This window comes from Arachis hypogaea, chromosome 12 (genome assembly GCF_003086295.3).
Source record: "Arachis hypogaea cultivar Tifrunner chromosome 12, arahy.Tifrunner.gnm2.J5K5, whole genome shotgun sequence".
Taxonomy (NCBI): Eukaryota; Viridiplantae; Streptophyta; class Magnoliopsida; order Fabales; family Fabaceae; genus Arachis; species Arachis hypogaea.
Window position 1 is genome coordinate 110,036,669 of NC_092047.1, and position 72,089 is coordinate 110,108,757.

The 72,089-nt window shown below is 32.8% G+C and overlaps 2 protein-coding genes and 3 long non-coding RNA genes across 5 annotated transcripts; all 5 read right to left on the minus strand.

Annotated features, from left to right (window-relative positions):
- Positions 1 to 3,105: 3,105 nt before the first annotated feature.
- LOC140177368 (uncharacterized) lies at positions 3,106 to 5,020 on the minus strand. The gene is made up of 2 exons (XR_011869214.1): positions 4,904 to 5,020; positions 3,106 to 3,394 (listed from the first exon to the last, which is right to left on the minus strand). It is a non-coding gene; the product is annotated as an uncharacterized lncRNA (long non-coding RNA).
- A 7,447-nt stretch (positions 5,021 to 12,467) lies between these two features.
- LOC140177369 (uncharacterized) lies at positions 12,468 to 12,950 on the minus strand. Its single transcript, XR_011869215.1, has 3 exons — positions 12,825 to 12,950; positions 12,684 to 12,733; positions 12,468 to 12,590 (listed from the first exon to the last, which is right to left on the minus strand). It is a non-coding gene; the product is annotated as an uncharacterized lncRNA (long non-coding RNA).
- Positions 12,951 to 18,194: 5,244 nt separating this feature from the next.
- LOC140177370 (uncharacterized) lies at positions 18,195 to 20,523 on the minus strand. Its single transcript, XR_011869216.1, has 4 exons — positions 20,371 to 20,523; positions 20,230 to 20,279; positions 20,008 to 20,136; positions 18,195 to 18,498 (listed from the first exon to the last, which is right to left on the minus strand). It is a non-coding gene; the product is annotated as an uncharacterized lncRNA (long non-coding RNA).
- Positions 20,524 to 29,634: 9,111 nt separating this feature from the next.
- On the minus strand, positions 29,635 to 30,018 carry LOC140176861 (pentatricopeptide repeat-containing protein At3g56030, mitochondrial-like). Its single transcript, XM_072208417.1, has one exon. It carries the CDS (start codon positions 30,016 to 30,018, stop codon positions 29,635 to 29,637), a length of 384 nt encoding a protein of 127 aa, XP_072064518.1.
- Positions 30,019 to 37,247: 7,229 nt separating this feature from the next.
- Positions 37,248 to 39,453, minus strand: LOC112729411 (cytochrome P450 83B1-like). The gene is made up of 2 exons (XM_025779625.2): positions 38,492 to 39,453; positions 37,248 to 38,047 (listed from the first exon to the last, which is right to left on the minus strand). Exons 1-2 carry the CDS (start codon positions 39,395 to 39,397, stop codon positions 37,439 to 37,441), a joined length of 1,515 nt encoding a protein of 504 aa, XP_025635410.1. The 5' UTR covers positions 39,398 to 39,453; the 3' UTR covers positions 37,248 to 37,438.
- Between the last annotated feature and the right edge of the window lie 32,636 nt (positions 39,454 to 72,089).

Genomic DNA, 72,089 nt, shown 5'->3' on the forward strand with positions numbered 1-72,089 from the left:
GGTTTTGAGTTGTTGGTAATTTCTTGATTTTTGAATTGTTGTTTGCTATTGATGGAAGAAGTTTGTTAATTTATCTCTGTTTATTGTTTGCTGTGGTGGTGGGGGTGGAGGGGAAGGGAAGAGCGGGGAGGGGGGGTGATGTGGGGTGGGGTGGGGGTGCTGGGAAGGGAAGACAGGGAGGGGGGGTGACGCGGGGTGGGAGTGGAGGTGCTGGGAAGGGAAGATAGGGAGGGGGGTGACGCGGGGTGGGAGTGGAGGTGCTGGGAAGGGAAGATAGGGAGGGGGGTGACGCGGGGTGGGAGTGGGGGAAGGGAAGAAGGGGAGGGGGAGGGGGAGGGGAGGCGGGGAGGGGGTGGGGTGGAGGTGGGGGGAAGGGGAGGACGACACGGTGTGGTGGTGGTGGTGGGGGGAAAGGGGACGCGGGGTGGTGGTGGGGGGTAGGGACGTAGGGGTGCTGGGAAGGGAAGACGGGGAAGGGCATTTTTGTCCAAAAAAAATAAAAAGGACGATTTTAATACGAAAAAAAACATTAAGGACGACTTTAATGGCAAAATAACAAGAGGGACGAATTCGATTCTGGCACTAAACTTAAGAGACCAAAATCGTACTTACCCCTATATATAATAAGCAGTAAATTTCCTTTCATGTTTATTATTTAAAAAATTTATAATTTTCACATAGTCTTTATTCTATTTTTTTCCATACCTAATGACTATTGACTACGATTCTATTAATAGTATCACCTATAGTTGATTATACGAAGAGAAAGTATGAAAAATAAAGACAAGAATTATAAGGCTATAAAAAGTTCCATTCAAGTTTGAGAAGAGCAAGACGGTTTACATAGAAATAGTTTTAATAGATGATAAGATTAATTGATTCATTTACTAAATTTTTTCAAGTAATGCTAAGTTCAATTTATAAATAGAGTTTAATTTTGATGCACTGACAGTGTAAAGCGTTTTACATAGTCGTGCAATCACATCCATTCTTTTGGATGACCATTCACGTGGTCAATGTGAAATGTATTTATTTTTATTGATGTGTCATTACGTAATTGGATACACGTGTAAAACTACTTTACAAGCATCAAAATTAAATTCTTATAAATATTTGTAGTTCATATTTTAAGTTAATTTTATAAGTACACCATTTCACAAGTCAAAGACAATTCTTTTTAATAGCTTTGTAAATGCTAATAGCTTTTATATTTAATTTATTTTGCAATACGATAAAATTTATTGTTCAATCAAGAATTATTTGACAAAAATATTTGAGAATGAATTGGTAGAAAGGAAAGTCTATGTCTTCTCAAATTTTGAGATTGAGAAATCAAGTGGAATATATCTTTTGATTGTACACACGTGCAAAATATCTTTTAAGATGGAGTCAGGTATAGTATATTTGGTTGATGATAGTAAAATTCTGGATAATTATTTTAATTTGCTTGCTCATGTTGATATATTGAAACAAACAAATGAACGATTCCACTTATTTGTTGGTACGTAGTTAATTTATATTAACCCACACAAAATTATTTTTCTTTTGATTTTAAGTTTTGCCAAAAAATTATATAATAGCATCATTTTATCGGTAACAAAAATTTTAACAGTTTATTTATGAAAATATTTGAAATTGTATTGTGACTTTTTTAAAGGTATATCCTTTTATTAATATACTATTGTTAGTTTTATCGTTTAATATAAAATAAATCAGTAAATTCTTTTTATTTTATGCACGTTTGAAGTTATAATTTCTTATATTATTCACTCATTTGTCCTTAATTTGCTACTTTTAATTCAACTTTTTTGTTCAATTAGATGTTATTAGATTCTTGACTAAAAAAGAAAAACTCATATCATGGTCAAAAATAGAGAGAAGTGACTAGTACATTGTGATTGATCTTCATGATTTGCAGTATGTAAAATTTTAATATGAATATTTCTTTAGGTTATAATTATATGTTGTGCAATTTTTTTCTTTATATATTACTACTTACTCTCTTAATTCTCGCTTTCATTCAAAAATGAGAAAAAAAATTATATGTACACTATAAGATCAATTTACAATCTAATTACTTGATCATCTATGTGATCACCAAGCAACCGAATATATAATTTATTCTCTAATTTATAAAATTTAACAAAGACATTGGTAAACATATTGGTTTCGCATTTATTTATATATTTTATTTATTTATGTTATATTTGTAATTATATTATATCTATTTTCATCAATATATATTTTTTAAAAATATCGTTAGTGTTAGCACATTGTGTATTAAATAAATTAAATAATAGAAACACGTAACTATTTTCTTTTTCAGTCAAGATTAAGTAAAATACTGTAATTTAGACTTGCAATATCAACATATTAATAGTAAAATGAATGAAAAAATGTAATATTATATCAAAAAAAATTTTAAATCATAATTATAATTTATGATTAAAATCATAATTTAAATATTTTAAACGGAATAATTTCATTTAGAAAATTCATAATTCAAACATAATTTTTATACACTTAATAGCTATATTCGAGTTAATACATTTAATACTATATTTAAAAAAATACGAAAAATACACATCATATTATTTATTTATTAATTAAATTATTACAATTAAAATTAATTTTAATAGAATAATTTAAAATTATAATTTCAGTTTTATCACGTGCATGGCACGAGTTATTACACTTGTTATTGATCAATAACTAAACTATTAGCACATAAATTAGACAATTTATTTTGTATTAAAATAAATTTGTTAACTGTGTTATAAATTTAGATAACGTTTAGATTAATATTATTTTACTGTGTTATAATAGAATTAATTAATTTATTAATTTTAAGATATATTATATTATTTATTGTAACACCCTATCACACAAAGCTTTACGTTTAAGTCGTAAAATAGAGGTGATGTGGTATTACGACCTCTAAAATAAAATGAGTACATATAATAGCAGAAGAGTTATAATATGCTAAGAGCCTTGAAGAATAGGGGAAATAAAAATCGCGAGATAAAAGCGCAACGCTCAAGGAACGAGTTAACTTGCATGCTAAGAAAACCGTAACTGTCAAACATAAAATAATAGAAGTAGGAATAGAGTGCCAAAGATACAAAATAACAAGCTCCTAACTCAGCCTGCGAAGTCAAAACTGGCCGGAGAATATTTACACATATATACATACATATCCAAAACTCAAAAGTACATACACACAATCCTGCCTCTCCATAAACCTCTAAGAGGATCAAAAAGGACAAGTTATGCAGAGAGAAAGCTAAGTACATATATATACATCATTGTACAACAAAACTATACAACAACACTATCCAGTAACCCCTCCGCTTTAAGAGTCTAGACGCCTAACGAGATGGCTCCCAACCTGCATCTGAAAAATAACAACATAGTATGGAATGAGAACCGGAGGTTCTCAGTATGGTAAAGGTACCACACACATAATATATAAGGTCCTGGGAATGCCAGAGGCAATCCTAGAACGCCGACACTCAGATTATAGAGTTTAAAGTATTAAACAGAAGCCATAAAAGGTGGTTTCCTAAAAATATTTAATCCTAACTTAGCTTAACTTTAAATCTAAGTCCTATACTGCCATTCCTCCATACCTCCAACTCCATCATGCATTTTCACGGACAAATAGACAGATAAAGGCAAACACAAGAAGGTTACAACTACTGCAGGTAACAAATACACATTTAGCATGGCAAATACAGATAGGCACACCCAATTAGAGCACAAGCAAGTAATTCAAGTAATATGCATATGATGCATGCCTGTCCTATGGCTGATGAGGCTGATCTGTCGGTTATTCAGCCAACCCGACAAGTCTGAATTGTCCTTAGACTGTCCCCCGATGTGCATCCCCAAGAGTCTATGCATAGATTTTTCTCAAATAATCAATATTGCTCAATGGGGGTAACATTCCCGAGAATTTATATAGTGCCCGGTCATACTTACGTCATAGGGTCAACAAAGTATCGAGTTTTCAACCTGGTACACGTGGTGGCAAGCCACGGCACTTAATCCAGGGAATCTCGTATCTCAGATTATTCAAATTCATAAGCCATATAAATAATTCAATTATAATTCATCAACATCCACATCATTCTCAATTGCATCTCATTCATCATCATACATTAAACATATTCAATCCTTATCCTTCATTATCACACCTCTCATTCCGTCCATCAATAGTTCCAATTCAAAACATAATTCATTCTTTTCTACGAATCAAACTTCAAACTTAAAACATACTCATTTTCTTAATAACTCAAAATCAAACCATATAACCTTTAAATCTAAATCTCTTTTAAATAATCATCTAAATAAAATCTCTAATTTTTATAAAATTTCGGCAGCATCTCCTCTAAAACTCGGACTTTGCCACCCTTTTCGGGTCCAAACCTGCATTCTTTTCAATTCAACATACCCTTCCTCATCATCATAACAATCACCACAATAAATCTACCTCAAATCAACAATTAAACTCATGCAATATTCAAGTCCAACAACCAAAATCCAACTAGGAATCATAGTTCACAAATCCTAGGCTTTTAACACAAAATACCTCATTATCACAACAACCTCCACAATAATTAAACCTCAAATCAATAATTCACCAAATCATTAGTTAATCAACAAGCACCAAACTAACCATGTTCATCAACAATAACATTCAACCATAATTCTCTCCAAATTAATATAACAACATTCACCATCCAAAATTAAAAACTAATTATCCAATAAACTTCAACCAAATATATTCATCAACAAATTACTAAACATTAAATATACACCTGCATTCCAACTTATCCAATGGTCATCTAGCCTAAGTTTTCACAGAACATTATATATTAAATGCAAGAAACCTAAACCATACCTTGGCCGATTTCCACGTAACGACCAAAGCTATTTATTCAAAACCAAGGCAGCCCCTCAAAACTTAACTAATCCGCTTCCTCCAAGTTCTAGTATTCACAATTCCAAGCTCCAATTATTTATTCACAACCTAATACACATTCATAACACATATATATCCAATTTAATACTCAAAGCTCAAATTCAATAAAAATAAAATAGAATTATCGTATCCTCACCTTACCCAAGCTTCACATAAGCAAGAGTGAATGTTTCTCTCAAGCTAATTGGATCCTAAAACATCAGAAATCAAAGAAATTTAACATTCCCAATTAAAATTTGAAAATTGGGGGAAAAGAGGGCTGAGAGTGATTAAACAAGTTACCAGTGAAATTGTTCTGGTAGAAATGTAGAGCTCGACGCGATGGACGCGTGGCTACAAACGGTACGACGATTGGAGCTCGGACGGAGAAGTTACGGGGATCGGAAATTTACCGTAAAGTTACGGAAGCTTTCTCCCCTCCCTGGAAGTGTTTCACGCTGCTGCATCCAAATGAGGGAGAGAAAGGGGTTCAGCTTCATTTTAATGAGTTGGTCCGGTTGGACCGATGGCCCGGTTTGGGTCCGGTTCAACTGGTTCGGCCCGTTCGGTCCAATTTTGGACCGTTTTCTTCGAAATTGGTGTCAAAATTCTCGTTTCGATGAGCTCTATCCTAATTTGATATAATATTCACATTTTTAATCCTCCTTATTAAAAACTAATTTATTGACTAATTATTTACTAATTTAATCGGGGTTTATATTCTACCCACCTAACAAAGAATTTTGCCCTCAAAATTCAAATCTAGTTACCTGAAAAGAGATATGGATAGTCCTTCTGCATATCTGATTCGAGCTCCCAGGTATGTTCTTCGATACCAGCTCGACTCCAAGCTACTTTTACCAATGATACTTCCTTTCCGCGTAATCGTTTAATATTAGTATCATCAATTCTCACTGGAATTATTGGAAGTGTTAGATCTTCTCTTACTTGGATTGGTTCTGGTTCCAGGACATGACTTGCGTCAGGAGTATACTTCCGAAACTGTGACACATGGAACACATCGTGCAAATTCGAAAGATACGGTGGTAAGACAATTCTATAAGCCACTGGCCCAATTCTCTTCAGGATCTCAAACGGTCCAATATAACGGGGATTCAGTTTCTTAGTCTTAATAGCTCTTCCCACTCCAGTGGTTGGTGTAACTTTCAAAAAGACATGTTCTTCTTCTTCGAACTCCAAAGGCTTTCGCCTCTGGTCAGCATAGCTCTTTTGGCGGCTTTGGGCTATAAGCATTCGACTACGAATCTTCTTTATCTGCTCAGTCGTTTCGGCTATCATCTCAGGCCCTAATAAACTCCTTTTTCCAGTTTCATACCAACACAACGGAGATTGACATTTCCTGCCATACAGAGCCTCATATGGAGCCATTCCGATGCTCGCATGATAGCTATTATTATAAGCAAACTCTACTAATGGCATATACCGGTCCCAGCTCGCCGGTTGGTCCAAAACACAAGCTCTTAGCATATCTTCCAAGGTCTGAATAGTTCTTTCTGACTGACCATCTGTCTGAGGGTGATACGCAGTACTCAAGCTTAACTGAGTTCCAAATACACGCTGAAAAGCTCCCCAGAATCTTGATGTGAAACGAAGATCTCTGTCAGATATGATAGTAGAAGGCACACCATGCAACCTGACAATCTCTTTGATATACATTCGAGCCAATTCCCCCATTGTGCAGCTTATTTGGATAGGAAGAAAGTGAGCTGATTTTGTCATTCGATCCACAACCACCCAAATAGCGTCACAACCAGATCGGGTTCTAGGCAAACCTATCACAAAATCCATTGCGATACTCTCCCATTTCCATTGTGGAATCTCCAAAGGCTGAAGGGTTCCTGATGGTCTCTGATGCTCAATCTTAACCTTCTGACACGTTAAACATTTAGATACATGTAATGCCACATCATTCTTCATCCCTGACCACCAGAACATCACTTTCAGATCTTGATACATTTTGGTACTCCCCGGATGAATTGAGAACCCACTCTTATGAGCTTCCTTCAAAATACTTTGTCGCAGGTCTCCAACATTAGGCACAATAATCCGGTTCTTAAACCTCCATAAACCATCCTGACCTTCTGACACTCTCCACTGTTTTCCCTGTTCAACTGTTGGTAATACCTTATATAACGCTTCACTATCTCGATGAGCCTTCAGAAGTTCTAATTTAAAATCACTTGAAATCTGCAACTGACTCAAACACAGGATTCCAGATTCTTCTCTAACTCCCAAATTCAAACCTTGAAATGCCTTCAGTAACTCTTCCTCCCGTAGCATCATCCGAGCTGCATATAAAGACTTTCGACTCAAAGCATTCGCCACAACGTTCGCTTTTCCTGGATGATAATTCAATTGAAAATCATAGTCTTTTAGGAGCTCCATCCACCTCCTCTGACGCATATTCAACTCTTTCTGCTCAAAAAGATACTTCAAACTCTTATGGTCTGAGAAAACATGGAACCTAACGCCGTAGAGGTAGTGCCTCCAAATCTTTAAAGCAAACACAACAGCAGCAAGTTCTAAATCATGTGTCGGGTAGTTCATCTCATGCGGCCTTAACTGCCGTGAGGCGTATGCTACAACATTCTGGTGCTGCATCAGAACACACCCCAACCCTTTTAGAGATGCATCACAATACACTTCAAACGGTTCACTTGGTTCAGGTAATACCAATACAGGTGCAGTAGTCAACCTGTGCTTTAATGCTTGGAAACTCTCTTCACATTCTGGAGTCCAGATAAAAGGCGTGTCCTTCCTAGTCAACTTAGTTAAAGGTAAGGCGAGTTGTGAAAATCCTTTAATGAATCTGCGATAATACCCCGCCAAACCTAGGAAACTCCTGATTTCTGTCACTAAAGTTGGTCGCTCCCAATTCATCACTGCTTCCACCTTAGCAGGATCCACAGCTATCCCCTGTTTACTCACCACGTGGCCAAAAAACTTCACTTCACTCTTCCAGAACTCACATTTAGATAACTTAGAATATAACTTCCTGTCTCTCAGAATTTGTAGCACAGTTCGCAAGTGATCAGCATGTTCCTCTTCAGACTTAGAATAAACAAGAATATCATCAATGAAGACAATAACAAACTTGTCCAGATACGGTCGGAAAATCCTGTTCATATAATCCATAAATACTGTCGGGGCATTAGTTAACCCAAAATACATCACTGTATACTCATAATGACCATAACGCGTCCTGAAAGCAGTTTTCGGAATATCCTCGTCTCTAACCCTTATCTGGTGATAACCAGATCGCACATCAATCTTAGAAAACACGCCGGCACCTTGTAACTGATCCATTAGATCATCGATTCTAGGCAACGGATATTTATTCTTCACAGTAATCTTATTCAATTGCCGGTAATCGACACACAACCGCATACTCCCATCCTTCTTCTTTACCAGTAACACTGGCGCTCCCCACGGAGAAACACTTGGTCGGATAAAATGCTTACCCAACAGATCTTCCAACTGAGCTTTCAGTTCAGCCATTTCTAAAGGTGACATCCTATAAGGAGTAATTGAAATCGGACCGGCTCCAGGCACTAACTCAATTGCGAATTCAACTTCCCGGTTAGGTGGAAATTCATTAATATCACCCGAAAACACATCTGGAAATTCACGTACAACGAGAATCTGCTCTAAACTCTTATCATCACCTGATACTCCCGCAGTTAATAACATAATACCCTGACATTCAGTTCCATAACAGTTTACTATCATAGAGTTCAAATAGTAACTATTCACTACAACCGGTGCTTCTGACCCTTCCGGCATAAACTGTACTGACTTCTCAGAACAATCAAGTAAAACATGATTCTTGGATAACCAATCCAATCCCAAAATGAGATCAAGACCAGTCATAGGCAAACAAATCAAATCATGCACAAATTCACGCTGTTGTACTCGAAAGGGAACTTGTGGACATCCTATCCTAGTCACCATAGCTTCATGAGTAGCATTATATACTTTCAAATCATAACCTAAGACCACCATTCTCAATCCTAATTCATGGGCCTTTTCAAATGCAATAAATGAATGACTTGCTCCTGAATCAAATAAAGCATTTAAGATTTTACCAGCCATTTCACAATTACCTCTAATCAGTGTCTCAGATCCCTCAGCACCTATGGTAGAAGTGGTGTATACTCTCCCCGGCTGCTGCACCCTACCAGTCTCATACTTCTTCTCCAGGCAATTACTGGCTATATGTTCGGGTTGTCCACAGGAATAGCACACTCCAAGTCCTAATCTGCACGGAACTCCAGGATGATATTTTCCACACTTCTGACAATTCAGATCCTGCTGTGACTGCTTCCCAAACCTTTTTCCTTGATTAACAGTAATATTCGGCCTTCTGTAATTACCTTGACCCTGAGTCTGCTGCGGAACAAAACCTCCACGCTTGAAATTCCTACCTCTCGGAGCAAAGTTCCTCCCTGAAAGCCTCTGAAAAGGCACCCTCAAACTTCCTTTTTCTGCTGCTGCCTTCCTCACACAATCCTCAGCCACCCTACTCTTATTCACCAATGCAGAAAACACCCTGATCTCCATTGGGGCAACGAAGCTCAGAATATCACTCCGAAGACCTCTCTCATATTTAATACACTTCCATTCGGCAAAATCTTCTGGTGCCCCTTGACAGATACGAGAAAAGCGACACAACTCCTCAAACTTACTAGTATACTCAGCAACAGTCATCTGTCCCTATTTTAACTGCATTAATTCAAGTTCCTTGGCATTTCTGGCTGAATTAGGAAAGTACTTCTTATAGAACTCTGTCCGAAAAACCTCCCAAGGAATCGCAGCACCATCAGGCTGCAGGATACGTCGTGTTCCCTGCCACCAATACTGAGCTTCACCTTGCAACTGATAAGTTCCAAATTCAACCCATTGCTCTTCAGGAACCTGTTGTGCCTGTAACGCCCTTTCCATAGCCTGAATCCAATTATCTGCATCAGTGGGATTTGAGGTTCCCCTAAAAGTCGGAGGGCGAACTTTCAGAAATGTAGCAAGTGTCATAGGACCGTCTCCATCATTATTATTCCCATGATTACCTTGATTTATCTGGTTACCCAGTGCCTCGGCTGTCGCCTGCATAGCTGCAGCCATATTTCCCAGGGCAGCCATAAAGTCTACTGGATCAGTCCCTATGGGGGCAGGAGTAACGGTGCCTGTCCTACCTCTACCTCGCCCGCGACCGCGTCCGCGAGTCGACATCTGGTCCCTATACACACCAAACAAGTGATATTAAGTTGATCAGTCTCAATATCGCAGGTCTAATGCTTTAAGTTCCAAATGCATGCTCACAAACGTTTATGCCATATATATCAGTCAGATATCCTAATAGCACATACACACATATACAGAGAATGCACAAAAGTACAATCAGTCCGTCTTTCAGGCTCTATAGGAACGAACTGCTTTGATACCATAATGTAACACCCTACCACACAAAGCTTTACGCTTAAGTCGTAAAACAGAGGTGATGTGGTATTACGACCTCTAAAATAAAATGAGTACATATAATAGCAGAAGAGTTATAATATGCTAGAAGCCTTGAAGAATAGGGGAAATAAAAATCGCGAGATAAAAGCGCAACGCTCAAGGAACGAGTTAACTTGCATGCTAAGAAAACCGTAACTGTCAAACATAAAATAACAGAAGTAGGAATAGAGTGCCAAAGATACAAAATAACAAGCTCCTAACTCAGCCTGCGAAGTCAAGACTGGCCGGAGAATATTTACACATATATACATACATATCCAAAACCCAAAAGTACATACACACAATCCTGCCTCTCCATAAACCTCTAAGAGGATCAAAAAGGACAAGTTATGCAGAGAGAAAGCTAAGTACATATATATACATCACTGTACAACAAAACTATACAACAACACTATCCAGTAACCCCTCCGCTTTAAGAGTCTAGACGCCTAACGAGATGGCTCCCAACCTGCATCTGAAAAATAACAACATAGTATGGAATGAGAACCGGAGGTTCTCAGTATGGTAAAGGTGCCACACACATAATATATAAGATCCTGGGAATGCCAGAGGCAATCCTAGAACGCCGACACTCAGATTATAGAGCTTAAAGTATTAAACAGAAGCCATAAAAGGTGGTTTCCTAAAAATATTTAATCCTAACTTAACTTAACCTTAAATCTAAGTCCTATACTGTCATTCCTCCATACCTCCAACTCCATCTTGCATTTTCACGGACAAATAGACAGATAAAGGCAAACACAAGAAGGTTACAACTACTACAGGTAACAGATGCACATTTAGCATAGCAAATACAGATAGGCACACCCAATTAGAGCACAAGCAAGTAATTCAAGTAATATGCATATGATGCATGCCTGTCCTATGGCTGATGAGGCTCATCTGTCGGTTATCTAGCCAACCCGACAAGTCTGAATTGTCCTTAGACTGTCCCTCGACATGCATCCCCAAGAGTCTATGCATAGATTTTTCTCAAATAATCAATATTGCTCAATGGGGGTAACATTCCCGGGAATTTATATAGTGCCCGGTCATACTTACGTCGTAGGGTCAACAGAGTATCGAGTTTTCAACCTGGTACACGTGGTGGCAAGCCACGACACTTAATCCAGGGAATCTCGTATCTCAGATTATTCAAATTCATAAGCCATATAAATAATTCAATTATAATTCATCAACATCCACATCATTCTCAATTGCATCTCATTCATTATCATACATTAAAATATTCAATCCTTATCCTTCATTATCACACCTCTCATTCCGTCCATCAATAGTTCCAATTCAAAACATAATTCATTCTTTTCTACGAATCAAACTTCAAACTTAAAACATACTCATTTTCTTAATGACTCAAAATCAAACCATATAACCTTTAAATCTAAATCTCTTTTAAATAATCATCTAAATAAAATCTCTAATTTTTTATAAAATTTCGGCAGCATCTCCTCTAAAACTTGGACTTTGCCACCCTTTTCGGGTCCAAACCTGCATTCTTTTCAATTCAACATACCCTTCCTCATCATCATAACAATCACCACAATAAATCTACCTCAGATCAACAATTAAACTCATGCAATATTCAAGTCCAACAACCAAAATCCAACTAAGAATCATAGTTCACAAATCCTAGGCTTTTAACACAAAATACCTCATTATCACAACAACCTCCACAATAATTAAACCTCAAATCAATAATTCACCAAATCATTAGTTAATCAACAAGCACCAAACTAACCATGTTCATCAACAATAACATTCAACCATAATTCTCTCCAAATTAACATAACAACATTCACCATACAAAATTAAAAACTAATTATCCAATAAACTTCAACCAAATATATTCATCAACAAATTACTAAACATTAAATATACACCTGCGTTCCAATTTATCCAATGGTCATCTAGCCTAAGTTTTCACAGAACATTATATATTAAATGCAAGAAACCTAAACCATACCTTGGCCGATTTTCACGTAACGACTAAAGCTATTTATTCAAAACCAAGGCAGCCTCTCAAAACTCAACTAATCCACTTCCTCCAAGTTCCAGTATTCACAATTCCAAGCTCCAATTATTTATTCACAACCTAATACACATTCATAACACATATATATCCAATTTAATACTCAAAGCTCAAATTCAATAAAAATAAAATAGAATTATCGTATCCTCACCTTACCCAAGCTTCACATAAGCAAGAGTGAACGTTTCTCTCAAGCTAATTGGATCCTAAAACATCAGAAATCAAAGAAATTCAACATTCCCACTTAAAATTCAAAAATTGGGGGAAAAGAGGGCTGAGAGTGATTAAACAAGTTACCAGTGAAATTGTTCCGGTAGAAATGTAGAGCTCGACGCGGTGGACGCGTGGCCGCAAATGGTGCGGCGATTGGAGCTCTGACGGAGAAGTTACGGGGATCGGAAATTTACCGTAAAGTTACGGAAGCTTTCTCCCCTCCCTGGAAGTGTTTCACGCTGCTGCATCCAAATGAGGGAGAGAAAGGGGTTCAGCTTCATTTTAATGAGTTGGTCTGATTGGACCGATGGCCCGGTTTGGGTCCGGTTCAACTGGTTTGGTCCGTTCGGTCTAATTTTGGACCGTTTTCTTCGAAATTAGTGTCAAAATTCTTGTTTCGATGAGCTCTATCCTAAGTTGATATAATATTCACATTTCTAATCCTCCTTATTAAAAACTAATTTATTGACTAATTATTTACTAATTTAATCGGGGTTTATATTCTACCCACCTAACAAAGAATTTTGCCCTCAAAATTCAAATCTAGTTACCTGAAAAGAGATGTGGATAGTCCTTCTGCATATCTGATTCGAGCTCCCAGGTATGTTCTTCGATACCAGCTCGATTCCAAGCTACTTTTACCAATGATACTTCCTTTCCGCGTAATCGTTTAATATTAGTATCATCAATTCTCACCGAAATTATTGGAAGTGTTAGATCTTCTCTTACTTGGATTGGTTCTGGTTCCAGGACATGACTTGCGTCAGGAGTATACTTCCGAAACTGTGACATATGGAACACATCGTGCAAATTCGAAAGATACGGCGGTAAGACAATTCTATAAGCCACTGGCCCAATTCTCTTCAGGATCTCAAACGGTCCAATATAACGGGGATTCCGTTTCTTAATCTTAATAGCTCTTCCCACTCCAGTGGTTGGTGTAACTTTCAAAAATACATGTTCTCCTTCTTCGAACTCCAAAGGCTTTCACCTCTGGTCAGCATAGCTCTTTTGGCAGCTTTGGGCTATAAGCATTCGACTACGAATCTTCTTTATCTGCTCAGTCGTTTCGGCTATCATCTCAGGCCCTAATAAACTCCTTTTTCCAGTTTCATACCAACACAACGGAGATTGACATTTCCTGCCATACAGAGCCTCATATGGAGCCATTCCGATGCTCGCATGATAGCTATTATTATAAGCAAACTCTACTAATGGCATATACCGGTCCCAGCTCGCCGGTTGGTCCAAAACACAAGCTCTTAGCATATCTTCCAAGGTCTGAATAGTTCTTTCTGACTGACCATCTGTCTGAGGGTGATACGCAGTACTCAAGCTTAACTGAGTTCCAAATGCACGCTGAAAAGCTCCCCAGAACCTTGATGTGAAATGAAGATCTCTGTCAGATATGATAGTAGAAGGCACACCATGCAACCTGACAATCTCTTTGATATACATTCGAGCCAATTCCCCCATTGTGGAGCTTATTTGGATAGGAAGAAAGTGAGCTGATTTTGTCAGTCGATCCACAACCACCCAAATAGCGTCACAACCAGATCGGGTTCTAGGCAAACCTATCACAAAATCCATTGCGATACTCTCCCATTTCCATTGTGGAATCTCCAAAGGCTGAAGGGTTCCTGATGGTCTCTGATGCTCAATCTTAATCTTCTGACACGTTAAACATTTAGATACATGTAATGCCACATCATTCTTCATCCCTGGCCACCAGAACATCGCTTTCAGATCTTGATACATTTTGGTACTCCCCGGATGAATTGAGAACCCACTCTTATGAGCTTCCTTCAAAATACTTTGTCGCAGGTCTCCAACATTAGGCACAATAATCCGGTTCTTAAACCTCCATAAACCATCCTGACCTTCTGACACTCTCCACTATTTTCCCTGTTCAACTGTTGGTAATACCTTATATAACGCTTCACTATCTCGATGAGCCTTCAGAAGTTCTAATTTAAAATCACTTGAAATCTACAACTGACTCAAACACAGGATTCCAGATTCTTCTCTAACTCCCAAATTCAAACCTTGAAATGCCTTCAGTAACTCTTCCTCCCGTAGCATCATCCGAGCTGCATATAAAGACTTTCGACTCAAAGCGTCCGCCACGACGTTCGCTTTTCCTGGATGATAATTCAATTCAAAATCATAGTCTTTCAGGAGCTCCATCCACCTCCTCTGACGCATATTCAACTCTTTCTGCTCAAAAAGATACTTCAAACTCTTATGGTCTGAGAAAACATGAAACCTAACGCCGTAGAGGTAGTGCCTCCAAATCTTTAAAGCAAACACAACAGCAGCAAGTTCTAAATCATGTGTCGGGTAGTTCATCTCATGCGGCCTTAACTGCCGTGAGGCGTATGCTACAACATTCTGGTGCTGCATCAGAACACACCCCAACCCTTTCAGAGATGCATCACAATACACTTCAAACGGTTCACTTGGTTCAGGTAATACCAATACAGGTGCAGTAGTCAACCTGTGCTTCAATGCTTGGAAACTCTCTTCACATTCCGGAGTCCAGATAAAAGGCGTGTCCTTCCTAGTCAACTTAGTTAAAGGTAAGGCGAGTTGTAAAAATCCTTTAATGAATCTGCGATAATACCCCGCCAAACCTAGGAAACTCCTGATTTCTGTCACTGAAGTTAGTCGCTCCCAATTCATCACTGCTTCCACCTTAGCAGGATCCACAGCTATCCCCTGTTTACTCACCACGTGGCCGAGAAACTTCACTTCACTCTTCCAGAACTCACATTTACTTAACTTAGCATATAACTTCCTGTCTCTCAGAATTTGTAGCACAGTTCGCAAGTGATCAGCATGTTCCTCTTCAGACTTAGAATAAACAAGAATATCATCAATGAAGACAATAATAAACTTGTCCAGATACGGTCGGAAAATCCTGTTCATATAAACCATAAATACTGTCGGGGCATTAGTTAACCCAAAAGACATCACTGTATACTCATAATGACCATAACGCGTCCTGAAAGCAGTTTTCGGAATATCCTCGTCTCTAACCCTTATCTGGTGATAACCAGATCGCAGATCAATCTTAGAAAACACACCGGCACCTTGTAACTGATCCATCAGATCATCGATTCTAGGCAACGGATATTTATTCTTCACAGTGATCTTATTCAATTGCCGGTAATCGACACACAACCGCATACTCCCATCCTTCTTCTTTACCAGTAACACTGGCGCTCCCCACGGAGAAACACTTGGTCGGATAAAATGCTTACCCAACAGATCTTCCAACTGAGCTTTCAGTTCAGCCATTTCTAAAGGTGACATCCTATAAGGAGTAATTGAAATCGGACCGGCTCCAGACACTAACTCAATTGCGAATTCAACTTCCCGGTTAGGTGGAAATTCATTAATATCACCCGAAAACACATCTGGAAATTCACGTACAACGAGAATCTGCTCTAAACTCTTATCATCACCTGATACTCCCGCAGTTAATAACATAATACCCTGACATTCAGTTCCAGAACAGTTTACTATCATAGAGTTCAAATAGTAACTATTCACTACAACCGGTGCTTCTGACCCTTCCGGCATAAACTGTACTGACTTCTCAGAACAATCAAGTAAAACATGATTCTTGGATAACCAATCCAATCCCAAAATGAGATCAAGACCAGTCATAGGCAAACAAATCAAAACATGCACAAATTCACGCTGTTGTACTCAAAAGGGAACTTGTGGACATCCTATCCTAGTCACCATAGCTTCATGAGTAGCATTATATACTTTCAAATCATAACCTAAGACTACCATTCTCAATCCTAATTCATGGGCCTTTTCAAATGCAATAAATGAATGACTTGCTCCTGAATCAAATAAAGCATTTAAGATTTTACCAGCCATTTCACAATTACCTCTAATTAGTGTCTCAGATCCCTCAGCACCTATGGTAGAAGTGGTGTATACTCTCCCCGGCTGCTGCACTCTACCAGTCTCATACTTCTTCTCCGGGCAATTACTGGCTATATGTCCGGGCTGTCCACAGGAATAGCACACTCCAAGTCCTAATCTGCACGGAACTCCAGGATGATATTTTCCACACTTCTGACAATTCAGATCCTGCTGTGACTGCATCCCAAACCTTTTTCCTTGATTAGCAGTAATATTCGGCCTTCTGTAATTACCTTGACCCTGAGTCTGCTGCGGAACAAAACCTCCACGCTTGAAATTCCTACCTCTCGGTGCAAAGTTCCTCCCTGAAGGCCTCTGAAAAGGCACCCTCAAACTTTCTTTCTCTGCTGCCGCCTTCCTCACACAATCCTCAGCCACCCTACTCTTATTCACCAATTCAGAAAATACCCTGATCTCCATTGGGGCAACGAAGCTCAGAATATCGCTCTGAAGACCTCCCTCATATTTAATACACTTCCATTCGGCAAAATCTTCTGGTGCCCCTTGACAGATACGAGAAAAGCGACACAACTCCTCAAACTTACTAATATACTCAGCAACAGTCATCTATCCCTATTTTAACTGCATTAATTCAAGTTCCTTGGCATTTCTGGCTGAATTAGGAAAGTACTTCTTATAGAACTCTGTCCGAAAAACCTCCCAAGGAATCGCAGCACCATCAGGCTGCAGGATACGTCGTGTTCCCTGCCACCAATACTGAGCTTCACCTTGCAACTGATAAGTTCCAAATTCAACCCATTGCTCTTCAGGAACCTATTGTGCCTGTAACGCCCTTTCCATAGCCTGAATCCAATTATCTGCATCAGTGGGATTTGAGGTTCCCCTAAAAGTCGGAGGGCGAACTTTCAGAAATGTAGCAAGTGTCATAGGACCGTCTCCGTCATTATTATTCCCATGATTACCCTAATTTATCTGGTTACCCAGTGCCTCGGCTGTCGCCTACATAGCTGCAGCCATATTTCCCAGGGCAGCCATAAAGTCTACTGGATCAGTCCCTATGGGGGCAGGAGTAACGGTGCCTGTCCTACCTCTACCTCGCCCGCGAGTCGACATCTGGTCCCTATACACACCAAACAAGTGATATTAAGTTGATCAGTCTCAATATCGCAGGTCTAATGCTTTAAGTTCCAAATGCATGCTCACAAATGTTTATGCCATATCTATCAGTCAGATATCCTAATAGCACATACACACATATACAGAGAATGCACAAAAGTACAATCAGTCCGTCTTTCAGGCTCTATAGGAACGAACTGCTCTGATACCATAATGTAACACCCTACCACACAAAGCTTTACGCTTAAGTCGTAAAACAGAGGTGATGTGGTATTACGACCTCTAAAATAAAATGAGTATATATAATAGCAGAAGAGTTATAATATGCTAGGAGCCTTGAAGAATAGGGGAAATAAAAATCGCGAGATAAAAGCGCAACGCTCAAGGAACGAGTTAACTTGCATGCTAAGAAAACGGTAACTGTCAAACATAAAATAACAGAAGTAGGAATAGAGTGCCAAAGATACAAAATAACAAGCTCCTAACTCAGCCTGCGAAGTCAAGACTGGCCGGAGAATATTTACACATATATACATACATATCCAAAACCCAAAAGTACATACACACAATCCTGCCTCTCCATAAACCTCTAAGAGGATAAAAAAGGACAAGATATGCGGAGAGAAAGCTAAGTACATATATATACATCACTGTACAACAAAACTATACAACAACAATATCCAGTAACCCCTCCGCTTTAAGAGTCTAGACGCCTAACGAGATGGCTCCCAACCTGCATCTGAAAAACAACAACATAGTATGGAATGAGAACCGGAGGTTCTCAGTATGGTAAAGGTGCCACACACATAATATATAAGGTCCTGGGAATGCCAGAGGCAATCCTAGAACGCCGACACTCAGATTATAGAGCTTAAAGTATTAAACAGAAGCCATAAAAGGTGGTTTCCTAAAAATATTTAATCCTAACTTAACTTAACCTTAAATCTAAGTCCTATACTTCCATTCCTCCATACCTCCAACTCCATCATGCATTTTTACGGACAAATAGACAGATAAAGGCAAACACAAGAAGGTTACAACTACTGCAGGTAACAAATACACATTTAGCATGGCAAATACAGATAGGCACACCCAATTTGAGCACAAGCAAGTAATTCAAGTAATATGCATATAATGCATGCCTGTCCTATGGCTGATGAGGCTCATCTGTCGGTTATCCAGCCAACCCGACAAGTCTGAATTGTCCTTAGACTGTCCCCCGACGTGCATCCCCAAGAGCCTATGCATAGATTTTTCTCAAATAATCAATATTGCTCAATGGGGCTAACATTCCCGGGAATTTATATAGTGTCCGGTCATACTTACGTCGTAGGGTCAACAGAGTATCGAGTTTTCAACCTGGTACACGTGGTGGCAAGCCACGGCACTTAATCCAGGGAATCTCGTATCTCAGATTATTCAAATTCATAAGCCATATAAATAATTCAATTATAATTCATCAACATCCACATCATTCTCAATTGCATCTCATTCATCATCATACATTAAAATATTCAATCCTTATCCTTCATTATCACACCTCTCATTCCGTCCATCAATAGTTCCAATTCAAAACATAATTCATTCTTTTCTACGAATCAAACTTCAAACTTAAAACATACTCATTTTCTTAATGACTCAAAATCAAACCATATAACCTTTAAATCTAAATCTCTTTTAAATAATCATCTAAATAAAATCTCTAATTTTTTATAAAATTTCGGCAGCATCTCCTCTAAAACTTGGACTTTGCCACCCTTTTCGGGTCCAAACCTGCATTCTTTTCAATTCAACATACCCTTCCTCATCATCATAACAATCACCACAATAAATCTACCTCAGATCAACAATTAAACTCATGCAATATTCAAGTCCAACAACCAAAATCCAACTAAGAATCATAGTTCACAAATCCTAGACTTTTAACACAAAATACCTCATTATCACAACAACCTCCACAATAATTAAACCTCAAATCAATAATTCACCAAATCATTAGTTAATCAACAAGCACCAAACTAACCATGTTCATCAACAATAACATTCAACCATAATTCTCTCCAAATTAACATAACAACATTCACCATCCAAAATTAAAAACTAATTATCCAATAAACTTCAACCAAATATATTCATCAACAAATTACTAAACATTAAATATACACCTGCATTCCAACTTATCCAATGGTCATCTAGCTTAAGTTTTCATAGAACATTATATATTAAATGCAAAAAACCTAAACCATACCTTGGCCGATTTCCACGTAACGACCAAAGCTATTTATTCAAAACCAAGGCAGCCCCTCAAAACTCAACTAATCCGCTTCCTCCAAGTTCCAGTATTCACAATTCCAAGCTCCAATTATTTATTCACAACCTAATACACATTCATAACACATATATATCCAATTTAATACTCAAAGCTTAAATTCAATAAAAATAAAATAGAATTATCGTATCCTCACCTTACCCAAGCTTCACATAAGCAAGAGTGAACGTTTCTCTCAAGCTAATTGGATCCTAAAACATCAGAAATCAAAGAAATTCAACATTCCCATTTAAAATTCGAAAACTGGGAGAAAAGAGGACTGAGAGTGATTAAACAAGTTACCAGTGAAATTGTTCCGGTAGAAATGTAGAGCTCGACGCGGTGGACGCGTGGCCGCAAATGGTGCAGCGATTGGAGCTCGGACGGAGAAGTTACGAGGATCGAAAATTTACCGTAAAGTTTCGGAAGCTTTCTCCCCTCCCTGGAAGTGTTTCACGCTGCTGCATCCAAATGAGGGAGAGAAAGGGGTTCAGCTTCATTTTAATGAGTTGGTCCGGTTGGACCGATGGCCCAGTTTGGGTCCGCTTCAACTGGTTCGGTCCGTTCGGTCTAATTTTGGACCGTTTTCTTCGAAATTGGTGTCAAAATTCTCGTTTCGATGAGCTCTATCCTAATTTGATATAATATTCACATTTCTAATCCTCCTTATTAAAAACTAATTTATTGACTAATTATTTACTAATTTAATTGGGGTTTACATTTATCACTTATAAATATCAAGTATGTATTTTATAAATAAATTTAGAATTAATATACTAGTACCCAACTTTTTAAACATATACTCAATTATTTATATATTAAATATTTAGAGTTTGAATTATTTGAATATGTACTCAATTATCTATATAAATTTGAGATAGTAAAATCCAAATAAATCTTTAACCTTTAATCTCATATTTACGTAGAAGTAAACATGACCATCCAGCAGTTTATATAGTATTTAATAATAATAATAATAATAATAATAATAATAATAATAATAATAATAATAATAATAATAATAATAATTCTATCGGATAAATATAAAATTTTTTATGAGATTTTTAAGTATTTTTTTAACTGGTTGTACTTTTTATTATTGGTTTTTGCCTTTTTGAATATTAATTTTAATTTTATATTTAAATATTCATTTTTGTCTATAGTATAATAATGATAATTTAAGTAGAATAAAATTATTAAATTATAAAATTTAATATTCAAATAATTAAAATAAAATCATAATAATACAATATTCAATATTATTTTACTATGATGTATTTAATTTTTTTTTAAAAAAAATATTATAAAAAATAATTTTTGCATGTTTTAGTTTATCTAAGTAATTTGTCCTTAAAGCATTGAAGTTATAAGAGTTTAGTAATAATAAAATCGTCCTTAACAGTAACAATTATTCTCTTTAATTACTTTTTTAATTTATTTATTTTTATTCACTAATTTAGGAGTATAATTAGGAAAACAAAATTAACGTTACATTAATCTACTTAATATACTAAAATTGGGGTTTTTCCCAACTAATGAAGGTGAGATGTCGATCTCTCGTGATTCCGTTTTTCCTCCAAAATGAATACATTTTTCTCTATTCTAAATTATTTTATAAAAATTATCTTTATTATAATTATATTATAATTAATATTTAATAAATAATACATAATTATACTAATTTAGAAACATATCTTCGTTATAATTATATCAAATCAATATTTAATATATTATTAAACTACTTATCAATTATATATCAATTGAAAATACTTTTAATCATTTTAATAATAATAATAATATATGATAATGATATGATAATGGCACCAATCGTAGTAATAATGATAAAAATATTCGATTCTAATCATAAAATGATAAAATCTTATGATATTATTAACGCACATTGATTTAAATATTTTTAGTCATTTTAATTATATTAATTTTAAAAATATTTATATAATTCTAATTCTTATTCATTATCTAATAATAATAATAATAATAACTTGAAAACCCGTATATAAACTATTTTAATTAGCCGTGTATTATTATTAATTCAATCAATTATTTAATTTATTTTTTTGAATTCAATAAATCAAATAAAATCAATTATACTAATTAATTTTATCAACTAATTGATTTGATTAATTCTTAATATTTTATTTATTTAAATACATGAATTATAACTAATTAGTTATTTAATTTTATTAGGATAAATATCAAATTTTATTCCTAATATAAAAATACAAAATTTTATTCCTTCTATTTTTATTTTACCACTATAAAAGACCATATATGCTAAAAGAAAATATCATTTGTTTACCAATTACTCTTTCATTGGGTAGCTTCTACAACAATTCTTTTTCTTCCTATGAGGCGTCGTTGCAAGAAGGCAACTATCGTGGACACAAACCACCACACACTCTCCAACTCCCGTGCTCATGATTCAGAGCAATATATGATATGTTATCCATGAGGCATTTATAAACCACGGTGTTATCATGTATGCATAAATAAAAAAAAAAATCATATTTAAACTTAAGTCATTTACCTGTTTGTGTAGTATATTGTAGTGTAAAATTACTTTCAATTTGTGTTGTGCAATGATATTATGGTCTAATTTAAGTTTTTTACTTTAAAACTGTGTTATGATTTTATTTCATCATTTTCTCTTAGATATCAAGTTGACGTATTTTTATTTATCATTATTGAAACGGATGTGATATGAAATTTATAAAAAAAAACTCACACTGAATTTATTTTATTGTAGTCTTCTATCTCTTCTATTTCATTTTATTTTCTTCTTATTCATTTTTTTAAATATCATATAATTTATACTAATTAATTAATTATAATTCATTATATCAGTTAGTTTGATTCATTAATTTATAATATGTATGATAAAATAGATTATTTGTTACTTATAACGTTAATTTTTTTAAAATCTAAATCTGAATAATTATATTTTTACTTTTTTTTATGAACAAAATATTATTAATAATTAACCACTCATACTTTTAATCAAAGTGTTTGGATGATTTTTATATTTATTAATATTAATTATTATTTATTTTTTCGTAAATAAATTGTATTAATTTTATGTAAATTCATAATTTGATTAACGATTGATGTTCATGAAGCTATATTACGCTAAATTTTATATTTTGCAAATATTTTATTTAAATGTAATTGTTTAAACATAAAAATATATTATTTTTAATAATATCATATTTTTATTTTTTTTAATTATTCTAAACGAATATTTTATCAAATACTAATTAAAGTCATCCTTTGATTTGCTTTTACTAATCTATTATTTAACTATTATATAAAATTAAAATCGTTTTAATAAATTTAATATTAAAGTTAATTTGGCTTTTTATTTAGAGTGTTTTTTAATTTTTTTAGTCTAATCAACCAAAACTATTCAATTATGAATAGTCACTTCTATCTTATTTTAAATTATTGACTAATTAAAATTACTAAAATTTAATAATACAATTCTGTTTTATATTTTTATATTTAGTTCAATCCATCTAAACTATATAATAATCATTTCAATTTTTATATTTTATAATATAATACTACATACAGTAATAGTAAAATAACATAGTAAATTGTCATGTTTTAATATTAAATATAAAATTAATACGTAAAAAAATCTACTTAATAAATTAAAACTAGATTTTTTTTCAACTAATGAAAGTGAGGTGTCAATTCTTCATGAATTTATTTTTCCTCCAAAATGAAAGTATTATTCTCTTTTCTAAATTTATTTTATAAAAATATCTTTTTTATAATTATATTACAATTAACATTTAATGATAAATAATGTATGATTATACTAATTTAGGAAAATATTTTTATTATAATTATATAAAATTAATATTTAATACATTATCAACTAATGAAAGTGAGGTATCAATGCATTATTAAATTAATTATCAATCATCAATATTTTTAATCATTCTAATTGTATTAATTGATATAGTTCTAATTCTCATTCATGTGCAATAATTTTATTAATAGATAGTTGGTGCACACATTAATGACGACTCATTTAATTTGATATCAATTAGATAATAATAATAATAATAATAATAATAATAATAATAATAATAATAATAATAATAGAAAAGGTATAGACGGTACATGCATTGTATTTTAAAAAAGCAAAATATATTTTGAAAAGGATTAAAGTATCAATAATAAATTTTGATTGATATAATATTAATAATTAATTTTTATAATTATTTTTATCTACTAAAAACTACATATAGTATTCCTTTTGTGGTATAAAAAGGTTGTGATTCATAACATTTTTGTGAAATTATATTGCATAGACACAAGATCAATTATTTAACAAATTAAATTTTAATTAATATATTTTATTTTTAATTCCTATTTTTATTCATTAATTATTTTACTTTTTATATTTACAGTAAATATTGAATGTAAAATAAATAATATTGATTGTTATATATTTTATTTATTTAGAGTCATAATTAAATTATTTGATATAATTGTAGCAAGTATCTACAATTAATAATAACATGATACTATAATTTTAAGTTGTATAATATAATAAAAAAAAACATAGCAATTTATACCTGCTTCCTATATAGTAATAATATTATATATATTTATATATCTCCTCTTTTAGTTCTTTTCTAAAAATATTGGCATATAATTAATGTAGATAACATATATATTGAGTAAGTATTTTCATTGAATTAATCATAAAAGTTAATATAATTGAAAATATGACATTTTTATTTCTAATAAAATTATTTTTTATTGTAATTAACCTGTGTCATGCACGTGATAAAATTGAAAAAATAATTAATTTGATTGTAATAATTAAAATAATTAAAATTGTTGAAATATATGATATAATATCCGTGTAAATTTACTTGAAATTAAAATAACTTGATTGAAATTGATTGAAATATAATATTAGTAATATATGAAATATATAATATAATATTCGTGTAATTAGTGAAAAATAATATTTAAATTACCATGCTTGACATAAATCTTTAGAATAATTAGTGAAATTATCCGCATGTCAACATTTTTTTACATAGTCGTGTAATCACATCTGTTTTTTTATGACCATTCATGCGGTCAATGTAAAAGGTATTTATTTTTATTGATGTGTCATTACGTAATTGGATGCACGATACTGTCAGTGCATCAAAATTAAATTCTTATAAATATTTGTAGTTCATATTTTAAGTTAATTTTATAAGTACACTATTTCACAAGTCAAGGACAATTCTTTTTAATAGCTTTGTAAATGCTAACAGCTTTTATATTTAACTTATTTTGGAGTACGATAAAATTTATTATTCAATCAATAATTATTTGACAAAAATATTTGAGAATGAATTGATAGAAAGGAAGGTCTATGTCTTCTCAAATTTTGAGATTGAGAAATCAAGCGGAATATATCTTCTGACTGTACACACATGCAAAATATCTTTTGAGAATGAGTCACGTATAGTACATACGATCGATGATCGTAAAATTTCGGATAATAATTTTAATTTGCTTTCCCATGCTGATATATTGAAACAACCAAATGAATGATTCTACTTATTTGGTACGTAATTAATTTATATTAATCCACACAAAATTATTTTCTTTTTTATTTTAAGTTTTGCCAAAAAATTGTATAATAGCCTCATTTTATCGATAACAAAAATTTTAACAGTTTATTTATGAAAATATTTAAAACTGTATTGTGACTTTTTTTAAAGGTATATCCTTTTATTAATATACTATTGTTAGTTTTATTGTTTAACATAAAATAAATCAGTAAATTCTCTTTATTTTATACACATACGAAGTTATAATTTCTTATATTACTCACTCATTGTTATTGGACTCTTGACTGGAAAAGAAAAATTTATATCATGGTCAAAAATAGAGAGAAGTGACCAGTACATTATGATTGATCTTCATGATTTGCAGTATGTAAAATTTTAATATTTTAATATGAATATTTCTTTTGGTAATAATTATGTGTTGTGGTGCAAATTTTTTTTCTTTATGTATTACTATTCACTCTTTTAATTATTGCTTTCATTCAAAAATGAGAAAAAAATAAAATGTACACTATGAGATCAATTTATAATTCAATTATTTGATCATCTATGTGATCACCAAGCAACCGAACACATAATTTATTCTCTAATTTATAACAAAGACATTGGTAAACATATTAGTTTCGCATTTATTTATATATTTTATTTAGGTTTAATTACTCTGTTGGTCCCTATAGTTTTGCAAAATTTTCAGTTAGGTCTCTATACTTTTTTTCCTTTTAATTGGGTCCCTGCACTATTTTTTTTCAATTAAATCCCTCTTGGTAGTAATTGGCTTAATTGTATAGGGACCCAACTAGAAAAAAATTATTGCATGGATTCAAATAAAAGGAAAAAAAGTGTAGGGACTCAATTAAAAAAAAAATTCGGTACAAGGACTCAATTAAAAGGAAAAAAAAAGTATAGGGACTTAAATAAGAATTTCGCAAAATTATAAGGACCAATAGAGTAATTAAACTTTTTATTTATTTATGTTATATTTGTAATTATATTATATCTATTTTTATCAATATATTTTTTAAAAAACACCGTTAGTGTTAGCACATGGTGTATTAAATAAATTAAATGATAGAAATACGTAACTATTTTCTTTTTCAGTCAAGATTTAGTAAAATACTGTAATTTAGACTTGAACGTGCTTCTTATACCTCCTGATAGATTAATTTGAATTGTAATAATTTTAAAATTATAATTTTAATTTTAATCTTATCAGAAAATTATATTTTTTATTTTTTTATATAATCGATATATTATTAATAATGAATAATAATTAACCCTTCATATTTTTAATCAAAACATTTTGATGATAGTTTCTATTTATAGATATTAATGGATGATTGTTTCTTTAAAAACAAATTGCATTATGATTTTAGGTTATTTCACAATAATAATTATTATTCATAATATTGAATTACTCTAAATTTTTTATTTTCTATCATTAGTAGTTAATCTCAAATTAAAAAGATTATGTTGAATTGTTGAATAGTCCAAGTATAACCGGAGTTAATTTAGTTTATTTGTTTATTAATATAATTGATTGAAAGTATAAATGATAAATAAGACAAACAAATAATTAAAAAAAATTACACATAAACTCTTTTTTTTCAAATAAATTTATTCTAATTATTTTACAATTAGCTCATGAGTAATGCATGATTATATTAATTTAAAAAAATATCTTCATTATAATTATATCAAATCAATATTTAATGCGTTATTAAACTACTTATCAATCATCATATTTTTAATTATTCTAATTATATTAATTGATATAGTTCTAATTTTTATTCTTCAAGTGCAATAATTTTATTAGGAGATAGTTAATGCACACATTATTAGTGACCCATTTAATAATAATAATAATAATAATAATAATAATAATAATAATAATAATAATAATAATAATAATAAAAGGTCTATACGGTACATGCATTATATTTTAAAAAGGTAAAATATATTTTAAAAAATTAGGGTATCAATAATCAATTGTGATTAATATCAATATCAATAATTAATTCTTATAATTATTTTTGTACTACTAAAGGCTACATATAGTGTTTTTTTTAAATTGTAGAATAAAAAAGGTTGTGATTCATAACATTTTCGTAAAGTTATATCGTATGGACACAAGATTAATTAGATAACAAATTGAATTTTATTTAATATGCTTTATTTTCTGCTCATATTTTTTCATTAATTATTTTACTTTTTATATTTACAGTAAATATTGAATGTAAAAAAAATATTGAATGTTATCTATTTTATTTATTTAGAGTCATAACTAAATTTGATATAATTATAGGAAGTATCTAAAATTAATAATAACATGATACTATAATTTTAAGTTGTATAATATAATAAAAAAATGTAGCAATTTATGTATGCTTTCTATATAGCACTAATATTATATATATATATATATATATATATATATATATATATATATATATATATATATATATATATCTCCTCTTTTAGCTCTTTCCTAAAAATATTGGCATATAATTAATGTTGATAACATATATATTGAGTAAGTATTTCTATTGAATTAATCATAAAGATTAATAAAATATAATAGCATAAATTTTACCTAATTGTAGCAAGTATCTCCATTGAAAATATTTGCTAATTATTACTATGTATAATTAGTGTGTGTGTATATATATATATATATAAGGATTAATAGTGAATTGTTACAATCATTTATCATCTAAAAATTTCGTACCTCAGACATAGATCTTCTCTTCTGTTTATTATTTTTCATATCTAAGGGCTACTAACTACGATTCTATCAATAGTATTACCTATGGTAGATTATGTAATGAAAAAGTTTGAAAAATAAAGGTAAGAATTATAAGGTTATGGAAAGTCGGCAAAGTCCCATCCAAATTTGACAAGAAGAAGACGACTTACATAAAAATGATTCTCATGAATAATAAGGTAAGTTGATTATTTTCCATGATTCTTTCAAGTGATACTAGGTCCATTTTATAAATATTTTTTGTTCATATTTTAAGTTTATTTGATAAGTAAACCCTTGCACGAATCAAAGATAGTGCAATTTTATAGATTTATAAGTGCTAATAGCCTTTATATTTAATTTGTTTTATAGTGTAATAATAGCTAATATATTTGTTGATGAATTTGACTATTATTATATTATTTATGATCACATTCAATATATATGTATGATTTATTGAAGAAAGTAGATTATTAAAATCGATTAATAATTATTTTAGAGTTAATCCAATTAACACTAGATTAGAAAAAAATCAAACAATGTATAATATATTACTTTTTTATTAATTAAATTATTATAATTTAAATTAATTTTAAAAAATAATTTAAAATTATAATTTTAATTTTATCACGTGCATGGCACGAATAATTACACTTGTTTATTACTATATAAGTAAATGATTATATTTATAAAAAATAAAAATAAACTTGTACGAAAAGAAGGGAATGCATAATCCCATCTCCATCCCACATTCAAAAATTTTAGAGAATTCACAATTTTTTTACTAACAGTTAACCAATACATTATTAATTTTTTCGTATTTTATCAATTTCTGCACACATGCAGCTAGAAGATCAATGTAATTTACATACCAACAATGCAAAGAAACCAAAAGGGTATTGGACAAAAATTAGCCAAATACCTTTGAATGAATTCAAAATCTCTACGAGTTAATATATATATGTTTCTTCTATTAAGTATCAGAATGTTTAGTTTTCATACTAAATAGATGTTCTTTTATATATTTTTCGAATTTTTTTGTATTGCAAATGTGAATGTCTCTATTTCTTTCAAAATTTCATATTTTTTTTTAAATTTTATAGATATTTAATTATTTTTACTAAAATATAACTGGATATTTCTTTTGTTAAGTATTAGGATGTTTTTTTCATATTAAATGAATGTTTTTTTTATATTTCTGTAATTGTGTAGTTTGCAGTCTCTTTAATAATCAAAACAGCACCTAATATCCCAACACCTAATAAGAACTCCATCATCCACCATCCTTATCATTAGCATCATAGCACCATCCATCTTCTTAACCTTACACGCGTCCAACACAAGCGCGTCGAACGTACGCGCATCCGCACCAATCCCATCTTCCTCCATCTTCTTCAAAACTCTGGCAGCGGCAGCCACGTCTCCAACGTAGCAGTGTGCAACGAGGAAGTAGTTGTGTCCTGTCAGATCCAGATTCACGCCAAGCATGGACATGAAATCCACCATGCGCCGTGCGTGGTCTATGGCTTTCTGGCGCGTTAGGATATTCAGGACGGGGTAGAAGGTGGTCGCACTGGGGCGGCAGCCTCTGGCGTCGGTACGTACCATATATTCGATGACGTGGAGCGTGTCATCGACGCGCTATAGCTTGCAGAGGCACGTGATGAGGGAATCGAACGCATTCTTGCGAGTAACGCCGCGGTTGAGGGTGGATAGGGTTTGAAGGAGGTAGTTGAGGAGGGAAGAGGAGAAGGTTTCGTCGGTGACGAAGTCGAAGGTGGACTTCGTGTTGAAGCAGTTGTCTTGGATGCGCTTGTTGAGGGCGTCGCGGAGAGCATGGAAGTCGCCGGAGCTTCCAGCAGCATTGGTGAGTTCGCCGACAAACCAGATGTCGGTGATAGAAAAGGAGTGGGTCGCGTTGGGGAGGCGGAGAGGACCTGACGGTGAGAGAGAAAGGTCTGTGTGTGTGATTATTAAAAGTGGGTAGGTTAATGTGAGAGAGAAGAGGAAGGTTTTTATAATTAGGTTTACTTAATTAATTTTAAATTTTTAAAATTTTGAATTTAAAAAATTTAAAATTAATTATTAATATAAATTAATGTGGTTTTGTTTAGTTTTTGTCCATATACTTTTTCTTTACATATATATTACATCGATTCAATAAATATTGGCTACATATATTTGACTTTAATAATCATCTAACGAAATTCACAGAACTAAATTAGGTCAGTACTATAGTTTATCTGAGCTAGTGAGACAACATTAATTTTTGTAACTATATGGTTGCATTTAATTTTAAAAATAAGACAAAATAAGACAAGATATAAGAAACAAAGATATTAATTTATTTTTATATTCTTTTTACATAAAATATAGAATAAAAAATAAAATAATAAAAAATAAAATTAAAAAATTTAATAATAATAATACGAAAAAATATAAAAAAAATTTTCTGTCAAAAAAATATAAAATATATTAATTTAATATATTAAAATACAATATTTTTATTTATATTTTATCTACTAAATATAATTTTATATTTTTGTATTTATATTTCAGTATATTATCTTTATAAATAAACACAACCTATATGTCTACATGTCCCACATTGCATTAGTATTTATGATTTCAAAATTTTGAAAGAAACTTATTCTTGGTTTGACTATTCGTTTGACTTGCGACTACCTACCTACCTGAGTCCTTAATCAACAAATCAAAATTTGAAAACAACGACATCGGAAGCGGACAAATGCTATATATAGGACAATAACATTTCCCAAATTTGTGATGCCACCATCAAGAATATATACACATAGAACAAATTCTTTTGGTTTAATTTCATCACCACGATTTTGTTAGAATTTTATGTCCAAACCCTTTTTACTAGTAAAAACCGAGCTTTTCTAATTTGTTGCTATTATTTACTAGAAGATAGAGATTCAATAACGTAATTCGTGCGACTTACGTGCTTTTCATCACCTAACCCTTCTTCTTAGTCCAAAACACGTACAGCATTTGTGTATTTCGATTTCAATTGGCAGGGCAACATAATAACTAATTAATCCGACATTGAGTCCTATAAATACATTACTAAAATAAGCATGTATGATTGATCACAAAACACATACAAAAATATAATGATACCACCCCTATGTGCTTTTCACCTAACCCTTCTTCTTAGTCCAAAAACCACAGCAATTATATATGTATTTTGATTCAAAAATACTATTTACTTAGAACATGCATGTGTAATTTGTCCTTTTTTAATTTAAATAAATATTTAAAAGTGAACACTTAAAGAAAGTAATATCGATCTTATTTTCGAAAATACATATTTAAGATATTTTCGAAAAATATTACTACATATTTCATCTGTATTTTAATTTCTATTTTCTATTTTGAGTAAAAAGACCGTAATCTACTCTACACTGTGGTCACAAAAATCTTCTATTTAATTTCTTTGCAAGTTTTCTGTGAAAATCATAATGATTTAAGAAAATGCATATATCATAACAAAGAATAGTCATGTGTAAAATTCAACAATCGTTATGGAATATATGTAGCATCTAACTACAGCCCGTGATTAAACAATGTCTCCAGGAACATAACATATATACAACTTCTAAGCTCTATAAAATTTACAAATGAATCACTTGCTCAGAAAGTCCTATATATGATGAGATTATCAATCAAATGAAGCAGTCAATGAAACACTTGTGCGGGGAGGATCCTGACACATAACCTTGCAGTGATGGAATATATTAGAATCAAAATTATAAATGTTTTGTTAATATGTATCCTGAAAATTAAATAAAATTTAAAAGTATTATAGAAACTATTTTAATAAAAGTTATTGATAATATAATTTTTTAATATTTTTAATATATTGAATATATTAAAAATTTAAAATTTTTTATTATTATACTCTTAAAGTATGTTTTTAGAATATATTTTTACTAAATGCTAATTATAATTAAGATAACGTGGGTTGAATAAAGTGGGAGAAAAGGAATGAAGAATTAGGAAGTGGAGAATTCAGATTACTCAACTTGCATAATCATGTGCATAGTATTAATGAATATCTTGCTTTGTTTGTTATGATTGTTATTTATTTACTATAGTTAGTTGATTAGTCTTATTTAGAAAAAAATTCTTTTTGTTAAGTTTTGTTAGTAGTTTGTTAGCCTGCAATTTGTATGGGTATATATTTCTCATCCAAACTAATAAAAATATAGCAAAAAATCATTCTCAGTACTAATTTTGATTTTAACATGGTATCAGAAGAATTTTTTATATTTCTTTGTGTTTTTTTCTAATTCTCTTTTCTATTTTTCGAACCTTCCTTTCCTCTTTTTTTATTTCTTCTTTTCTCCCTTTTTCAATCTCCAATTTTTTTTTCTTTTGTAATGGCAGCGATCAATGAAGCCGATCTTTTTCTTCTCCATTCTTCCGATCAACCGAACCTTGCCTTAGTCACGCAAGTGCTTACCAGCGACAATTATCTTTCATAGAAAAGATCGATGGAAATGGCGCTTAATGGCAAAAACAAGCTTAGATTCGTTGACGGCACGATTCCGCCATCTGAGGAAGGTGCGTCTCATCCTTTCAAGCTCCGCTGGCGTCATCTGAACGACATTGTCAGCACCTGGATTCTCAATTCTGTTTTCAAGGAAATCGCATCGAGCTTGATCTTTACTAGTTCTGCTCATGAGATTTGGACAGATCTAGGTCACCAATTTCAGCAAAAGAACGGTCCTCGAATTTATGAACTTCGAAAATATTTAATCAAGCTGAAACAAAATTCTCTCTTTGCCTCTCCGTTTTTTACTAAGCTAAAGTGTGTGTGAGAGGAATTATATCATTTTCGACTTCCAGTATACTATAATTATAGTGATATTTGTAAATTTTTAGTTCATTCTAATGAGAAATATGCTCTCGTATTCTTGATGGGATTGAATGATGTGTACCATTAAATTTGGAGCCAAATTTTGTTAATGAAATCTTTGCCTAGCATCTCTAAAATTTTCTCGCTAATAATTCAAAAGGAATGATAAAGAAGACTAACTCTTGCTCCTCCAACAAACAATGAAACACAATTAACTTTAGCCGTAAAGAACACAGTACAATTCCAAGATCCAACATAAAAAAAATAAAAAATAAACCGTTCTGTGTTTACTGTGATTTACTTGGCCACACTAAAAACAAATGTTACAAGTTACATGATTATCCACCTAATTACAAGAAGCAAAATTCAACCACAATTCAAATCAACCATGTGAACACAAATTAAGACATTCCTTTTGAGCTCACTTCTCAACAATACAATTAATATCACTCTTTTGAGTCTTTTCTGCACAAGTTCCATCTACAATGCCCTCTATTATCACTGCTAAAGTTTCAAGCGCAGGGAAAAATAAACTACTCTCAATTTTCTTGGGATCCTGCCTAATCAAAAAATAAATTAATAAATAAATTTGGGACCCTGAAACTATAATCTTTTGCTTCCTTCTTTTCCATTCTTAGGCGCATTACTTCTAGAAAAAAAAATGAAAACCATCTTTTAACTAAATTTTTTTTAATGTATTTGCCATTTAAATAAGTCTTCAAAATAATATAAAAAATTAAAGAGATTGTAAAGTCTAATTTAAAAATAAGAGAAAATAATAATAAATCAATAGAATTGTAATTACATAACTACTTTCTTCTATTAGTTTTGAACTGAATTTTACAGTCTTCATCAAAATCAATTCTATTTTAACTTTTAGCAGGAGAGAATCAACTTGTCAGAAAATATCTTCCACATGTGTCTTGTTGTTGCCCCCTATATATTGAATTTTTGTATTTAATAACATTCAATATTATTATTAGCTCATGTATGAAAATTAAAAGAATTAGCTATAGAATAAGAATATTGCTGGAGGAGGTAGTTGTTAGTATTGCAAGTGTGAGGAGTGTTGAAGTTAGTCTCACATCAAAGAAAGCATGGAAGAGTGAGGAGTTTATAAGATGAGAGACCCATTAACTTGACATCTTAAGATTTTGAGTTGGATGTGGTGTCTTCTCATTTTATGTTCTCTCGCTTAAACAAATTAATTAAATTAAATATGAGTTTCACATGCATGTAGTAATAAGAAAGTTACAAAGTGATTTTATTATTAGAAAAGTAAAAGCTGGTTCACACATGGTTGAATAATGACTTTACATACATATATATTTGGCTATTAGCCCCATCAGCATATATCATATTATATGATAATTGAGAAGTAAGCAACAAAGTAAATGCAACTGTACCACCAACGCTCCCACACAGCACACATGATAGAAAGATACGGTGTATGTATCTTCGAAAAGTCCTTTGCACTAATATATTCCACGATTATATCATGAATTACACTTTAGAAATGTATCTATCCTATCTATATCCTTTTAGAATAGATAGGTTTCGTATTTGATTTTATGCTATTGTTACGGGGTTTAAAAGGTAGTATTTAATTTATTAAAAAAATTAAAAATAATATTTAATTTAAAAAGTTAAAAATAAATAATTTTTAAATATTTAAAGTTTGTTATAAAAAGTAAATTAAATAAAAATTAAGTACCAAATAATAATACACACCATAGAAAAAAATTAGGGTTGTTAATTTATTTTTTCTCTAGAGATAAAAAAAAAATTGTCCAAACAGAATATCTGTAAGGGCCATAACAAATTAAATGAAAATTCATAAAATTCTCACAGGAATTGGGATCTGTCCCCCCCCAAAAAAAAAAAAAAAAAAAAAAAAAAGACGAAAACAGAGCATAAGTACCTATCCTATGTTTATGGAGATCTGCAAAAGTTTTACAAAATATTAAAAAAAAAAAATTAATTTAATATATATAAATATTTTTGTTACAAACTTACAATTTAGAAACTAATTCCTTGTCTTCAATCCTTCTCCTAGACTTTTATATAATAAAGTGACATAAATTTTGGGAGATGTAATTCTTTTAAATTTGCTATTTTTTTTAATGAATATATATGTTGTAGAGTTTTAGTCGATAAGTTGAAATATATTGAACCGTGTTAAAATGATTTATCTTAAGATTATCGTGATGCTATGTTTTTTTATGTTAATCTTTTTTTTAAAGATAATATTCATAAATACTCACAAAATATCTCAATTTTTTTATAAGGACAAATAAAAGAGCACTTGCAATAAAGATAAAGAAGAAATAGGAGTATTTTTTTTAGAGGAGTGTTAGGGGCAGTACTTTTGTTAAATTCTAGCCAACACTTAACCATCAAAAGGAAATTGAATGATTCTACATTATTAGTTACAATCTCACACCATCAAAAATATCATTGATGGTTAATTAATGGCTAAAAACCATAAAATCTGCTGGTCACTTAGACTTTCTCTTTTTCTTAATTAAGTAGGTAGGAGAATGGTATCTATTCTATCGAATCCATTGCTATTTCTACTCTTGTTCAATTTAGACGATATTTATATTTTTTATTTTAACTATTATTTTTATAGATTTAATTATTTTATTAATTTTTATAATTAAAAATGTATAATTAATAGATAAAAATTTAGAGAAATTCTCCACATACAAGTATTTTTTTTATACAAATCTTTATAAGTGCACATTTTTCTTCTTGCGCACGTTCTTCTTCCTCTTCCTCTTCTTCTTCTTCTTCTTCTTCTTTTCTTTCGTTTCTTGCCTTCTCTTTCTCCTTCTTCTTCTTCTTGCTGCACGTTCTTCTTCCTCTTCCTCTTCTTCTTCTTCTTCTTTTCTTTCGTTTCTTGCCTTCTCTTTCTCCTTCTTCTTCTTCTTACTGTACGTTCTTCTTCCTCTTCCTATTCTTCTTCTTCATTTACGTGCTTTTCTCTCTGTTTTCTTTCTTCGTTATTCTCGATTTTCATTGTTTTTTGACATCAAGCTCTGAAATCATTTTTGAATAAGAAGAAGCGGCAGAAGATGAGGAGGAGAAAGAGAAAGAGTTCTGAAATATGCATAAGGTGTACTTCAACGAATTTTGGGTGTATTTTTTAAATTCTTTGGGTGTATTTTTGTAATCCTTTGGGTGTATTTCTATAATTGTTTGGGTGAATTCCTGTAACCGTTTGGGTGTATTTCTGTAATCCTTTGGGTGTATTTCTGTAATCGTTTGGGTGTATTTCTGAAGTTCCATTATCTTCAAATTTGGCAAGAAAATCGTTTTCATGGAGGAAGAAGAAGAAGAGTCGTTCATAATGCATGACGAGTAGCGCGCTTTGGAAACAGGAAGTTGTTGAATAACGTGCGTTTTATTTACTCTTGAATGTGAAAGTGTGTAATGCATGTGTTTTATTGGACTTGTAAGACTTGTAAGCCAAAAAGACTTGTATAGCCGGCCTCGAAAATTTATAACTATTGAGAGACAAAAAAAAGGATAAGATCATTAATGAGAAAAAAGGGGGTAAGATCCACATATATAAGCATGGAACAAGTATTGGGGTTAAGGATTTTCTACTTTGGCTTCAACCACAAAAGTCATTTTTTTTTTCTAAGAATTTAATAAAATTAAGAATGTCAAGGATATTAGTTAAGAGAATTAAAATATAAAATTTTGACTTCCCGCCTTCCGATCCCTTTTTTTTTTTCTAATTGGCTTTTTGGGCATAGGAAATACATTTTATTTTGTAGTGAATATTATTGTCTTAAAAAGTGGTATCTATTTATTAAAAAAAAAAGTTAAAAATTAATATTTAATTTAAAAAATATAAAAATAAATAATTTTTTAAAAATCAAAATTTACTAAAAAAAAAATAAGTTAAACAAAATTTAGACACTAATTCATAAATACCATAGAATTAACCTTATTTTTTTCTTTAAAAGCAAAAAACACACTTTATTTAGAGATATATATGGATACATCATATATCATATGCATTAGATATACTTATCACTAAATACAATTAACAAACTTACCCTAACCACAAGCATTATTCATAATCACACATGCAAAGTCCAAATCTATAATTACAAGTCTATAATGTGACTTCTATATGTGGCTGTTTGCAACAAGGCAAAGAGGATTCTTCTTATGTGGAACAAGTCCAGGCAATACTTCAGTATCAATGTCTTCCTTTGTCACTCCCAAAGGCAATTCCCAGTTAAAAGAATATAAAAGATTAGCAAGGATTAGGTCAAGTGTTGTAACTGCCATATGCAATCCAGGGCAAATTCTTCTACCGGAACCAAACGGAATCAACTCGAAATCTTGCCCTCGAAAATCAATATGATTTTCGAGGAACCTTTCAGGATAGAACTCTTCCGGATCCTTCCAAATTTCGGGATCTCTATGTATAGCCCATGCATTTATATACACTATTGTCTTGGCTGGAATTTCATAGCCATCTATAATGCAATGTTGAGTTGTTTCTCTTGGCACAAGGAGTGGTGCTGGAAGATGCAACCTAAGTACCTCTTTTATAACAGCATTAAAATAGGTAAACTTTTGAATATCATCTTCTTCTAAATAATCTTTCTTGATTTCTTGCTTTCTAATTTCTTCTTGAACTTTCTTTAGAACTCTTGGGTTTTTCATTAGGGCAAACATAGCCCAAACAGTTGTGGCTGAAGTAGTGTCTGTTGCCGCTACAAGCATATCCTGTAGAAGGAAATAAAAACACTATTTTGAGCATTGAATGTTAGTTAGACTTTTTAATTTTTATAAGTGCAAACTAACTTTAAAAAATTTCACTTTAAATATTTTTAAAAGTATTTTTATCTTTTAAAGTCACAAATATAAGTATATAATTTTTTTATTTACTAAATACAAAATGAAAAATTTATGTTTTTAAAAAATACAAGTATCTCTTAAAAAAATTTTACCAAATGAAACTTAAGTATACATTAAAATCAACTACTAAAATTGACTATTAGTATAGAATATATATTAAAATATAAATAAACATAAAAAATAAATTAAATTATATATATTTATATATAATATATAATGACTTATTTTAATAATTAATTTTTATATTTACTTAATATTTTTTTAAAAAAACCATAAAAAAAAATGATAAGAAGAGAAGGTAAGACTACAAACCATGACCAATGCTTTGATGTGATCATAGGTGATGTCAATGGAAAATGAACGCTCCTTCTTCAATTGAAGCAAGACATCAATCATGTCTTCTTCTCCCTTATCCTTCAAAGTCTTTCTATTGGGATCCATGTGTTCATCAATGACTTCTTGATAGAAACTATCCATCTCCTTAAAAATTCTTTCAAGACGTTTATGCATTCCATTGACTCTATCAATCCAACCCAAGAAAGGAATATAATCCGAAACAAAGTTAGCAGCCACAACAGCTTGTAACTCATTGAACAAACCATGGAACCTACTCCTCTCAACTCCTTCATTATCATCATACCTTCTCCCAAAAGCACTCCTACATATAATAGTGCTATTAAGAGACACCAACATCTCACTCAAGTTTACAACTTTTGAAGATGATGATGAAGCATGACTAGATATTTTTTCTATCATTTTTTGTATCTCAAAATTTCTTATTGAGGAAAAGCTTGATACACTTCTAGCACTAAGAACATGAGTAACACCAATCTTTCTAACTTCTCTCCAATGATCACCATATTGGGAAAACGCAATATCTAAGCCATTGTAGGACATTTTTTGTTGCCCTAGTAACTTAGGCCTTCCGGAGAAAACAATGTCATGGTTTTTTAGTGTCTCTTTGGCTAGTTTTGATGAGGAAACAACAATGGCACGCCTTAACCCTAGTTTAAGGGAGAATATAGGGCCATATTTCTTAGAGAGTTGAGATAGTTGCTTGTGAAGGATTGAATTATCTAATTGATGAAGGTTCCCTATTATGGGAAGGCCTTTAGGACCAGGTAGTGATTTAAGGGATTTTTTTTTTAGGGTTCGGATGAAAAGAAACACAAACAAAGGAATAATAAGATATAGACTTAGAACAAGTGGTGGCAACATTGTAGCTTATTGAGAAGAAACAACAATGGTGATGAGGAATATAATAGATATCACTTAGACTAGTTGTGTATTTATAGGGCTCAAATAGGTACGTGGTGGGGAAATTATCTGTGGAACTTGATTGACAATTCAAGATTATTAACAATTCAAATTTAGTTAGAATGATTATAATGATAAGAAGAAGTTTTATTATTATTAAGTAGATAAGGCCCATGTGCGTGTATGTTGTTGTGGAGCACGTAACATTTAACAGTTCTATTTTATTGGAAAAAGTTAATATTGAGGACTATTAATAAAGATTAGTTAACAATATTATATGTAAGTACTACATACAACTTGGGTTTGGTCGAGTAGTTAGCTTACTTGTTCGCTTAAACAATTGTCAGGAGTTCGAATTCCATTTTCTGCGTGCAACAACTCATAACGTGGACAACCAAAGAAAAAAACTCCTAACTTTAAAAAAAAAATTGTTTTTTGATGGGCCTATCATTATTATCTAAAGAGATATGGATCACATCGTTTTTCTATAATTTTATTTTAAAATTATTTATTATAGTTAAGAAAGCTATATTGAGTGTGTATAAGAACTTAGGAACAACGAATTCTGAGATTCCTACGTTATTCGAACTATGCGTAATTAGCGGCTCTAATTTTCATAGACTGATTCGAAAACTATGCGTAACTAGTTTTGGCTAATGCACGGTTGCTAAAAGGGTAATTATATATAGTGTCCATATTGTTAATTAGAATGATAACTAATTACTAAAGCTATTATATAGAAGAAATTTTTAATTACTCTCAGAGTAAATCAGTGTTTTTATTCTCATGAATTAATTACCTTTTACATCTGTATTATAGGTCTATTATTATTTTGAGAAAATTTTACTCTTCTCTTTCAAGAGATACACTAAAATGACACTCTCTTTTTCTTTATTTGTAAAATGTATATTTTTTTTTTATAATTAAAAAATTTTTTTTAATCTATTTTAAAATTTTTGTGTTAACTAATGTTAACTTTATCTATTTTTCGAAAAAAAATAAATTATTTTTTATAAAAATACTTTTTAACAAAAATTTTATTTTTTTTGTCATTAAATTTTGCTTATCAAAATATCCTTTAATAAATTTTTTTTATTTATTAAATTATATTTTTACCAAAACATTTTTCTTATAAGAGGATACAAGAAACTTTTCTTATATACTACCTTTGTTTTCACACACGGGGTACACTACTACAAAAAAAATATTTTAGCGATTATCTATTTTATTATTAACGATAATAATAAAAAGATTTAATTACTTTGTTGGTCCCTATAGTTTCGTAAAATTTTCAATTAGGTCCCTATATTTTTTTTTCCTTTTAATTAGGTTTCTGCACCAAATTTTTTTTCAATTAGGTCCTTCTTGGTAGTAATTGATTTAATTGTATAGGAACCCAATTAAAAAAAATTTGGTGCAGGGACTCAAATAAAAAGAAAAAAAAGTGTAGAGACTCAATTGAAAAAAAATTTGGTGCAGGGACCCAATTAAAAAAAAAAAAAAAGTATAAGGACCTAATTGAAAATTTCGCGAAACTATAAGGGCCAACAGAATAATTAAACCTAATAAAAATAACAGATAATATATTTACTAATAATTAGATATTATATAATTGTTTTATGTTTTATTATTAAAAAATTTTAATGATAATTATATAATTATCATTATAACATGTAATAATAACGTAAAACATATAATTGTCGTAAAATTATGTTAAATAAGATGTATAGTAGCTATTATATTTTTAGTTTTACCACTAAAAATTTGACACTAAAAAATTTTTTTGTTACAGTGATAATGTAATTAAAAATAGGACCACAATCAAATTTAAAATCATAAGAAAATCACAGCTTTTTTTTTTTTTTCAGTTATGAATAGCAAAATACATGAAAACAATTTACGCGGACGCAGAACAAAATGTAACACCCAAGAGCAATTCAAAGTCAAACATCTCCTCGAAATGTTTGATTCATTGTATAAGAGACCTGCACTAAAAGATTCATATGCCAGCATGTTGTTGTTGTTGTTGTTTGTGATGGTTTGACACAAATATCCTAAATCAATTTTAAAAATAAAGATCGTCTACAATAAGAACAGTAAAATTATTTGAAAAAGTTTAGTAAACCAACATTAATCAATAATATTTGAAAAATAATAAAAAATTAACTTAAATAATTTTAAATTGTTATATTTAATATTTATTAATTATCATTAGAATAATTATATAATTTTAGATATAATAAATATATAATTATAAATTATATATTTATATATATAAAATTATAGATATTAAGTTAAATAAGATAACTTTAGTTATTATTTTCATATTATTACTATCAATCAATTTAGCCAACTACTTTAAAGTCATCAGCCAATAAATAAAAAGAAATGAATAAAAAAACGTCAAAACTAAAAACAATAAAAACATCTAAATAAAGTAAAAAAAAAAACATTTATTGGTGAAATGATAAAAATAATTTAAGATTAGAATTTATGATTTAAAATTTATAATTTTGAATTTAGGGTTTAAAGTGGCTGGAGGTGATAACAGGGTGGCGGTTAGTGATGGCCATTAGTGGGCGGAAGAAGCCAATGGCAGTAATGGTGGTGGTTGGTTGGTAGTAGTGAATAAAATTATAGTATTAAGAAAAAAACGTAATTAAATAATTTAAAAATATATATATAAATAAGTGAGTTTATTTGTTTGTTCCTTGAAATAATCGACTAATTGGATAATTAGCTTTTTTGTATGATTGAAATCAGCATGAAACCACTTTTTGAAAACTTAAATTGATAAAAGGAAGTTCATAAAAAATTATTTTTCTAACAAAAATTATTTATAAACTTAAAAAAGTGAAAAATGGAGCTGCAATAATTAAGTAACGACAAACTAGGATTCTGGGCCAATGGAAGCTAAGTAACCATCTTCTCCAAAAGCTGGACAATTTTGACATGGCTTCCGATCCGTAAAATATTTGTGAACCTAGCATTAGTTTTCAGTATTTTCACACGTAAATTTGCCCAGAGAGCTTATCCATATGCGCTGTTATTTTATCATTTTGATATGATGTATCATGTGAATGGACACTTCCAAAATGTCAACAAAAATGGCAAGCACATTTTTGGCATTTTATTATACAATAAACATTAAAAATGAATATTTTTTATTAATGATATGGTCGTTATCAACGAGCTATAACTCGGCGTCATCCGTTATAGCTCGTCCATTTATGAGCTATAACTCGGTCAGATAAATGCTCCTATCATAACCGACGATCAAACGATTCACAAGTCAGATACGTTATCCACCATTTTTATAACCGACCTTAATGCCAAAGCGTAACGGACGAACAGCCCATCATATAAAGTAAGGTAAAGTATTTTATTCGGCGAGTTCGAATAATACGAGATACTAACTTAAGTTTTGGAGTGCCTTTACAGGTACACCCCCCTCCCCCTTTTCTCATTTGCTCGCGCTCTTATGTCACGTTGAGAAGAAAGCTCGGATTCAAGGATTGGACGTTCAGCCACCGAGGTGATAGCTCGGCAATCATCCATAGTTAGGGGCTGATCTATTTCGCAAGCAAGAACAATTGGCGCCCACCGTGGGGCCGAAGAAATAAGTCTTTTCTTTTGGTCCTGCTACCTTCACTTACACTCATGGCTGACGTACTACCTCCTTCCCCATCCGAACTTCTGAGGATGGTAACTAAGCTGCAACAAGCTAATCAGCGTATGGTAGAGGAGAACCAAAGAATGGCCGCCCAAATTGCCGAGTTGAACAACGCTCGGATCGAAAATAACAACACTCATCGACAACAACCAGAGGATGATGAACATCATTCTGACCCTTCCCATTTTTCGGAGACCATCCGAGTTAAGCGAGCCCAACCTGAAGATGAAAACAACGAACCCGACGAGCTCGTGGGACCTTTCACGCCAGAAGTGATGAACTTCGAGCTACCACGAAGGTTCACCTTACCACTGACTCTCACACCTTACGATGGGCTCGGAGATCCAAAGAAGTTTCTCAAGAAATTTCGATCAATAATGATCGTTAACGGTGCATCAGATAATGTCTTATGCCGTTGTTTTCCAAATTATTTAGACGGTCCTGCACTTGATTGTTTTTGTGCTTTGTCTGCAGGTTCCATCTCACGATTTCAGCAACTGGCCAAGCTATTTGAAGAACACTTCGCTGGATCCGCAATATATCTACATGACTCGGACTATCTGAACACTATCAAGCAGGGGCAAAACGAAAGTTTGAAGGACTATATGACTCGCTTCACAAAAGTCGCCATCAGCATACCCAACCTCCATCCCGAAGTCCATCTACATGCAATCAAAAGCGGCCTCCGACCTGGGAAGTTTCAAGACACAATTGCGGTGGCCAAGCCAAAGACCCTTGCCGAATTCCGCGAGAAAGCCAAAGGCCAAATCGATATCGAAGAGCTCAGACAGGCTCGAAAGTCTGACAAAACAAACTACAGAGACGAGGACAAAGCTCCAAGTAGTAAGAAAGGTTTTAAACTAACACCTCGTTTTGATTCTTATACGCAGTTTAACACTAAGCGAGAGGATATCATCAAAGAGATTCTAAATTCAAAACTCATCAAGCCACCAAGGAAGGCCGGCACCTACCAAGAAACTAAGAATGTAGACAAATCTAAATATTGTGCTTTCCACCAGAAGCACGGCCACACCATTGATGACTGTGTGGTGGCAAAAGATCTCTTAGAACGGTTAGCTCGGCAAGGCCATCTTGACAAGTACATTGGAGGTCACATTAAAAAATGTGCCACACCTTCCAGAAACGATGATTCGTCAGAACAACAACACCGAGGGAAAGAAAGGACATCCTCAAGCCAATATGAACAGCCCCGAGGTATAATCAATTGTATTTCAGGGGGATACGCCAGCGGAGGATCCTCAAGCTCGGCTAGAAAGAGATCATACCGAGCTATATGCTCGGTAGATGGCCCCCAGCGCGAATCCGCAGTCACAACCCAACTCCCCCAAGTGACGTTCACACACGCCGACTTTGATTCAAGCATACACAACCTAGACGATCCTGTGGTAATCACTCTTCAATTGGGAGATCTGTTAGTAAGGAAAGTACTTATGGATCCCGGGAGTAGCGCCGACGTTCTATTCTACTCAACATTCCAAAAAATGAAGCTCAGTGACAACATCCTCCAGTCAACAGGGGGAGACCTTGTCCGGTTCTCGGGTGAGCGAGTTCCGATATTGGGATCAGTGTGGTTACAAACCACACTAGGTGAGCATCATCTTTCAAAAACATGTGACATTCAATATTTAGTAGTAGACTGCTTTAGCCTATATAATCTCATACTAGGCTGACCTTTTTTGAATAAGTTCGGCGCAATTGTATCTACAGTTCACCTGTGTGTTAAGTTCCCTTTGCAGGACGATCAAGTTGTAACAATCCATGGGGATCACAATGAGGCCCGCCAATGTTACAACATCAGCATGAAGTTACCAACTCGCTCGAAGCAACAAGTGAACAACCTCGATCCAAGAGCCGACTTTCTTGAAAGACCTGCACCATCAGGTGACTTGCAAAAAGTATATTTCAATAACGATCCTAACAAATTTACTTATGTAGGTACATCAATAGAAGCCGTGGAGTTAAAGGCCATCAACACCTTTCTACAAGAACAAGCCGACCTGTTCGCATGGATGATTTCTGACATGCCTGGCATCGATCCACAAATCATCAGCCATAAATTAGCTATAAACCTGTCTGCACGACCAGTGCAGCAGAAGAAAAGGAAGCTCGGTGATGAAAAGAAAAAAGCATCATTAGAAGAAACTGAAAAGCTGATGAATGCAAAATTCATCAAAGAAATCAGATTTACTATCTGGCTGGAAAACGTGGTAATGGTAAGGAAATAAAATGGTAAGTGGCGCATGTGCGTTGACTTTACTGATTTAAACAAAGCATGCCCGAAATATTCTTATCATTTACCATCCATAGATTCTTTGGTAGATAACGCTTCCGGTTATGCTACCTTGAGTTTCATGGATGCCTATTCGGGTTATAATCAAATCCTCATGCATCCCTCTGATCAGAGTAAAACGGCATTTATCACTGAATTCGGTAACTACTGCTATAAAGTTATGCCCTTTGGACTAAAGAATGCAGGAGCAACTTACCAGCGCCTTATGGACAAAGTCTTCGCCAAACAAATCGGAAGAAATATAGAGGTGTATGTCGATGACATGGTCGCCAAGACACAGATTGGCAAAAACCATATAGACGACTTATCAGAGATTTTCGGCCAAATACGCAGCTACAACATGCGTCTAAACCCGGAGAAATGTGCCTTCACTACTAGAAATAGATTTTTTTCGGACGAAAATTTCAAACGAAATTTATTCCGTCTGAATGACTTTTTCATTTCGAACAAATTTGAGACAAATGTTGAACAATTTTTAGTGGAGATATTGGAATAATATATTCTGTCCTAAATTTGTCTAAATTTTGTTCCAAATTTTGGTGCCAAATTTTTTTTAGATGGCACCAAAATTTTCATACAAATTAGCAACACATTTTGGACAAAAACTATAATTCGTCCGTATTCCATCTGAATATGCGCAATAACTTCAGACAGATTTGGGACGCATTTTGAAAAATGTTAATTCTATCTCAAATTTGTCTATAATTAGTCTTAAATGCTTTTACTATAGCTAACCCTTCGAAGTGGACAAAATTTGGGACGAAAATAGCATCATTTGTAAAATCAGTTTGAAAGTTCATCAATTTTCAAGCAAATTTCAAATATTTATTGAAAACTTTTAAAATTTAGTATAAAAATATTATTTATATTTTAAATTAGTCTATGATTTGTCCCAAATATTTTTACTATTCCAAAATAAAGTTTCTTTTTCCTAAAATAACCTTAATTATATATAACTTATAAAAAGATACAGTTTTTGTTTGCACCTTTCAATTCCAAAACCTCTTAATCAAAATATGAAATAATCATCATACTAATTAACATCTTATTTATTATTATACATATTTTTAAAAATTGGATTAATAGGTACGTTAGAGCTTATTTATGCAGGCTTTTTTTATATAAATAAGTAAATAAAATATATTAATTCCCATAATACGCATGCAGAGAAAGCTTTACGAAAATGAGCAGGGTCATTGTTTGCAAAGCACCCGCAAAATGGATTTAGTCATCATCTCAGGAGGGGCGCACACAAATTGAAACTTATGATGGGGAAAGTCATTGTGTGCTTGGCGCTAACGAAATGGGTACTTTTGGTGGGGGTACCATCAAATTTAGTTGGTTTATTTTTAAAATATATTTTTTAATATTTTAAAAAATAAAAAAATTATTTAATTTTTTATTAAGTTAATAATTATTTTTATATAATATCAAATATGAAATAAATTACAATCTTAAAATAATTAATTGAATCATTATAGATCAACCATTAAAATATAAGACTAGTAAATTAATCTATTATTCACCATAACTCTTTTAATTCAGGTAGTACATACTCAGTACTAAATAAAAAAATTTAACAAATATACTTATCCAATCCTAAATTTTAGAACTAAATTGACTATATTTTTATTAATTTTTTTATATCATTGTATATTATATATTTATTTTTTTAAGTTAAACTTGGAAGACTCTATCTTTTTATTTTTTTATATATTCTATCTTTTTATTTTTTTTATTCTTTTATTTTTATTATATTTAATATTAAATTTCTTATACAAATTTTTATATACCATCTTATATTTAATTTTGATTTTTTTAGTTATCTCATATTATTTTTTAATTTATTCTTTTAATTATTTACATTATAATAATTCAAAATTTAAATATTTTAAAATTATTATTAGATATAATTTTTTTAAAATATCTATCTTTTAAATATCAATATTCTATTCTATAACTTATTGAATATATTTTTATTGTAATTTTATTCTTTTTAATTTGATATTAAAAATTAGATATAATTTTAATTTTAAAAAATTAGCTATACACAGTTATTTCAATGCCACTTATTATTTACTTTGCGCCAAAAATCAAAACTTTATCAAAATCGCCTTTTAGGTTCAGAAAATTTTAGTTTTTGAGTGCCTTCTCCCTCGTATCACAGCAACATACCTAGGTTAACTTGCTAAAAACCAAACCTTTTATCAGAACTGTCTTTTGGTTTCACCGTTTCGTGGTCAGTTCTTCATCTCCTTCTCCCTCCTTCTGCGTGCTCTGCCTCCGGTCTGTGGTTGCCGCTTGTGCTTCGCGCTCCTTCTGCGTGCTTTGCCTCTGTCTGTGCGTTGCCGCTCGTACTTGGCCGCTCTTGCTCTGCCTCCTATCTCTGGTCTCAAACATCCACCACTCCAGCCTCCAATCTCGCACCTCAGACCACCTCCACCATCGTCAATCGCAATCCCAGGTACCAGCCTTCACTTCTGAACAACCGCTTCGCCTCCTGCATGTGTTCGCCTCCGCCGGTCTCAGAACCCGCGCCCCTGCCAGCCTGAGACATGGCCTCTTTGCTAGATTGTTCGTGCCTCTTCTTCTCTTTGTGCGTCCTCTGCAAGGTTCTAATTTTTGTGAACAGTATTTGTTACTCAGCTTTGTTCTTTTTTCCTGTCTTTGCTTCAAGAACCCTAGTCATCACCTCAGGTTCTCTCTTTGCTCTGCTTTCCAGTCGATTTTCTTTAATTAGTTAGTTAGTTAGAATTTTCATGTTGTTAGTGGATTTAAGTGGTTAAGATAGGTTAGGATTAGTTTATTAGATCTTTGTTAACTTGTAAATGTTGGATTATGGCTTTTATGAGTTGAATACTGCTGAAAATTGCTTGATTATGCTAAATTTCTGAATTGCACACCACATGTTTAATTGAATGCCTATGTGATGCTTTGTATTCGATTTATATGTTATAGCTACTTAAAGATTAAATGGCTTGAACACTACTAAATTTTATGAAATTTGCTGTAGTAGAAATCTAAGAATAATGGCTTAAAACCCCTCGTATTTTTCGGTGTCATCACTCCTCACCAAATCTCAATAACATAAGACCCATGAGGTTTCATTAGTAAAGAGCAAATCTCAATTTAGATGAGTGAATTATAAGTAACAAATTTATTCCCAACAAAATATTATTATTCTCCCTTTTGACTAATAGTGACTCTTAAACTTATTAATATGATGAAATTTGTTTTTCTATTAATATTTAATAGTAGATTACTAGATTTAGTTTGAGGTTTAAGAAATGTTATGTATTTATTATTAAGGCTTTTATTGGCCAATCTGCTGAACAAGTTCTGATGCTGCTATAAATTTTTCATAAGAACTTTTAACTTGAAATTCACATGTCTTTGACAAACATGGCTAATAGTTTCAATCTGTGTCACTGTTCTAAATCCTTCTTTGATTTGTGCTTGTATTATGTCCCTAACATTTTGAATTAATCAACATGATTATAGAAAGAAAGAAAGAAAGAAATACTAACCATTACTAAGAAAAAATGTGATCAATATTTTCTCGTGCTAATTAGCTTTTTAGAATGAAAATTTTGAATTACAAGTGGTTTATAAAGTCTTTCATTAATAGCCAATAGGACACAAATGCAGCAAATACAATTTTTCAATCTAAGTGGACCAGCAGCTCAATGCAAAAGTGGTGCTTGTGCTCAATTTCTAATTTTTATTAGGAAGAATGGAATGAGAATAACCGATTTCAATAAGTTATTTACTTAATGATTAATTTCAATTTTAATAAAGTCATGTTGGTTACTTTACTAGTTGTGATTACATTTTGTTTTTCCAATTATAATATTATGTTCTAAAACTGATCACATAATAAATTATTTGAATTTGGTTAGCTTTTCTCAAAAAATTTGAGGAGTTCAGAACTTAAGAATTTTTTCACGTTTACCAATACAAGCTAACAAAAACAGAGCGCTTGTTTTTCTTACCTAGGTTCAAAGTCCTTCAAAAATACAATTTTCAATGAGCCAGTCAATCTATTTATTTGTGAATATAGTTATATTGATTTGCTCTTAAAATTTGTTACTTATAATTCACTCATCTAATTCACTCAATCTATTCTCGTATCTTTTGCTTATCTTTCAGTCCTCTTTTTAAAATTCAATCAGTGGCCTTTCTGCTTCAGACAAGACATTCCTTAGGGTGTGTAAGCTTGTAAGTAAGATTTAAGAGAAGAGGGGGAAGAAGACTTATACTTTCTCCAATAATTTCCATCTAATTACTTTTAGAGTTCACTCAAAGTGGAGATTTCATAACCCAACATCAGTCTATTTTAAACTCCCAAACAAGTGCCATGTTAATCCTAGTATAATTCATCTTACCCTTAACCTTACCTCTCCTTTTCTCATAACTCCCAAACACACTTCATGTCTTAATAATAACAGAGAAAAAGAATTATGCAATTTGTACTTACACTTCTGAGAAAGTCATTGTATGTGATGCTAGTTTGTTCTTTTTCTTTTGTCATTTTCAAAAATAATTTTCACTATATGTTAGTATTTGTTCATGGCATATTTAGTTGTGATTAAAATTAATTGGTTTCGTAGGGCGAATTTAAAAAGCGAAAGACAAAACTTTTTCAAGTAGCTTTATCCTTGGATAATGAGGGAGATGTTGAGGCATCTAAGGAAGGCCTAGATATACCAGATGATTACACTATTTGGAATGAAGTTGTGACAAAAGAGAAAAAGAAAGCTGCTTTTGGTTTAGATCTCTATTCAAAGTTGGATTCCAGAAATTGCTCAGAGACATCCAAAGACAATCTAAATATTGAACAAGAACTTCACATGTGGAAAGAAAAGGCAAAGGAGCAAGAAATGATCAATGAAGAGCAAAAGGTTAAGTTGAATGATGCTGAGCATAAGTTAAAGGATCAAGGATGTCAACTAAAAGTTCAACAGAAAAGAATTGGTTCTACTGAAAAGACACTTCATGCTTTGTATAAAAAGTTGAATCTCCCACTTCCTTCAACCATGTCTATTCTTGTGGATGATGAGCTTGGGACAGGCTCTAGTGATGATGAGGATGATAACATGAGTGATTGATGTATGAAGTATATATTTTTTCTGATTTAGATTAAGGAATTTTTAGGTGAATTAGTAATTAGTACATTTTATTTTATTCATGATATTTGATATTTTTAAAGGTTTTTTTATTTGTTTTAGTTTAATTATTTTTTTATTTTAGTTTGATTACATTTATTTACAAGTATTTTAATAATAAATATTTTTTTAATCTTTTTATGGTAATTGGCTTTTTCATGACTTTATTATGTGTTTATAATTTTGATGATGTAATATGAAAAAAATAATTATGATGGTCTTAATATAGAAAGCAAATCGAATACAATTTATTTTATAAAATATTTATATATTAAATAGCAAATTATTTTGTATGAAAATTATTTGAAATATTATATTAAATTTGTAGAAAATTTGTGCAAAAATAATTTTTTGTTTTGTATGAAATTTGTTTCAAATACGTAAATTCATGTAAATTAAATTTGTCTGAAATTTAATTGAAAAGAAATATTTGATTTGTCTAAAATTTGTTCGAAAAAAATTTGTTATATTTGACTAAATTCGTCAGAAATTTGTCTGAAATAAAGTATATTTTTTGTTTGAAATTTGTCTGAAATACGTTGTCTTTATGTTGGCTAATCTGTCTAAAATTCGTCTAAAATACATCATAATAGTTAAAAATCTAGCAGATAAATGCCTATTCAAAATTTGTCACAAAATCGTCTGAAAAAAATTTCGGACGAAATTTCAGACAAAATGTAAATTAGCAAGAAGGCTTTTTGGGACAAAAAAATTCGTCCCAATTTTGTTTGAAAAAAAAATTGTCTCTAATTTAATTTGTTCGAAATTTATTTCAATTTCGTCTCAAAATTCATCCGAAAAAGCCCCATTTTTAGTAGTTCGTAGTTTAAGGTGGCAAGTTCTTAGGTCTTTTACTAACAAACAGGGGCATTGAGGCGAATCCTGACAAATGCCAAGCTGTTACGGATATGACAAGTCCAACAACAGTAAAAGAAGTCCAACGTCTCATAGGAAGACTCGCCGCGCTATCAAGATTTGTGCCATGTTTAGCTTCAAAATCTATTCCTTTTTTCAAAACAATAAAAAATAGAAACAAATTTCAATGGAACGACGATTGTGAGAGAGCTTTTAATACACTAAAAACAACCCTCTCACAACCGCCGATTTTACAAAAACCCTTTCAAGGGGAAGATTTATTCTTGTATTTATCAGTTACTGATTGGGCGATAAGCTCCGTTCTTGTTACAGAAAGGACAAAACTCAACATCCAGTATACTTCGTCAGCAAAACTCTCCAACACGCCGAGCTCAACTATCCGAGAATAGAAAAGCTGGCTTTAGCATTAATATTCTCGGCAAGAAGACTCTGACCTTATTTCCAGAGTCATGTCATCTATGTTAGGACCGATCACCCATTACGACAAGTGCTACAAAAACCAGAAATTGCAAGCAGACTTATTAAGTGATCAATCGAATTGTCCGAGTTCGACATCAGGTACCAATCTAGAGGACCAGTTAAATCACAATTTTTGGCAGACTTTATTGCAGAACTGACGATACCCTCTAAAGACGACCATGCAAAACAATGGAGCTTATATATAGATGGTTCATCAAACAAGGAGGGATGTGGTGCCAGAATTCGTCTGGAGGCCGACGATGGCTTTATTCTCGAACATTCCTTACACCTATCTTTTAAAGCCAGCAACAATCAGTCCGAATATGAAGCCCTCGTTGCAGGACTCCGACTTTGTTTAGATCTCCACATATCTGCCATAAAGGTATACTGTGACTCCCTACTGGTCATACAGCAGGTAAATGACCTTTTCCAAGTAAGAGATCCACTTCTTTCTAAATACCTATTGTTAGGAAAAGACCTCATTTCCAAATTTTCAAAATTTGAAATACAACACATACCACGAGAACAAAACCAAAGGGCCGACATTTTATCTAAACTCGGTAGCACACAATCCGATTTATCTACATTACATCAATCCACTATAACCTCTCCAAGTGTTATGCTAACAGATGTGTTAAGTGTCACACAGGAAAAGGATTGGCAGAGCGACTTTATACAATTTCTACAAACAGGTAATATACCAGATAACGTCGACAATGCAAAAAGGTTCCGAAGACGAGCATCTTTCTTCACATTATTCAACGGGACTTTATACCGCCGAGGATATACTCGCCCGTTGCTAAAATGCCTTACCAAAGCTGATGCTAATATAGCCCTGTCTGATGCACATGAAGGAATTTGCGGAACACATACGAGAGCTCAGAGTTTAGCATCAAAAATCCCCGCGCCGGTTTCTTTTGGCCGACCTTACAACAGGATAGCCAAAACAAAGTTCGGACATGTGACAATTGCCAGAAACATGCACCCCTCATACACATTCCTGCCGAGCTCCTACATTACTCCGACGTAAGTTGGCCTTCAACCAATGGTAAAATTCCTCGGTCCATTCCCAACGGCACCGGGACAGGTAAAATTCCTCATAGTTGCAATTGATTATTTCTCCAAGTGGGTTGACACTCAACCTTTAGCCAGAATTACATCCCAACAAATGATTTTTTTTGTTTGGAAACATATTATCTGCCGTTTTGGCATACCTCACCATATCATCACTGACAATGGTCGCCAGTTCACCGATCAGAAATTTCAATCTTTTTTGCAGAACCTCAAAGTCAAGCAACATTTTTTGTTTGTTGAACATCCTCAGACAAATGGATTAGCAAAGGCTGCAAATAAGGTCATACTACATGCACTCAAGAAAAAGTTAGATGACGCTAAAGGACTTTGGGCCGAACTAATACCTGAAATCCTTTGGGGATATAATACAACACCACAATCATCAACCAAGAAGACGCCATTCCGACTTGTGTATGGCTCTGAAGCTATGATACCTCTGGAGATCTCGCAAGGCTCCATTAGAACTCAGCTCAGCAACCAAGATGAAGCTCGGTGAACCGAGCTAGATATCATCGAAGAAATAAGAGATATAGCAACACTACGACAATGCGTAGCACAACAGACAATAACTCCGCGGCACAACAAATCGGTAAGAAGCAGATCATTTCAAAATGGCGATCTAGTGCTTCAAAAGACAGAAATGGCACGAAAACCATCATCTCATGGGAAGCTCGCAGCAAACTGGGACGGTCCATACCGAGTTATAGAAGTCCTCGGTAATGGAGCATACAGACTAGAATCAATGAATGGTACAACACTACCCAATACTTGGAATATCTCCTCTCTAAAGAAGTCCTACAGTTAAAATTTAGGGACAGGCTTGTACTCTTTTTCCTACTACCAAGATTTTTTCCAAAGGGTTTTGCTTGGAGAGGTTTTAACGAGGCTAGCCTACCTGAACCTTTGAATCCAAAGGATCACCAATGTTACTGTATATAATAAACTCTATCTCATTCTTTTAAATTAAAGTGCATACCAACTCTGTCCCTCAATCATTCTAATATTTGCTTTTACAATCAAAAATCATAGATCCAACTTCATCTATGGTCAAATCTCAAAAACGACGAATATCTTCGCCTGATTACAATCCGAGTATTCTTGGCAAACATTAGAAGGAATATTCTGAATAGAAATTCCCATCAATTAAGCAAAGGCCTTTCAAACACCTCAAATCAATTCGAAACGAATAAAGAAAAAGTCAAACAACTCTATTAACGAGCTACAAAATAGCAACTATCAATAATGTATGATGTATCATCAATTACATCATCAATCACAAATAACATAAAAAGTCCTACAGAAAGGAACATTACAATAACATACTAAACATTCTCTGCCTCATCTTCGGCAACACCATCATCCTCAACCATCTTCCCATCTCGGACGATCTTCCCAGGATCCATCTCAGACAGATCAACATCAAGGGCAAGGAAGAACTTCGCCTGTAAGGCCGCCCTTTCAAACCCCTCAACAAATGAATCCAAAATTTCATCACTCTTCTTTTTCTCCATTTCCTTCAGCTGAGCAGTAACCTCAATCAGTCGAGTTTCCATGCTCGCCAAATCAGCTTCCTTTTTCTTCAAGTCCTCAACGTCCTTAGCATAGTTATCCTTTGTCTCCTTCAATTGCTTTTCAGTATCAGTCAACTTATTCTGAAGCTTGAAAACAACACTTTTGCTCTTACTCAATTCCTCTTTCATCACCAAAAACTCATCTTTCTCCACAGCCACTTTCTTATGCCTCAGCTCCTGGCTACGCCTTAAACTGGCTAACCTCAAACCAACAACCTACAAACCATGACAACAACAAGAAAAAATATAACACTGTCTTACTAATAAAAGTAGGATCAAAAGTACACATAAAGGGAGACCTTACCTGCATGTATTTCCCGACAGCTATTTCACCAACCTCATTCGCAAGGGATACATCAGCTTCAGATTGACAATGCTCATCTACCACAGCCATATAGAGATACTCTTTCCCCCACACAGACACACCCTCACTAAGCTCAAACATCTCATGAAGTTTTTTCTGATTTCCCACAAAGGCATGAATCTCTTCTAAAGACACTCCTTTCTCCTTCTCACTAGAATCCTCGGACAAATCCACCACGCCCGACTTTCTTTTCCTCGCAATCACCTTCCTACGCCCCTGACGAGGCTGGCTAACTTTTCTGGCCGTCCCCCCTTTTTAACGGTTCGACGACGACACCTCCTTTTCCAAATTCTTACTTTTAAAGCGTGACCTGAGAGAAGCAGCTAAAACCCCAGGGTACTTCCCACCTGCAATACAAATACACCATCTGTCAGCAACTCATGGGAGATTAATATACAAATAACAAAAACTCCAAACTCACCCAGGTAATTTATGACAGCATCTTTATCGTCTTCCCACTTGAGTAACTCATACATAGATATCAGATCCTTACGATCAATACCCTCAACCAAAAATTCAATCAAACACACATTCCTCAGCGATATAACTTCGAGACCGAGTATATTTTGCGGTTCAGAACACCACCACAAAGGAAACTTCTCGGTCAGATTCTTATCAACATAAAAGGGAAAATATTTTTCTACACTTCTAACCTTAAGATACATTTTCTTAAAATCCTTGAAAGAGGATTTATATAACTTGAATATACCAAACCCAGGGGTGCTATTGAAATTTATCCAATCCCCTTTCCACACCCCTTTTGCTTGAAATAAAGAAAAGAACAAGTCCACCGATGGCGTCTCCTCAAGATATTCCATCAAAATCTCGAAGGAACGTAGAAACGCCCAACTATTAGGATGAAGCGGAGATGCAGCACAGTTCAACTGTTTCAGAACCTGACACTCAAACTCTGTAAATGGCAATTTCACCCTTAATTCCTCTAGCACACAGCTGTGCATGTAAAAGAACTCGAAACTCTGCCCCCGATGATACACCCTATCATCATTACTACATGACAGCAACTCAACCTGAACCCCAGAACCAGCCCTAACAATTCTTCCTGCATTCACTTCCTTCACAGTAGACTTATCACGAAATAGGGAGATTCGGGACTTCACATCCTCACCAACCCAGTCATAAGACTAGTCAATATCACCCTTTTTCTCCTTCTCAAACCCCATTAAGACACAACAGCAAGCAAACAAGAAGAGAAAAAGAAGGAAGTAGTAAATCAAAAGCAAAGAGACAAAGCATACATACCTCTTTTGCTCATTCTGTTACCAAGAAGAAAAATCCAAACACCAAAAGAAACTAGAGTATAACTTCAAGTAGTAACCCAATAAAGCTAGTACAAACGCTTCGAATAATGAAACTGCTTCCCAATCACATCAAACGACGCAGCCACTTTGGAAAGGCAACAAGCCTTTAATGCATCCATTAATCTTTCTCTCTCCTCACCAAAGCAAGGCCACGACCCCCACGTCACAACAATAATAGTTATTTAACGAAGTATATTAAACTGGGGGCTCACTCAGTAACCTATCCAACTGAGTTATAACTCATCAAGAAGCTCAACCTGCTTCATTAAAAACTCTTCTCAAGCTAAGCTTGGGGGCTGTGATATGGTCGTTATCAACGAGCTATAACTCGGCGTCATCCGTTATAGCTCGTCCATTTATGAGCTATAACTCGGTCAAATAAATGCTCCTATCATAACCGACGATCAAACGGTTCACAAGTCAGATACGTTATCCACCATTTTTATAACTGACCTTAATGCCAAAGCGTAACGGTCGAACAGCCCATCATATAAAGTAAGGTAAAGTATTTTCTTCGGCGAGTTTGAATAATACGAGATACTGACTTAAGCTTTGGAGTGTCTTTGCAGGTACACCCCCTTTTCTCATTTGCTCGCGCTCTTACGTCACGTTGAGAAGAAAGCTCGGATTCAAAGATTGGACGTTCAGCCACCGAGGTGATAGCTCGGCAATCATCCATAGTTAGGGGCCATCTATTTCGCAAGGAAGAACAATTAATATTAGTCGCTATTTTAAATTAATATATACTTCATTTTATAATATTAAGAATAAAAGTTTAAAATTTAAAATAAATAAAATATTAATAAAAAATAATAAATTTTGTTAATTATGTAAGCATGTAGTGTTGTTCTTAAAAGATTAACTATGATTATATATATGATCTGAAAAATCATGTCATAAGCAGGAATGGATCTATATATATTTTATTGGGACAAGTGTTCCCACTACAATTTGAAATTTTTTTGAGTAGTATATGATAATAATATTTATTTTTTCATTAAATTATTAAATTTGACCCTACAATAATTTTTTACTCAACTTTTGGTATTTAATAGTCAGTTTAAAAATTTTATATTAAATATTTATTAGAATGATCAATTCTCAATTTAAATAAGATTAATGTTCTTTCTTAAAAATAAATTCAAAAGATATTATTTATCTTTTTTTTAAATTAGTTTTAGTTTTTTCCATAACAACTATATTAATTGAAAAAAATTTTTCAACTATGAATATCATCAAGAGTTAGCTTTTAATATGAAAAATGAATTTTTAAATAATTGTTTAGTGATATATATATATATATATTAAAAAAAAGACATTTCGATTGTATTGTTTACATAAAAAGATTACTCAATTTTTTTAAAAATATGAAACCTAAAAAATAGAATTATAAATTATATATTATTATTTAAATTATTATTTTAGTATTTTAATTTATAAATTATATATTTTGAAGACTAATCATATTTACAATAATAAAATATAATTATAACAATAATTATGCTATATGTACATAAAAAGTAACTACCCGTATAGAATATATATTGAAATACAAAATACATATTGAAAATTAATTAAACAATAAATATATTTATACACAAATAAATAATGGTTAATGAACAATTTTATAGCTGATTTTTATACAATATAATAATATTTTTACTATAAAAATTATTAGAATTTATTTATCTTGTGTCCTGAAAGTACATATTAAGACTACAAATTGAGAATATTTTTATTAAAAATACAAAAAACTTAAGTTTTTAATGTATTTATTTTGTAGTTATTAAATAAAAAAATTTAAAATCTTCCACTAATACTAAATTTATTATGTATTTTTAGGACATATATTAGCTAAATTCAAATTATTATTATATTATATATATTTTACTCCCACTATTAAAATTTTCTAGATCTATCACTCACTCATAAGTAATTTTTTAGGAGCCATTTCTTATATTGTTAGCTATGACGATAATATGTGTGTACTATGACGATAATATACATATCAGTATTTATTTATCGGAAAGAGACACGTTAAGAATTAAGTACAATTATGTAAGATAAAAGTTATTAATACATTCCATTCATAAATTTTAAGATATTAATTTTATAAATTTTTTATTTTATATATATATTTTTTATATCTCACACTTGCTACTCACCGTTAATGTGCTGTAAAAATTTAAACAATATTATTTTTTTTTAAATATTTAATAACAAAAAATATTAACTAAAAATAATTACAACTTATTTTATATAATATTTATTAATTATTATTATAATTAATAAATATTAAATAAGATAAATTTTGATTATTTTTTATCTTTTTAATATTATTGATTTTTTTAATGTAAAAAATAATGAATAATCTTATACATCACAAAAGATAATCTTCTACTTCACAAAATTATATTTTGTCTGACTAATACTTAAAGTATACTTACTTTAATATATATTTCAATTTTTTTATTTATATAGAATAAAGAATTAGAATAGTAATTGATATATATATAAATAATAAATACTAAATATTATCTTTTTTTAAATAAAAAATATACGAAAAGGAAAATTTTTTTGTTTCAATTAAATCAAATACGCAGTTATGAGTTAAACCTCAAAATAGTCTCTGAGATTGACTTCGTACACTAAAATCGTCCATGATATTCTAATTGCACAAATTACGTCTCTGAGATTGACAAAAATACACCACGTTAGTCCGTGACTCATTTTTCATTAACGACGTGATGACATGACTTGATGACGTGGACTGTTAGTGACACGTGTCACTCCATGATTTAGCCACATGTAATGGTATGATGATGTGTTGACCAGTGACACGTGGCATACTGACGTAGACGGTTGTGCCACGTGTCATAGTGCTATTTGGCCACGTGTCTGTTTGTGCCATGTATTACAACTAACAGTATTCGTCCACGTGTCATCTATTATGTCATAATTGTAGATGCACCAAATTATTCCTTCACTTTGCGTTAAGTGACTCATTTTAGTCCCTAAATTTGAATGTCGTACATCAAACTAGTCCATTCACTAGTTTTTTCTCCTTTTTTTTTTCTATAAATTCAAAATTCTTAATATCTTTGAATCCATTAATTTTAATTCTATTTTTCACATATTATTTAAATACAAGTGCTTTTATTAAAAAGAAATTTTGCGGGTACCCCTAACCGCCGTCTTGAAGTTGACGTGAAGATATTTCAAGCACCTCCACTACCATCTCCGACCTCTTTCGGTCGGAGATGGTAGTCAGGGTGCTTGAAGTTCCTTCAGTCTAACCCATTTACACACAATGAAAACGTGTATTTTATAAGAACCGAAAAAAATGTGTATTTTAATTCTTAATTTCTTGTTAAAAACACATTTCTTTTTGAAAAAATTTGTCTAATCTATTGTAAAATAAATAAATAAAGAAGATGTACTAAATATAAAATAAAGATGTGTAAATAGAAGACACTAATATTAGTATTCACCAATATAATTATCTCACTGTAATAGAAGTAATTTATATATTTACTAGTATATTACAACTTAAAAACCCACGGAGAGAAATAGAAAGAGAGAGAGTTTTATATCTTATCATTGTGTGTCTTATATCTCAGGCTATGAAACCTTATTTATACATGTACAAATTCATCATTTTCAACCTTTATTAAAAGTTGGTCTTTGTAAGAATCTTAAGTCTCTCCCTTGAAAACTTCAACCGCCCATATTATTAATGGGCATCCACTTTATTTGTTCTTATCACAACACTTCCTCTTAAATGACCATTTAGGAGTATGTCTCATTAAAACCTTACTAAAGAAAAATCCAATGAGAAAAACTTTAGTGAAGGAAAAAGAGTACAATATCCTTTGTGATGGAGACTACCTCATTAAAAACCTTGTCAAGGAAAACCCAATAGAAAAAAATCTGACCAAGGAAAAAAGAGTACAGTCTCCCCCTCTTGTCGACATTATTTAATATCTCGAAATCGGTGCATCCTAATCTGATGTACCAACCTTTCAAAAGAGGATTTTGGGAGTGATTTTGTAAATAAATATGCTAAATTATCGCTTGAACGGATCTGTTGGACATCAATTGTCCCTTGATTTTGAAGATCATGAGTTAAAAGGAATTTGGGAGAAATATGATTTGTTATATCACTTTTGATGTATCCATCCTTAAGTTGAGCAATGCATGCTGTATTATTTTCAAACAGAACAGTTGGAGCTATCTTCTGATCAATCAGTCCACATGATGACAGAATATATTGGATCAAACTCCTGAGCCAAAAACACTTGCGACTTGCTTCATGTATCGCTAGTATTTCAGCATGATTAGAAGAGGTTGCTGCTATTGTCTGCTTCGTGGACTTCCATGATATAGCTGTACCACCATATGTGAATAGGTATCTTGTTTGAGATCTCCCTTTGTGTGAATCAGACAAGTATCCTGCATTTGCAATGCCAACTAGTTATGATTTGGATCCATAGTATAAAATAATTCCATATCAACCGTTCCATGAAGATATTAAAAAATTTGTTTGATTCCATTCCAAAGTCTTCTGGTTGGAGAGTAACTATACCTTGTTAGTAAATTCACCGCAAATGATATGTTAGGTCGTGTATTATTAGCAAGATACATTAGTGCTCTAATGACACTAAAATATGGTACTTTAGGACTAAGGATATCTTCATTTTCTTCTTTAGGACGGAATTGATTCTTTTCCACATCCAAAGACCTTACGATAATTGGGGTACTTAATGGATGTGACTTATCCATATAAAATATCTTCAAGATCTTTTCTATGTATATTGTTTGATAAATAAAGATCCCATTTTTTGTATGCTTGATCTGCAAGCCGAGACAAAATTTAGTCTTTCCAAGATCTTTCATCTCAAACTCTTCTTTTAGAGTTTTTATAACTATTGGAATCTCTTCAAGAGTTCCAATGATATTTGAATCATCAACATACACAGCAATTATAATGAATCCAGATGCAGATTTCTTTATGAAAATACATGGACAAATATCATCATTCTTAAATTTATTTTTGGCCAAATATTCAGTAAGACGATTATACCACATTCGTCCAGATTGATTTAGACCATATAAGGATCTTTGCTATTTGACTAAGTATAACCCTTGTGAATATTCATTGGATGATTTAGATATCTTTAATCCTTTAGAGACTTTCATATAGATATCACGATCTAATGATCTGTATAAGTAGGTGGTTATCACATCCATTAAATGAATATGTAGTCTATGGTATACGAATAAACTGACCAAATAACGCAATGTTATTGCATCCACTACAGAGGAATATATTTCTTCATAATCTATACCAGGCCTTTTGTGAAAAATCTTGTGCCACAATTCGAGCTTTGTAGCGTACAACTTTATTTTTCTCATTTTGTTTTCTCACAAATACCCATTTGTATCCAACAGGTTTTATATCTTCTGGTGTACGGACTACAGGTCCAAAAGACTTCACGTTTTGCAAGTGAGTCTAACTCAGCCTTCATAGCTTCTTCCCATTTTGGCCAATCATTCCTTTGTCGACATTCTTTGACTGTTCTTGGCTCAAGATCCTTACTTTCATGCATGATATTTAATGCCACATTATATGCAAATATTTCATTGATAATTGTCTTGTTTCGGTCCTATTTTTCTCCTGTAAAGACATAATTTATCGAGATCTCGTCATTTTTCGGTCCCATTTACCTCTTCTAGAGTTATGATTTGCCGCATTTGCTTCAGAAAATGGGGCGGCGCCAGCTGGGTGCGCTTCATGATTTTTTAAAAGCAACTCATTGTTGTATTCAGCAACAACAAGGCAAGAAATTAACTCAAAATATTTTTTAAATTCTTTTTTCTCGATATTACTGCTGCAGGAGCACATTCGAGACATGAAAGGTCGAGAAAGTTTTCTTACATGTCATTATCAGTTATTTTTTCCTCACATAATTTCATTCTTGAGGTGATTCAAAACATTGCTAAATTATATTCACTTATGAATTTAAAATCCTATAGACGCAAGTGCATCCATTCATATCGGGTTTGAGGAAGTATCGATGTCTTTTGATGATTATAGATCAAGGTTTTTCACAGATCTGTAAGATCTTTTAATGTGAGATATTTATTTTTCAATCATTCGTCAAGATAACGACGAAATAAGATCATGACTTTGGCTTTATCCTTTTGGGATGCATTATTTTCAGCTTTAATGGTATCTCCAAGATCCATTGAATCAATATGGATTTCAGTATCTAATATCCATGATAAATAGTTGTTTTTAGATATATCAAGAGCATTAAATTCAAGATGAGAGAGTTTCGACATAATAAAAATTTATTACCTGAGTCTTCCTAAAATTTGATCAGAGTCTCGTGCTGATAACGTGTTGTAAAATAAATAAATAAGAAAGATGTACTAAATATAAAATAAAGATGTGTAAATAGAAAACACTAGTATTAGTATTTACCAATATAATTATCTCACTATAATAGAAGTAATTTATATATTTACTATTATATTGCAACTTAAAAACCCACGGAGAGACATAAAAAGAGAGAGTTTTATATCTTATTATTGTGTGTCTTATATCTTAGGCTATGAAGCCTTACTTATACATGTACAAATTCATCATTTTCAACCTTTATTAAAAGTTGGTCTTCGTAAGAATCTTAAGTCTCTTCCTTGAAAACTTCAGCCGCTCATATTATTAATGGGCATCCACCTCATTTGTTCTTATCACAACATGATCAATCATATAATTCTTTTTTTTATAATAACATACTTATATATTACAAAATTTACCAATGTTAAATTATTATAGAAAAAATTATATAATTAAAACTAAAATTTTAAAAAATTTTATAAAAGTACTTGTATTTAAACGATATGTAAAAAAATAGAATTGAAATTAGTGCATTCAAAATATTGAAAATTTTAAATTTTTAAAAAAAATGAGAAAAAACTAATGAAGGGACTAGTTTGGTGCATGACATTCAATTTCAGGGACTAAAATGACGAGTCACTTAATGCAAAGTGATGGACTAATTTGATGCATCTACAATGATGGCATCATAGATGACACGCGGACGAATTCTGTTGCGACACGTGGCACAACCATCCATATCAACATGTTACGTGTCACTGGTCAACATATCATCATATCATTATACGTAGGGGTGTTCGCGGTGCGGTTTGGTTCGGTTTTAAGGGAAAAAGTCATCCGATCCGAATGCTTAATCTATGTGCGGTGCGGTTTGGATTGGATGAAATTTTTTTGGAAATCCGATCCGATCCGATCCGATTACAAGCGGTTTGGATCGGTTTGGATTTGCGATTTTTTAAATAAAAAAAATTAAATACATATAACAAGTCGCAATATCAAATTTTAAATAATCAACAATGACATAACAAGTCTTAACAATATCTTAAAAAGCCAACGATAACATAACAATATAAATAAAATTATAGGTTAGTTAAAATAAATAAATAAATAACATTTTGAACATAAAATATTTATTAAATAATAATAATATATGAATAATAAAAAAATGTATAACAAATTGAACATGTTATAAGTATAATTGTAAATATAATAATAAAATAATAATATTATAGCACATTGTGCGGTTTGGATTGGATTGGATCGGTTATGAAAAGTAGATCCGAAATCCGATCCAATCCAGCGGTTTGCAAAAAATAAAATCCAATCAAATCCGAATTAGTGCGGCTTTAATCGGTTTTCGGTTTGGATCAGATTGGATGAGCGGTTTAATTTGGATCGGTTTAGATTTAAACACTTCTAATTATACGTGGGCAAATCATAGAGTGACACGTGTCACTAATAATCCACGTCATCAAGTCATGTTATTATGTCGTTAATAAAAAATGGGTCAAAAATTAATATAGTATATTTTTATTAATTTCAAAAATGTAATTAATGCCACTAAAATTTCATAAACGATTTTATTGTATGATGGCAATATGAAGAATTATTTTAAGATTTAACTCACGCAGCTACTATCGTTTACTTATCAAGCAATTCCCCAAAAGTAACAAATCGGACTGACTTATTCACAACTTAAAAAGGTAAAGTTTTAATTAAGAGTAAACACCCAACCCGGTCCCTGTCCATTTCTAATTAGGACAACGCGATCCCTCACCAAAAAACTAACCCACGCCGGTCCCTGTCTATGCAAAAAATCACTCATCGCGCCCCCTCTCGTTTATCCCCCGTCCATAGTTGACGGAAAAAGCTGATGTGTCACTTACCGGCGCTGATCTGGCAGTTAGGCCAAAGTTAAGTGCCAAGGTGGATAAGTGGAAATGGACAGGGGTCGATTTGTCCCCCTGTCACATTAAGAAACGACGTCGTTGCTAGGTTAATAAGAAGCAAACGTCTCCTTCATCATTTCATTCCCCAACCTCTTCACAAAGTATTCATAGTCTAAACAAGAAACCCTAGGGGACCATGGTTGGAAGTGGAGAACGTTGTGCATCCTCCAACCTGCGAGCTGGTGATAGTTGGAGTTATAGCATGAACTCTAATGAGAGTATTGTAGGTAGAAGGAAGAAGAGATGGGTCTCCCCAAAATGCTGTTGCGGGTCTGATGCTGTTCTGTTCATGTCTGGGACCAAAAGTAATCCGAATAGGTTATTCTTACGATGCCCTAAATTCAAGGTATGTTCATGTAAAATTTTGTGTTGAATGTAAAAAAATTCTATATTTAGTTCCAGGTCTGTTCATGGTTTTAACCTTTTTGTATCTGTCTATATGTAGACTGCAGAAGGATGTTGCTCATTTTTTGTATGGCTAGATGATTATGTCTCTTCCTTTAATGAGCATTTTTCGAAGACAACATCAAAAAGGGTATTGCAGAAGAACCAGCAGCGATTTGAAGGCCTCAGTGATGCGGTGGATGACAAAGTGGAAGAGTTAGAAATGAGGTTGATTGGATTAGAAAATCAATTGGGAAAGAGCAGGAAAAAATGGGTGAAAGTAGATGCTTGGGGTTAGGTTGTAGTATTTTTGCATTTTTGATTGGGGTTATGGTTGCCTGTTTATTTAGGACAACTATGTATGCAACCTAATGAATAACTTTAGGGTATCTAAGAACTGTGTGGCAAGATGAGATTGGAAATGTAAACATTTTGGATGTAAGTTATATGAAGATGAATTATTATGATGAGTGTTTAAAGTTTGTTACCTGAACTTAATGCAAATTAGAGCAGCAAATATTTGTGCATGTAACATAGATTGAAGTAAACCTTGTAAAGCATAGCAAAAAGTACTATTATATTCATATTGTCAAGAAAGATGTAACTCATATGTTCACAGTGATAATATCATTGCAGAGGCAACATGGCCCTAATCAAAACTTAGACATTTGTAAATACCAAAATACCAAAATAACAGCAAAACATTTGCTGACATAATTGTATCCTTCAAACTAAAGTCTCAATATACCAAAATAACAGTATCACATATCTCAGTATCACATATCTAAATTCCTATTATAAGTGTCACCCTTGCTTAGGAGGCCTAAGTCCTGGAGGCCGGTAGCCGGGTGTTGGCACAAATTTCAGAAGTCGTGATGCTGTAGTTGAATTTGCAGCTGCCATCGTCTCTTCAGAAATCGCATCATGACTGGTTCCTAGAGTAGTCTTCGCAGCTATTGAGTCATTTGATTGGAGCTGTGAGCTGTGAGGCATCAGGTTTGGGGCTTAGAAAGGTTGAGATTTGAACCATAAGGTTGGCCCCGGTGCTGGTATGGGTGGAGGCACGAAAGATGGAGCTGGAGGCCTAACAATCTGCTGCTTCTCCCTAACTGTTGGAGGGTTGTCATTGGAATTTTTTCCTGCAGCCTGTAACAATGTAGGTTTATCAGCTATATGATTGAAAAATTTAAGGGATTGAGATGTAATAATTTGTTGGATGAAACAGGTTTTGTTTTTTTAAACAATAGAAAAAAAATTACCTCCTCAGCTGGTGGTGCAGATTGCGAAACTGAAATTTCTTCTCTCTGATTTTTGGATAGTTTCTTCTTAGCTTTTCTGGCTTTGCTCTGTGACAAAATTCAATATATTATAGAAAGCAAGCAACAAAAGACAATTCTCAGACACAGCCATTGTACATAACACAGCCATTCTCAATCAAGCAACATATAAACCTAATCAGTACATAACACAACCTTTCTCAATTCCAAAGCAACATATAAACCTAATCAGTACATGACACAGCCATTGTACCTCAATTCTCAAACATAGAGTAAAGAAGTTATTGTTTAGAACAAGTCAATTCTTAAAGCTAACACATTGTACCTGATCAGTGTTTGTGGCTGGAGCAGTGTTTGTTGCTGGATCAGTGCTTGTTGTTGGATCAGTTGATGATTTGTGAGTTGTTGTCTTCTTCTGTGCTCGTCTCTCCTTTTTAGTCATAGGCTTCCAGTTGGGATCTTGTGCTGCATTCGGACATGTCTTGTAGTAATGGCCTGTTTGGCCACACTTAGAGCAAGTAACAACAAATGTCTTCTTCGCCTTGGTGGTGCTCATCTCTCTCTCAACTGGATCGGCTCTTCTCTTCATCTTAGGTCTATGAGCAGCTCTCTTGATAGTGGGAGGCAGTGGCCTTGGTGCATTAGTAGGTGTCCAGTACTCTTCACTGTTGACTGGTTTAATGCAATGTGAATAAGTTGCTCTGATGGCTTCCATAGTTAGCCACTTATGCATGAAATCCTCAGCCTTAAGACCCATTTTAGCTAGTGCTGCAACGGCATGTCTACAAGACATTCCTATGTACAATAACGAATTGATGTAGAATTAGAAAAAGCCAATGAAAATATAATGATAAACCAAAAATTATAACAACTAAATAATTATCCAATGACTATATAACTAGACTTACCAGTCAACTGCCATACATTGCATGTACATGTCCTCTTGTGGAGATTCACACCCACTTTATGGTTTTGAGAATGAACCTCAAAGAGGACTCTTTCCGAATCACCAGCCCATATAGCTCTCCATTTATGACTCTTAGGCTTGATAAATTGATCCAACTTCTTATGTTGGACTGGTGCAAGTGGTCCAATGTGAGCCTCCAACTTCTTCTTGTGCGTTGCCATCTTTCTCATTATGTAGCACCGCAGCCCTTCACACATGCTTAGAATAGGCTTTTCCCTATGCTCCACAATCTTTGCATTCCATACTTCACACATATTATTAGTTATGTTGTCCACTTTCAACCCATGACTAAAGTACACCTTACACCACACAGCCGGATCAAATTTTTGCATATACTCCCATGCTGGTGCGCTTACTCGCTTTAACTTCTCCATCGCAGCAGCTAATTCAGTGTGTGTGGTGCACCTTGCACATTCCCAAACCAATTGCTTTGTCTCTTCATCTTTGAAGTGCTTGATGAAGTTCTTCCAGATATGTAGTACACAATTCCTATGGTGAGCTCTCGGAAATATCTCCTTCAAAGCCAATGCTAACTCCTGTATCAGTCCAAGGACATGATATGATTAGAAAATTCTAATTAGCAATGATGGAAAATATTAAATTTCTAATGCTTCATTCATTTCATTTGAAATCTAAAAATTGTCATATCAATCTGTTTCATAAAATGATATATATCACTTTGGACTATTGTATTGCTTAAGCGCTAAAAATGTTTTGAGATCATTTTTTCTTTTACTTATTTGAAGCCACTCAAAAGGCAATGGTGTATGCTACTTAATGAGTCATGACTCTACTTTGATAGAGACGAACTAAAATGGCTTCAAAGTACATAAAAATTAATTCATCAACTAATAAACTGAAAAATAAAAAAATTTTATCTCAATGAATGCTAATAAAACATCCAAATCCATATGACAGGACACAGAGTGCCATTTAGGACTTCACAGAGTGCCATCTTTCAAACAGAAATTTCAGTACATTTTATCTGGTTTACTACTTCTAAATTTGCGGGGTTATATACTCCAAACTTGGCTCTTGACCCAACTCAGAACATATAGTTTTCACAAGAATATAGTACATCACATGGTACAACGAACTCAGTATGTCAAGGAGTAAAGAGATGAATAAAGGCACAGCATCTCATGATAGCTAAATTTTGCAAGAACATGTAACCATAGTAATATAATAATAAACCTATTTGGCAAGTGATGCATGACTTCTCCCTTATCAGTATAAATGATAACAAGAAGTACTTAGCTAATCATTAAAACTAAGAAATAGGCTGTTTGTTGCAGTTAGCTATTGATACATGTTTAATAAAATTTATGACAACAAATAACTGTAAATCCAATTAAAATGTCACAGTAATGTTTTATAATGATGGTTCCATTTTAGTCACATGGCCAGGAAGAACAAATCTCATAATCACTCAAATTCTTAATTGAACCATTCATGTAGATATAGCCAAGTAGTTTCACTCCGTTTTCATGACACCTGTATCATATTGCAAATTTTTTAAGGTTTCATTTGATTTCATTGAGGTCTTCTCATAGACTTATCACATGTAGAAACTGAAGACAAACCAACCAATCACCATATTCTTATCTATCACAGTGGTGTCCTAAATTTAATACACAATCAAATCTGTTTAAGAAAAAATTCTTGAGTGAACCCCTTTAGACCATGCTAACGAATTGCAAAGGCCAATAATAATTGTATAGATTAAAGAAAAAAATCAATTAACCTTTTCACCAAAAAAATAAGAGTAGCTTCTAATTAAAATTATTTCCAGTTTCTGAAATCAAGTTGTCAAAGCAATTTTTTGATAATTAGCAACAAACATACCCATTACTTTCCTTTTCCACAACTAAGTAATGCAGCAAAGTCTGTGAAAATGTAATATTCTATTTTAACATATCACCTAACTACTACAACTTTCAAATCACAGAAGAATAAACAAACATGCAAAAAGTCTCTCATAAGAATTAATTTCTCAACTAATAAATGAAAAATAAAAATTTTTTATCTCAATGAAACAGAGATTACCAACCAAATCAGAGCGTAGATCATACATAATTATTCAACACAAGTAACTAATTAGCAGGGTTTAGAGCTGACCTTTTGTTGATCGGAGATAAAATTCAGTCCCAACTCAGTGCAATCCCCCAGATCCTGCTTCAATACTAACAAAAACCAGCCCCAGGTGTCTTTGCATTCGTTCGGAACCACAGCATACGCAATTACAAAAAAGTGGTTGTTGGCATCTTGCCCCACTGCAGATAATAGTTGTCCACCATAGTAACCTTTGAGAAAGTACCCGTCCAACCCGATTAGAGGCCTGCACCCAGCTATAAAACCCCTTTTACATGCATCCAAACTTATATACAATTTGTCGAACAGTGGCAGTGACTCTGGCTGAGGTATGACATCAATCATAGCTGTGCTTCCTGGATTACTCCTGTGTAGTTCCATCAGATAGTCACGAAGCTTTCCATACTGAGCTTGTTCGTTGCCTATAACTATCTCTCTGGCAACCTTCAGTCCCCTGCTTATCATTTTCTCACTAAGATGTATATTGTACTCCTCAATCATATAATCCCTTGCCTGTTTAGGCTTTAAATCAGGCTGAGTCAGTAGTCTTTTCACCAACTTTGATGTCACCCACTCTCTGCTAGCTAGATTACTGCCAAAATCTCTAGCACAGTTGTGCTCATTAACCAGTGTCTTCACCTGATAACACCCCCCAGCACTGTTCCAAGAGGTTAGAATCAACCAAGGACAATTCTCTCCTGCCCATGCAGCCCTCACCCCCTTCTTTTCATTCTTTAGATACATCACATCCTTCCCTTCATACACAAAGTAGTCCTTTAGTGCATTCTTAAAACTTTTCATTGTGATAAATGTTTGCCCCACCTTAAATTCAACTTCCCCATATTCTGTCTCCTCATTAAAAGCATCAAATGCAGTCCTGTTTTCATCATCGTCAGACATCGGACTATTAAATGCTTCACTCTCATATTCATAAGGCTTTTCATAATCTGAGTCTAGCTCTTCCCCAACAATATCAAAACTTGATGCCATTGTATCCCCAGCCAGTCCATGTCTAGCCTCCACACCACCACCTGCTTCAGGCCCATCAACTACTGCACCTTCTGCCCCAGTTTTTCCATCCCTCAGAATATGTTTCCTCCTCCTACCAGAATACCTCTTGGAAGCCCGTTTCTTGGCTGTCTTTGGAGAATAACATGGAGTCATGGACCACCTTTACTTGGTCCAGGCTTATCCCTATTTTTTGTTGGGCCATCCTTGCTTAAATCCCTATTTGGGCCAGACTTAACCTCACCATCTGGTCCATCCTTCACCTCCCCAGCTGGACCCTAACTAGCTCTCTTCCTTGGTGACACCATTTTCTTCTTCTTTTTCTTCAATCTCTCCTTCTTTTTCTGTACCTCACTATCGTCACTGTTATGAGTCTCTTCATATTCTGGAGGAGGTGGCTTATATGGCTCGTCCTCAGTTGTTTCATACCCATCACCTGAGGAAGATGAGTCACTCATAATAATCTCCTCAGCTTGCATCTCCTCATCCACAACTTCTGGCACACTAACCGGGTAATCAAAGTAGATATGAATCTCGTTTGTCCCCTTGTTTTTAATCTTGTTAGACCTCATGTCATTTATCTCAGTATCACCCCTCATTACATGTAAGCCAGATTCCAAATCAGGTGCCATGCAATCAAACCAAAACATAGTCTTGTACTCCCTATAACCCAACTCCTTCAGTAACGTTTCAAAATCAAAGAAGTTTACCAAATCAATGTCTAAAGGTGGCCACTTCTTGACTTTTCTATCAACATATTCTAATTTGCCCTGTGCATTCCTCTTAAAAATTCCTCCATGATGGAAAACAGGAACTACTTCAATCTCATCCATCTGAAAATTATTTTTACTAATCAAAATCCAATTCATGACAGTTTAACATCACTGTGCCAATCATCTAAAATACTGACAATTAGCATGAATAATTTAACAAATTAACTAATAACTTCAAAATTCATTCAGTATCACAACATTTATAATAATAAACAACCAGGCAACCCATTTCAACCTACTGAACACTAAGACACCCACATACAATTTAAGAACAGATATTGGATTAGAATGATGTTTTTGATGCCCAGAATCATTACTAACCTGAATGCCGACTCAAGCTGCCTCCACTGCACGACGTCAGTCACTCCGTCAACTGCGGCGTTAGAGGAGTCCTCCGAGTGCGGCCTTGTCAGCACCCTTGTCAGCACCAACAATTGCTACTTTCACCACTCTCTGTCCTATCGCACGAAGAAGGTTGAGGGGTTTTGGTTATTCTGTAAATTTGAGTTAGGGCTTGGGGGGTTATGAAATGATGAAGGAGACGTTTGCTTCTTATTAACCTAGCAATGGCATCGTTTCTTAATGTGACAGGGGGACAAATCGACCCCTGTCCATTTCCACTTATCCACCTTGGCACTTAACTTTGGCCTAACTGCCAGATCAGTGCCGGTAAGTGACATATCAGCTTTTTCCGTCAACTATGGACGGGGGATAAACGGGAGGGAGCGCGATGAGTGATTTTTTGCATAGACAAGGATCGGCGTATGTTAGTTTTTTGGTGAGGGATCGCGTTATCCTAATTAAAAATGGACAGGGACCGAGTTGGGTGTTTACTCTTTAATTAAAAATGATAACTTGCTTATCCAACCCTTCTTAAATAAATACCCCACCGTAGTTTAGATGAGATTCTTGTAATTTAAGGTTCTGAAGAGAAAAAAAATAACGCACTTTTGAATAAATTAAAATAAATTTGAGTTCTACCATCGTTT

Excerpts from the sequence above, each read along its gene's own strand:
- LOC140176861 (XM_072208417.1), bottom strand. The coding sequence starts at position 30,018 with ATGGTACGTACCGACGCCAGAGGCTGCCGCCCCAGTGCGACCACCTTC.
- LOC112729411 (XM_025779625.2), bottom strand. The coding sequence starts at position 39,397 with ATGTTGCCACCACTTGTTCTAAGTCTATATCTTATTATTCCTTTGTTT. Across the intron at positions 38,048-38,491 it reads ACATCAAAGCATTGGTCATG|GATATGCTTGTAGCGGCAAC; the intron begins GTTTGTAGTCTT and ends TTCCTTCTACAG.